The sequence below is a fragment of the Lissotriton vulgaris genome, chromosome 5 (assembly GCF_964263255.1).
Source record: "Lissotriton vulgaris chromosome 5, aLisVul1.2, whole genome shotgun sequence".
NCBI classification, from domain to species: Eukaryota; Metazoa; Chordata; class Amphibia; order Caudata; family Salamandridae; genus Lissotriton; species Lissotriton vulgaris.
This window is the reverse complement of record NC_141693.1, coordinates 1,498,562,208-1,498,634,296: the sequence shown is the minus strand read 5'-3', so window position 1 is coordinate 1,498,634,296 and position 72,089 is coordinate 1,498,562,208.

The following is a 72,089-nucleotide window of genomic DNA, read 5'->3' as shown; positions in this document are numbered from 1 at the left end:
GAGTTTTTGGTAGGTTTTTTAACTCCACTACCTGTTCCCATAATTTTTGTATTTAATTATGCCACCTTTTTCATCTTTAAACCCATTTTGTTCCCAATGGTGTAAATATTTATTATATCATTGCACACAGTAAAAGGAATCACACACAATGAGTGTGGGGAATTCTCGATCTGTGTTTACAAGTGCAAGTATCAGGGCTTTTAAAGCTGCCAACCAAGCTGTGCTATTACCTAGAGGTAGTTCTTTGGTGCAATGAGGGTGGAACTTGCCATCCAGCATCTGATATTTATAAAGGCGGCCGGTGGGGCAGACCCACCAGTGTAAATTTGTAAAAATCATACTGATCTAGAGGCAAGATTTCCTTTGGTAGATGATGTTCTTTTTCATATTGCAGGAATGCCTGTGTTTTTAAACTTGGATCAAATCTGTATTCAAAGTCTGATGCAGCAAAATAATTAGCCCTTTGTATCCATTCTGGATGTAAGGTTTTGGCATTAGGAATGCTAGCCCCGGTAACCGACTGATGACACTAATGCATCTTCCCATGAGCCAGTGCTCTTTCTTTTGCTACAGCAGTCTCAATGGTTGTCAGAATTTATTTCTGTTCAATTAAAACTCATTTCTGTGTGTACAGATGAGATTTGTATTGCGATCGGTACAGTTTCACCTTCATTAAAGGTTTAATAAGTGTACCCGCATTGACCCAAAATGATACTGAGTACCAAGTGATGCAAGTTTACACGTGTTTGTATGTGTTTGGAAGCAATATTATCTTCCTGGAGTGAACAAAGAATATTGGTGTGTTCTTGTGTCCAGTGTTTGACTAAAAAGTCAGGTTTGAAAAGGTCATGGAAAGGTTTTACTCTTGTTGCAAAATCCAAAATGTATGTTCTGCCAAAAAAAAGGAATCCCAGTACTGATTGGAAGTTGTTTAATGTCTTTGGAGGCTGGAGCAGTGCACACTTTTTTAAAAAGTTAGCTGCTAGGCTTTTCCTTTCACTTGAAAGCTCATATCCCAAAAATAGGTCACAGAGGTGGGCAATTTTTGATTTTTCAAAATTACATTTGTAGCCCTCAGAGGCGAATCCCATAATAATGTTGCTCACCCATGTCAAGTGTTTCCCCAATAGGTCTTCCATTAGATAAATATCATCTATATAGGACAACATTTTTTCCTCAAAGTGGTTTAGCAATTCAGTAATTCTTTCAGAAAATATCCCTGAGCTGTTTTTATACCCACTGGGGAAATGACAATAATTGTCTCTGGGACTCTAATATACTAAATGCTGCTAGGTACCTGTTTTCAGGTGCTATAGTTTGACAGAAACATCCATGTGAGACAACAAATGTTGTTTTGTATTTTTTCCCACATAATGTTATTCATTAATGCGGCACTATCTGCATGTTGGACAGCATATGTCTTTGTGCAAGTGTTCAAGTGTCTGTAAATGAAAACTAGAGGAAATGTATTATCAGGTTTTGATAAGTGATGCAAGGGATTGTTCATTCGTGAATAGAATTTCAAATGATCTTCTGGTATTCAAGTTGATCTAAGATCTCCCTGACCTGTGTCTTTTAGCATGTGGTGAAACTATTAATGGGATCACATGGTGGGCTGAGTCTTCATTTCATCCAGCGTGATTTTTGTACAATGCTGGAGCTTGGGCTACTGCCCATTTCCGTGCATATGTATCTCTAAGGCGAACGGGAACATGGTTTGAAAATGCAGGAAAAATATACTTTCTCCCTATGGGCGCTCCCTGACGAATGCTGGCGGCTAATCTTTTTCTGCTAACAGTATGTCAAAACCAGACAATAGGTTCTTCGCAAAGAGACATTTTACTTTCCTGTGTTTGTCCTCCTCCATGCGGAGTGTTATTTCATATAACTTTTGTGGGACTTTCACCCTTTTGTCTGGTGTTTCCACCATGATTTAATCATTACATTTTGCAGTCCAGAAATTCCTTCAGGTTCTTGCGAGCTATTGTTACATTGTTACTTCTGCAGCTCTGTCTTAGCATTGTCTGAGCCCAATCCCCGTTCAGAAGCTGAGTCCTTAGTATTCATATTTTTTTTAATTAAGGTGTGGCTTGTCTTCTGTTGTAGAAGAGTCCTGAGCATGCTTGTCCCTGGACTGCTTGCGCTTTCTTCATGTGCTGACTTTCCTTCTCTCCCTGTGTTGTTTGTTGAGAGAAATGTGTATCAGTATCCTGATACCTGTCAGATTTCCTAATATTATCCCTATTCCAAAGATTATACCTCTTTGCAGAGGGCTCCTGTTGAGGAGACTTACTGTGGTAAATTTAAATTACCTATACTTAATTTATGCGGTAAAGTTCAATAAGAATAACTCAGTCAAAAATAAGAGGCAGAATCCGTGGCATTTGAGTTTTGTAAGGGTTTTATTCCTTAAAAAGGAATTGGTTCGAACCAGGTATCATGTTCCATCACCACAAGGGTTCAGGAAGGGAATGGACATGGACATGTACATGTTTTATTAACAGAACATCATATATATAGTCAATGCATTACAGTAGAGATAGATGCAGAAGGCGTAACAGCTGAGAGAAACGAGATAAGAACACATGTACGTAACAGAAGGCGTGCATGAGGGCGTACACGGAGGTGTGTGCTAGACAACGTCATATGAAACGTATCACAGGTGGGTGGATCCATAGGAGAATCCTGCAGTGTCAGCAGAAATACATGGCAGGGATGCGCGCGCAGCAGCATGACGTGTAATTGACGTGGGACTGGAGGGTGAAGGGGACTTGACATTTAGCCCTACATGAGGAGACGGAAGTCTGGGGTGTCAGAACAACCTAATCCCAAATCATATCTAATATCTTGTGTTTGAGGAACTGTATTATCTAGAAGGAAAGGTCTCTCGGGCAGAGGCTATTCTATACTGACTGCTAGTGCGTGCATATGCGACTACGTGTCTACATGAGATGCGAGGGGCCATGGGCCTACCATGGTAACGGGAGCTATGAATTACTTGCATGGAGACAGTGAGGCCGGGCCCTTTGCTCTGCAGCTGGGAAGGATGTTTTCCTAAACTACTAGACAGGAATGTATTTTCGAGGAGCGGAGCAGATAACTTGAAGGCTGAATACAGTCTTGGCAGGCAAGCAGGGCGAGCCAGGCACCGCTCGCCACACAGGGAGTAAGGTAGAGGTCAGGAAACAGCAGACTGTAGGTTTCAGAAACAGAAGGCAGAAAGGGCTCCATGGCAAGAATCAGGGCCTAACTCACCAGAGCGAGTAAAACATGAAAGTGCACCATGTAAAGACGTTTGCAAGGCACACTTAGGAACCGAATATCCGACCCATTCATGGTGGATCTGAAAGAGGACATGTTAACGTTGGACGCAAATGTATTTGTGTCTTCATAGCTGGAAGTGGAGGGAACATACATGTACTTAAAGCACGTACATGGAGCCGTTGGGGTCTACGATAGGGGACACAATTGACCATGAAAATTCATATTACCTCATTACCTCGGGACTGAGATTCTTTTCGGAAAAAGTTTGTTATTTTATTATTATCCCACTTCTTTTTAGAAGAAGTAGGTGTCTGCTTAGAAGTGTCCTTCTCAGGACTGCCCATTAGCTGTGGTTTTAAAAGCTTTCCCACCCAAACTGTCCCATATCAGTTCTGCATATGCAGTTTTAATTATTTTGGGAAGTTCTTGTGGTTGGTCTATAAGACTGACCTCTCATAGGTGTTGGCGGATGGCCACTGAAGCTGCTTCCCCTCTAATGTTAGCTAGTATGATTGTTGATACCTGGTCATAATTACCTGGTAATTTCATACCTAAGGTCAGAGCTGGTTCAGCTCCATACTTGTTCTGTATCTGTCGTAAGACATCTGGAATTACCGCTATGGAAGGAATACCATGAGTTCTGGTATGTATGGCAGCAAAGACTGTACCCCAATTTGGTGCAGTCCTCTATCTGGGCTGTTATACCATGGGCAAGCAGAGTGTTAGCATTATATGCTTTCAAATGGTGTGGTATTTAGAAATACTGCTTCTAACTGGGTGATTTTCTGAGCTACGCAGAAAGGAATCTGTTCACATTTCTTGGGCAGTTTACCCATAACTGTGTGTGTGTTTTGTGGAGTGATTTTAGTAGCGGTGCTCTGTGTAGGAGCTGTATTATTTGCAGTTACCGTGGGCTCATGGCAAGTTGCGCCATGGCTCTGTAAGAGTTTTACCAACTCTTTGTGTTATAAGAGCAGTGCATCTTGTGGCATTATATCAATGTCAGGATGTGGTGCTTAGCCAGTTAATGTTGGTCATGTAGCTCATGGTCTACCTAGTGGACCAAGCCTGGTTTTATTTATTTGCTGTAGGGCGCCATTAAACCAGAAATTGTGGTCCTGGTCAGTGAGCAGAATCTTAATCTCCTCTAATGGAGTGTAGACCGCTGGGACTTTTTCATGTTTGTGAGAATGAAAAGTCTGAGTTGTTGCATTTACTGCTGGGAATGTAACCCAAGAATAGAACACATCTGTTTGATAATCTCTGTGTGGCTCTATTGATTTTACTGTACCTCCTCAGTGTGTTAAACCATGTCTGAGGGGTTTTTGTGTGAGTGTATGCCTGATTTTGGGTGAAAAATATATTGCATTTGCTTCCTCTTCGTCGTTTGACACCTGTGTCCCAGTGACAGGAGCAGCTGCTTAGACAGACATTGTGTTGTGAAAACAAAATGTCCTAAAAAAGGGTTTTAAGGTAAGTTTTCAAAAAGGCACAATTGTTTGGAAACTTTTTTCTTCAAGCTTGATTAACCAACAGCCAAAACATAGGAAGTTCGCCTACTCAGCTGTGGCGGAATTTTGTGCCTACCCACTCCAGACGTCTCTGACATTTTGTGAGTAGGGGTCTCTGAGAATAAGCATGACTGAACTACTCAGATTCTACTGTTAAATAAGTGCCACATTCACGTTGGGCGCCATGTAGTGTGGTTCCTCTTTCCATGAAAGGTTCTGCGCAATGGAATAACATACACGATAGGCTTGGCATAGGATTGAGGTCAGTATGCCCCTATCGAATATATTAAACTTAATTACTGTGTACCAGCTAGCTCAGAGGCCACTAGAAACTTCTTGAAGACAAGAAGGGAATAGCTTCTGGCAACCACATAACATAAAACCCTGATCCCTCAGGATCGTGGAAACAATATACTACTTTTCATTCAGCCACTCATCTCAGAGAAGTACATAGAGGAAACAGTCGGGTGTGTTTACAATCAATCAATCAATACATTTGTAGAGCGCGCTACTCACCCGTGAGGGTCTCAAGGCGCTAAAGGGAGGGGTGCTGTCATTGCTTGAATAGCCAGGTCTTGAGGTGCTTCCTGAAGGTGAGATGGTCCTGGGTCAGTCGAAGGTGCGTGGGGAGTGAGTTCCATGTCTTTGCGGCCAGGTAGGAGAACGACCTTCCTCCGGCTGTGGTTCTGTGGGTCCGCGGCACGGTGGCGAGTGTGGCTGAGTAGAGCTGGCTGGTGGGGGTGTAGAACGAGAGGCGGTTTTTGAGGTATTCGGATCCTTTGTCGTGGAGCGCTTTGTGTGCGTGGGTGAGGAGCCTGAACGTGATCCTCTTGTTGACGGTTAGCCAGTGCAGGTTTCTTAGGTGGGTGGATATGTGGCTGTGGCGGGGGATGTCGAGGATGAGTCGGGTGGAGGCGTTTTGTATGCACTGAAGTCGTTTCTGGAGTTTGGCTGTGGTTCCTGCACAAACCGTTTCCGTAGTCCAGTCGGCTGGTGATGAGGGCCTGGGTGAAGGTCTTTCTGGTTTCTGTGAAGATCTTTCGGAGCATGCGCAGGGTGTTGAAACAGGATGAAGAGACGGTGTTGACTTGCCTGGTCATCGAGAGGGAGGAGTCCAGGATGAATCCCAGGTTACGAGAGTGGTCCGTGGGAGTAGGCGCGGAGCCCAGCGCTGTGGGCCACCAGGAGTCGTCCCAGGCGGGGGGGGGGGGAATTGTCCGAGGATGAGGACCTCTGTCTTGTCTGAGTTCAGCTTCAGGCGACTGAGCTCCATCTATTCTGCAATGTCTTTCATTCCTTCCTGGAGGTTGGTTTTAGCGGTGGCTGGGTCCTTGGTGAGGGAGAGTATCAGTTGGGTGTCGTCGGCGTAGGAGATGATGTTGATGTTGTGTTTGCGTGCAATGGCGGCGAGGGGGCTCATGTAGATATTGAAGAGCGTTGGGCTGAGCGAGGAGCCCTGGGGTACGCTGCAGATGATCTCGGTGGCCGTTGAGCGGAAAGGAGGAAGGCAGACTCTCTGGGTTCTGTCGAAGAGAAAGGAGGTGAACCATTCCAGGGCTTTTTATTGGACCCCAGTGTGGAAGAGGCGGGCTATTAGGGTGCAATGTCAAACGGTGTCAAACGCTGCCGAGAGGTCTAGGAGAATGAAGGCGGTTGTTTCTCTGTTGTCCATCATGGTCTTGATGTCATCGGTGGCTGTGATGAGAGTGGTTTCGGTGCTGTGGTTTGCTCGAAATCCGGACTGGGACGGGTCGAGTGAGTTGTTTGTCTAGAGGAAAGCGGTCAGCTGTTTATTGACGGTCTTCTCGATGACGTTGGCCGGAAGAAGAAGAGAGATGGGGAGGAAGTTCTTGAGGACTTTGGGATCAGCCGCGGGTTTAGTAGGGCGTTGATCTCTGCGTGCTTCCAGCCAACCGGGAAGGTGGCTGATGTGAAGGAGCTGTTTATGACGTTCCGGAGATGGGGTGCGATGATGCTGTTGGCTTTGTTGAAGATGTGATGGGGGCAAGGGTCAGAGGGGGAGCCGGAGTGGATGGTGTTCATGACGTGGGTAGTGTCTTCAGTACTGATGGGTGTCCATGTGCTGAGGGTGGTGGTAGGGGTCGTTGGTTCTGTGACTGGAGGCGGAGTCTGGGGTGTGAAGCTGTTTTGCATATCTGCGATCTTACGGTGGAAGAACGTGGCGAGGAAGTTGCAGAGGTCTTGTGATGGTGTGATGTCGTTGTTGCTGGCGCTGGGGATGGAGAGCTCTTTGACTATGCTGAAGAGTTCCTTGCTGTTGTGGGGGTTTTTGTCTAGTCGCTCTTTGAACGATGTCCTTTTGGTGGTGCGGATCAGCTGGTGGTGTTCGCGGGTGGGGTTTTTGAGGGCTGTCATGTTTTCTGGAGTCGAACGTGGCGCCAGGTTTTTTCGAGGGTCCGGCAGGATTTCTTTGACTCTTTGAGGGCGTCTGTGAACCATGATGTTTTCCTGTTGCCGGTCTTGCCTGGGGGGTTCTTCAGTGGAGCAAGGTCATTGGTGCAGTTGGTAATCCTTTGTGCAAGGTTGTGGGCTGCGTTGTTGGTGTCAGCGGTGTCAGCTGGCGGGTTCTGGCTTAGTGATGAGATGAGCTGGTCTGTGGTGATTTTGCTCCAGCATCTGTGGGGGATTTGTTGTGTTCGGTGGTAGGATGTATTCTTTTTGAAGGTGAAGTGGATGCATCTGTGGTCGGTCCAGTGTAGTTCTGTGGAGTGGCTGAAGGAGACGTGGCTGCTGGCGGAGAAGATGGGGTCCAGAGTGTGGCTGACTCGGTGGATGGGTGTGTCCACCAGTTGCTTGATTCCAAGGTTGGCCAGGTTGTCGAGCAGGGTGTTGGTGTTGTTGTCGTTGTTTTTCTCTAGGTGGAAGTTCAGGTCCCCTAGGAGGATGTATTCGGGTGAGGCTAGGGCATGGGAGCTGATGAGGTCGGCGATGGTTTCACTGAATTGTGTGCATGGGGCCGAGGGACTGTAGCTGAGCGTTCCTCTCAGGGTGGTCTTGGGATCGGTGTGTATTTGGAAGTGTAGGAGTTCGGTGGTGGAGAGTGTATCTTTGGCGTTGGTCGTGATGTTGATGGTGTTCTTGTAGATGATGGTGATTCCTCCTCCGGTTTGGTTGGTGCGGTCCTTCCGGGTGATCTTGTAGCTGTCCGGGATGGCTATGGCGATGTCTGGGGCTGGGGACGTGTTCATCCAGGTCTCCCTGAGGAAGGCGACGTCTGGTGTTGTTGAGTCGAGGAGGTCCCAGAGTTCGATGGCGTGCTTGTGGACGGAGCGGGTGTTGAGGAGGATGCACTTGAGGTGGTTGTCGTTGTTGCTTGGCGTGGCTGGCGGAGACAGGATCGGAGGCAGGTGAATTTACAGGCTTGACAGGTGAAGGGTCCGTGGGTGCGTTTCGGGTGGCTCGGTAGCAGGCGGGCGGTCGTCCGGTGTTGAGTGCGCTGAGGGCGGCGGAGTCGTATTTCAGTCGGGTACCCTGGCTCCGGCGGGGGTCAGGGGATCTGGTGCTGGACGAGGTCAAGTCGCGGACGGGCGCAGACGGGCTTGCCTTTGGCGCACCAGCGGCGCGCCCGCTGCGTGGCCGCTGTGAGGTCTCCATATGAGGGGTTAAGGGAGGGAGGAGCAGCTGGGAGGCGGGAGTGGGGCGGTGAATGGGGACGGCAGGGGGGCTGGGCCACAGGGAGGCAGCGGCAGGGAGAAGGCACAGAGGGGATCGGGGAGAGAGCGGGGGACCAAGCAGGGGAAAACGAGGGGTCACAGAAGGCAAAGGGGGTGCAAGGCACAACAAGGGGCACAAAAATAAAGGAGCAACACCAACAATGCACCAGTATTGCAGCGATCACCTGAGGGGGCTCACGCGGCACCAGGCAGTGGCGGGGTAGGCGACAGCGGGGTCAGCATCACGGGAGGACTGTGTGGCATCTGGGGTCGACCTACCTGAGGACAGGGTCAATTTATTGCAGAGTTGTTATTCTAGTACTGGTTATATGTGCTGTGACAACAGTTGGACAGTAGCAGAGAAATATGGCCAGCAGTGTAGTGAAATAAAAAGGCATTGTATAGTTCTACCATTTTGCAATAGTAATGAGCACATACATGAAATACAGAATGCATTATGATAAAGCCTATGCCCCTATGATGCCTAACTAGATGTACCTAAGTGTACCTAGCATGTGTGTAGGTCTTAAAGAGCCAAGAACCCCCCTAGGATTTAGTCTAACCCCTTTAGCTTAGTGGGACTTCATCCTGATCTCGAGATGGTCCCTCCTGGATGGGTGGATGGACTTCTGCCAGCTGGAGCTGTGCCATGACGAAGGTTGCAGCATCTCAGGTCAGAGTGTTGGCATGGAAGCCTCGGTCTCCTCTGGTTTACTTGGGAAAGAGAAGAATATTTATACCTGATAGGTTCCTTGGAATGTTAGTATTGATGTAAAGTTCGGAATTAACCCTTTGGGAATAGTGATTCATGCATATTTAATGAGTTCTTGGAAAAATCAATTATCATGTGCTAGGGAAAATCCCAAGAGCTTAAGGGTCTATTACTAACAATGTGTTGTGACGTAGGTTAGTCACTGTTGGACATGGAGATGACGTATTTAGGATGGATCGTCTTCTGCGCCCAGAGCACATGTCAGATAAGGGACAGCCTCTGTTGCTCGTTATTGTGAAGGGAGGACTAACGTAGGTGAAAGGGCCTTAACTGGGTGAAAGGGCCTTCCTGCCTTTGTGGCATGAAGGATTTGTGCCTCTGAAATGGTGCACCTATGTTAGGGCCTCAATCCAACACATAGCAGTAGATAATTGTATTAATATGTTGTCATCTCGTATTTACACCTTGGACAATATTGTTTCCTCTGTTATTAATATTGTACAGAATGATGTATCTGTGTTATATCATGATCAAAATCAATTGCGCTCTGTAATGCAATTTGCTTGGCCTTTACAAACACTCAAAATGGGGAAAGTTCAATGAGAGTATTTGAATGCCTCTGCACTGTTTTTACCTTTTACTTTGAATGATAAACATACATTTATGTCTATGAAAGACGCCACTTACACGCTGTTAAACATCAAACAATTAGAACAGTTACATTTTACGGTAGCAGAAACTGATTCCGCTCTGTGGTTAATACATGGCTCTGTTTCACTACCTTTCTCACTATTTCAGTTTACATCTTGCATGAAACACTTCCCAGTTGGACGCTTTGAGCCCCAGAAATTATGGTCATTACCCTTTACCTACAGATGTCAGCGTGCGGATAAGGAAGATTTCCTAACAGTGGACAATTGTGATGCCCCTGCTGGCTAAAAAGACAATCCCTAGTTTGCAAGCAAGTAAAATTGCACAGCGTCTGTAATGTGTCAGCGCCTAATCTGTCTTGTTTTTTAAAAGGTACACCAGTCCCAGCTATTATTCCCGCACTAATGTTACTTTCCAATGGTTGTTATCTTATTTTGAATAAGCACAACTGCTGTGGTTTACTGGCTGGCATCCCATACATATAGGCTGTCCGGAAATCGGTTAAAAAGGATTGTACCCGACAGTACCCTACTGGCTGGAAATCAGCTGACTTGGATTAAACCGCGTATCACTGGTTTTGCACAAGTACTCTGGAGCAACTGAGGACCCGAGTGCCCCCCACCCTCCCTTGAACTCACTGGCCCAGGGAGGAACTGGAGCGGACCAGCCCGGTTTCCCTGTCTGCACCCTCCCCTCTCCTCTACAACAAAAATAAATGCAGGCCAGTCCTGCCTGCAGTGGAGAATCATGTTTATAAGCATGCTGCCTTTTGTGTCACCAAGCTCAGTAAAGCAGCGGCACTTCCTCTCCAGTCTAGTAAAATGATACATGTGGATTTAGCACTACCCCTTTGGTCCCCACCCACTACTAACCTTATCTCTCTGCCCTCTGATTCGAATGGAAGGACGGGTGCTGGAACTCCTCCGAGGAGTGGGGCCCTGGTCAGCAAGCCAATCAGATGTCCCAGAAGCCTGCTGATTGCTTGAAGAATTAGACCCCCTCTCAAAATTTGTATTAGCGCTATAGTTCAAGTATTTGACTATGTGTGTGGATGCATTTCAGAGATTTGCAATGCATGTGATCTCCGACACCATCTGTGTGTTCATGAGTGAAAACACGTCAGCAGTTCAGTAACATGCTGGGTGTCCAGCTCTGATGCTCAGTGACTGAGGCTCTGTGCATACAGGGCTGCTACCCTCAACCACACACAGGGTGTTTGTAATTGAGCAGGCCAACGCCGGTGTACGAGACCTAGAACTGCGGCACAGAACCTGTGTGTCTGTTCTAATTGGAGTCAGTGCAGAGCGCTTCCTCTGCACCCAGCTCTCTCTCAAACACATACAGCTCTCTCACACACACCTATCTCTCACACACATCGTATCTCAGCCCCACCCCCGCCATGTCTGTCAGCCCGGACTGAGGCAGCTTCCCAGGCTGGTGACCATCTTATTGCAGCAGCACCCAAGTACTTCACAGGTCTTTAAAAGACCATTTACATGTTAACGAGGCTGGTTTCAGTATTGAGAAAAGAGTATAGGGCCGCCACAAAGTCCAGAAGGGATAGCATCAAGCAGGAGGCATGGGACCAACTAAACGACATTAACATCTTGAGAGACAGCAGGCAATTCTGGGCTGTAGTAAATCACCCTTATTTTTCAGATTCTCCAAATCTAGATACCGATTGTGTAATACCCGACGAGAAGTGGCTGGCCCACTTCAGCTCTGTTTATGGTGAGTCTGGTGCCTGTTCGCTGCCACAAAACTGTGCAGGTTTTGTGGCCACACCTATACAATTCAACAGCGGGGAAGTGGAAAAAGCAATCTGTGCCACAACAAAGAATAAAGCCCCCGGCCCAGACGGGGTACCAGCTGACTTTTATTTACACTCCCCCAAATTCTGGGCTGGTATCCTGGCTAATGTGTTCACAGCCGCAAACACCTCGCCCCCCCCAAATACATGGGCTACGTCCACCATAGTGCCTATATTTAAAAAGGGCAGAAGGGATGACCCAGGGTGCTACCGGCCCATTTCTCTCCTGGACTCTGCTATTAAGATCCTGGGCAGAGTCCTTTTAGTGAGATTAAGAGATAGCCTGGAGGATTGCGGTGGCCTGGCTGATATACAGTATGGCTTTAGGGAAAAAAGGGGCACGCTAGAACAGTGCTCAAACCTGCACCTTCTGATTTCTAAGTATACGGTGGCCAAGGAGGGGACCTTGTATTTAGCATTTATGGACCTCTCCTCGGCCTTCGACTTGGTCAACAGATCGAAACTTTGGGAAATCCTAACTAATATGGGAATCGACGCCGACTTGGTGGCTTTTATAGCTTCTATGCATCAGGATTTATTCGCTGCTGTAAGAGTAACCAAAGAGGGAAGATGCACGTCAAGTTTTAGATCTCTACGGGGCGTTAGGCAGGGATGCATATTGGCCCCCCTGTTGTTTACTATCTATATAAATGACCTAGGCAAGCATTTACTCGAGGCAGCATGTGACGTACCGCGTGTAGGAGAAGTTAAGATCCCTGCTCTCCTATACGCGGACGATGCTGTACTCATTGCACGCACAGGGGTATGTCTCCAAAAATTGTTGGATGCTTTTGGGACTTTTATGGACCGGTTGGACCTGAAGGTTAATGCCTCCAAATCGCACACCATGGTTGTAGGGACACAAGGGAAAAGTGGCAAGAGAGGAATTAAAACCTTCTTTTGTAAAGGGGAGATTGTGTCGGGAGTTCCCGTGTTTCCATACCTGGGAGTGCTTTTTGATAGCAGGGGTACCTGGGGCCCACAGATACGTGCAAAAAGCCTAGCGGTTACAAGAACATCTAGGGCCATCTTAAGTTTTGCTAAAAGGCTGGGACATAGACCCATGAAGGCCATCATCCAGGTTTATAACAGCAAATCCCTTCCCGTGGCTTTGTATGGTGCCTCCCTATGGGGTTATGCACGACTAGAAGAAATCCAGGTAGCCGAAAATAGTTTTTTACGTTCAGTCCTGTCCCTCCCCCAATCCTCCCCGGTTTTCTCCATTCATACAGAACTTGGTTTGGATTACATCCAGGACAAACTGAGACTGGCCCCATTAATATACTGGCTTAAGACCTGGTTAAACCCTGAACTACTGTTAAATCACACGATCATGAGGGATGTGATGAGTTTAGAGTATAGTCACAAGATACCATGGATGGCGTATTTGCACAAATCTTTACTCATCACAGCGGTGGCGGAGAGAGAAGCAACACGCCAACGAGGAGACGCCGGGAAAGTAACGACCCCTTGATCCTCCACTTTGCGGAGAACCCGTCCCACAACAACGACGTTTTTGGCGTCACGAAGGAAATTCCGATATTTCCCCAGTATCTAAAGACTGCAGACACACAGCCACCCCGGCTAGTGAGAAACCCCGCCTCCGGAGACTCAACAGTACTTAACAGTACTTTACACTCATCACAGCGGTGGCGGAGAGAGAAGCAACACGCCAACGAGGAGACGCCGGGAAAGTAACGACCCCTTGATCCTCCACTTTGCGGAGAACCCGTCCCACAACAACAACGTTTTTGGCGTCACGAAGGAAATTCCGATATTTCCCCAGTATCTAAAGACTGCAGACACACAGCCACCCCGGCTAGTGAGAAACCCCGCCTCCGGAGACTCAACAGTACTTAACGAATGCAGTACCGATTTTTTCACACTCGGGTGTGACACGATGATCCCTAACACCTACTGAGAGCCCTGATGAAGACCTGCCTTAAATTCCTATCCTGTCAAGATTTCTATCCAGGTCGAAACGCGTAGGCTCAACTTCAGTGCCAGGAGAGACACAAGCCATATGATCCAATTAAATACTTGGGACATATAGTGAGAGACGTATCTCACAATCAGGCATCTAATAATTTTGAATATATGACTGTCCCTGGCAAGACACAGGACAACTAACTTTTCCCTCTGAGGGATAAATTGATAATATTCCCCTGGGACACCAACATAATCTCTCTTAGATGTATAGTAGGACCCTTAAATACCACTTGTAAATAAGATTTTGCTGTCACATTAACTCACTTTTCTTCTTTTTTGTGGACCGTTTGTATTTATCAATTTTGTCATTGGAATTTCGCAATTATGATTTTTACATGTTATTGTAAATATTGAATGCACTTTATGTCATAAGGAGATACTGTAAACTGAGTTGTTCACACCCCATGTGTACCTGTTTGAACCTTGAAATAACGTGCTAAGATAAAATAGCGTTCGTAGTCAATAAATAGGACTTGAACAAAAAATAACCTGTGCAATCTATGGTGTCAGAGGCTTTGTACATTTAACAATATTGATTCAGATTCCTGCCTCTGATTACCTAAACAGAATCTATCCCCAGTGATTTTTGTAAAACGTATAGTATCAGCCTGTTCCCAACACGTCCCCCCTGCCCCTTCACACAGTCCTAATCCAAGTTTTAATACTTAAGGCTATCAATGCATTGCTAATAATTCTGAGCCACTGCTTCTCCCCGTGGTCCTGCTGTGCTGCCCAGATCGGCCGTGTGACTAGAGTGACTAGAGTGTTCCCCTCAGCCCACACTCTCCGGCGCTATGCCGTTGTCTGCCTTTACGCTGGAAGCATGCTTGACGGCGTCTAGATGGGCCCTCAGCAGCCCCCAAATGTCTTTAGGACGTGATGTTGGTGGCATAAGACTGGCATATATCTCTGCGTTGGTGTTGAAGTACAACAGGCTTCCCAGCCAATCTTGTAGATTGGGGGCCGTTTTCCTGCCCCAGTGAATGGCGACTTCCCTTTTAGCCAGCTGTAGCCCCAATGACGCTAACCTCCTTACTTTTTTGGGAATCTGAACTGTGTATCCTAAAAGTGCAATTTCAGGAAGGGGAGCAAGTGGAAGCCCAATTATTTTCCCTAGTGTCTCATGTACCCCTACCCAATAGGTCTGTAAGCGAGGACAGGGCCACTCCAGATGCAGAAAGTCATTGTGTGGGGAAGCACATTTTAAGCAATTGTGAGGTCTAGCAGCATCTATCTTATGCGCCATGGCTGATGTAAAGTAGGCGCAGCGGAGGAATTTGAAATATACCGGAAGGTCGATATCAGACGAGCAATGGGCAAAATGTTATGAAGCCACCAATTTCACTTAACAGCCGCCATAAGCTGGCTGTTAAGTGAAATTGGTGGCCTCACAACATTTTGCCCATTGCTCGTCTGATATCGACCTTCCGGTATCCACCTCCCAGTCTTGTCTGAGTTTTGAGTCGTCCACTGGGAGCATTTGGGCACAGGCTTTATACATTTTAGAAATGAGGCGTGCGCCACTAGGGTTCTCTAATACCAAAGTGAGTGGGGTAAACGAGTCCGGTTCTATTGGGTATTGTGGGGAGCGCCGTACGTAGCGCGGATTTCAGTCGGTCATTAGGAAGCAGGTCATGAAGCTGCAGTCAGTGAACCTGGCGTCCTCGTCTATGGAGAAAACAAGACCCCTCCCCCGGGAAGAGATCGCCCATCTTCACAATGTCGTATGTCACCAGTGTACGCTGTACTACTCCTTCTCCTGTGATTTGGAACCATCTGGCATTGAGTAATGGTAGGGTGGAGGAGTATAGAAGTGTGGCACCTGTGCGCCTTCTCAACTTGCCCCACGCCCAGGCAGTCGTGGATACTGTCTGGATGTCTCGTCTGTCCCGTGGGAAACCCCAAGGTAGTACCTCGCTCAATTTGTCTGGGAGAACCAAGTCCGCCTCTGGCCTTTGGAACGGGATGCATGCGTCAAGGTGAAAGCAAGCATACACGTAGCGGCATTGCGCTACCAAGTAGTCCGACACGTTGAAACCACCTTTGTCATACGGCAAGGTCAGTATGGACCAACGGGCGCGAGGCTGTTTTCCGCCCCAGACCAGGCGGGTCATGAGTGTCTGCGGGGTGCGAAAGAAGCCGTCCGATAGGGGTATTGGAATATTATTAAAGAGATATAAAAATTTGGGAAGAACCACCATTTTTAATATGGCCAACCTGCCTGCCACTGCCAAGGGCAATCTCAGCCATCTGTCAACCTGCTCTTCGAGCTTTTGGAAAGTCTGTCCATAATTTAAGCGTATGGTTTGAGTGGTGTCCAGTAAGCATGGGCGGAAAATCCGTTACTCTCGCGGATTTTGCGGATTTACGGTGAATTCGCAATCCGCGAACGCTCGCGAATTTACCAAAAATCCGCAAATTCTTGGTGATACAATTTTGCGGCGCGCAGCGTTTACTTACCATCATTCAGCGTTTGCCGAGTTGTTTTTCTCGATATTTTGCGAGTGCTGCGCCATTTTGGATCTTGCTGCGGGATCCCGCGGGAATTTGGCGACCGCGATTACGTCATCGCGGCTTGCCAACTTGCACAGCAAGAGTTTGTCAACGCGAGTACGCCGTGATCACGTATCGCGGGACTTCACAATTGCGAGCTTGTATATGCGGCGAGCTGCAACAATCTCGCACTCGCGAAAATACAAAATTTGCAATTCTGCACAAGAAATCCACCAGCAAGCAGCATAAACCTTCTGGAAATGATGATTTTTATCTCAATAACTCCTCTCTGCAGCACTCAAGGGCTTGGACTTAAGTTGGCGTGGTGGTGGCGGCACTGAGCCCAATGGAGTGGGGGTGCTGCTCCCAGCTTGGTCCCCAGCAGATCCCGCTGCTGCTGCAGGCGTACTTGTTTTTTTACTCCCAAAAAACGTGGCGGCCGGCACACCAGCCTCCTTGGTAACTTGCTTCTTCTGCTCCTTACTGGCAACTTTCTTGCTAGAGGAGCTACGGGGACCTTTTTTTGGGGCCATCTTCTTCAGAGCAGGTCAGAACAGCAGGCCGCAGTTGCACGAGTTGCAGAGTTGTCTGTGGCCAGACATGATGACGTGTGACGTTATGCTGCCCACACACACCGCTGCAGGACTTCTTCCTGGCACTGGTGGTTCTCTTGAGTCTTGTGCACCTAAAAGTAATGGAAGACAGAGGAACATCAGTTCAGTTATACACCCCAAAAAAATCAAAAAAACACAGAAAAATCAGCACAATCCCATGCCCTCCATGATGTTTAAATTCAAGACACCCCACAGAAAGACTAGGCCCATGCAACACTCACTACCCCTGGTGAAAAGGCCCCAACAACAGGCCAAAAAAACGAAAATCACAGAAAAATCAGCACAATCACAAACCATCCAGGCCCTCCATGATGTTTAAATTCAAGACACCCCACAGAAAGACTAAGCCCATGCAACACTCACTACCCCTGGTGAAAAGGCCACAACAACAGGCCAAAAAATGAAAATCACAGAAAAATCAGCACAATCCCAAGCCATCCAGACCCTCCATGATGTTTAAATTCAAGACAACCCACAGAAAGACTAGGCCCATGCAACACTCACTACCCCTGGTGAAAAGGCCACAACAACAGGCCAAAAAAACGAAAATCACAGAAAAATCAGCACAATCCCAAACCATCCAGGCCTCCATGATGTTTAAATTCAAGACATCCCACAGAAAGACTAGGCCCATGCAACACTCACTACCCCTGGGCATAAAGGTTGAAAACTAGGCAAAATGGTTGCAGGCCTAACAACACTGCCTGCATTCAAAATGGCTCCCTCCCTCCCAGCACATGGCCAGGGCCTGTAGCAGCACTCAAAATGGCCCCCACTAACATGGCCTGTCCCCATGAACACCCCAAAAAATCGAAAAACACAGAAAAATCAGCGCAATCCCAAACCATCCAGGCCCTCCATGATGTTTAAATTCAAGACACCCCACAGAAAGACTAGGCCCATGCAACACTCACTACCCCTGATGAAAAGGTCACAACAACAGGCCAAAAAAACGAAAATCACAGAAAAATCAGCACAATCCCAAGCCATCCAGCCCCTCCATGATGTTTAAATTCAAGACAACCCACAGAAAGACTAGGCCCATGCAGCACTCACTCCCCCTGGGCATAAAGGTTGAAAACTAGGCAAAATGGTTTCAGGCCTAACAACACTGCCTTCATTCAAAATGGCCCCATCCCTCCCAGCACATGGCCAGGGCCTGTAGCAGCACTCAAAATGGCCCCCACCCATATGGCCTGTCCCCATGAACACCCCAAAAAATCAAAAAACACAGAAAAATCAGCACAATCCCAAACCATCCAGGCCCTCCATGCTCACAGCAACAGCTAAGCAAAGTGGAGGAACCTTGGAGGAGGACCTTGAGTCGATGTTGAAGGACTATCTGAATGACTCAACAGAGGTCTATGTTAATGCTGACCCATTGGCGTATTGGCATGGGAAAAAAGAATTGTGGCCACAGCTCTCCAACCTGGCTTTAAACTACTTGTCTTGCCCACTCGCAAGTGTGTCTTCTGAACGTGTTTTCAGTGCTGCTGGTGGCATTGTAACTTCCAAACAGAGCCGCCTCTTGCCCAAAAATGTGGAGAGGTTAACAATGATCAAGATGAATCAGCTCCTCATACCACCAGATTACAGAGTACGAGAAAGCACGCCGGATGAAGACGAGGTGGACAGCAACGTAGATGAGGGAATTTCTTCTCTGTCAGGTGACACTGAGCTCACCCTGCCTGAATTCGCAGAGTATGATGACGAAGCCTTATTCTTATTCGTGGACCCTGACACCGAGCCCTGAAAATGAGACAATGAATCAATAACTTTCTTTTTCGTCCTTATTCACTTTTATTCCTGTGTGTCTGTCTTTCTTTGTTGTGCACAGTAAATATAATTCAAACTTTAATCACCTAATCACAAAAACAAGCCCATCAGCAGAACTGTCTTCACTTGTTTGCTTATTGATTTGAAGGTGCCGCAGTCTGCATTCCTCAGGTTCACAAGTTCAGAAGAACATGCTCCTCTATCCTCCTCCTCCAGACTCCTATTTCCATCAAAGCAGAGGGCTGGTTTACGCCCAATGAAGAAAGACTCAGCACTTGTGGGGGTGTTCTACTTCTTTGCGGGTGAGTTGACGGCTCTGGGGCCATTGCTGGGAAGCTCTAATACCGGATAAAAGTGGTTTGGACCAAATCTGAGGCGGAAATGTTTTTGTGTTTTTGCTGACTTGCTTGCCTTTGAGGTGCTCTTTGGGGGGGTTCCGGGTGTTTGTGGGTGAGTTTTGGGGTCTGGGAGCACTGCTGGGACACTCTAATTTTGATTGCATTTGCTTTTCAGGAAATCTGTGGTGGAAAACTGGAGTTATGGCCTAGCTGCACAGCGCGTTTGGACCGAAGGCCGAGAAATATGGTAAGTATGAGATTTTGCTTTTGGGCTGTTTGGGGGTGTTGTGCTTTTTGGCGGGTGGGTTGGCGGGTCTTGGGGCATTCCTGGGAAGGTCTAATACCGGATAGAAGTGGTTGGGACAAAATCCACGCTGATTTTTTTGTTTGTTGCTATTTCTGACATTTTGCTCAATGTAGCGTTTTTGGGTGCCTGTTTGGGGGGCTTACTGGTGTTTGTGGGTGGGTTTCGGGGTCTGGGAGCACTGCTGGCTATGGATACTTTAGTTTGCAAGAGGTTTAAAGCAAATCCATGGTGGCAGAGGGGAGTTAGGGCCTAGCTGCAGAGCGCGCGCGGAGTGATTTGGGAAATTGGCAAACAAATGACTAAGTCCCCATTTTTGTACTTTTGCTCTTTGGCTGTTTGGGGGTCTTCTACTCGTTTTCTCCTGGGTTGACGGCTCTGGGGCCATTGCTGGGAAGCTCTAATACCGGATAAAAGTGGTTTGGACCAAATCGGAGGCGGAATTTTTTTTGTGTTTTTGCTGACTTGCTTGCCTTTGAGGTGCTTTTTGGGGGGGTTCCGGATGTTTGTGGGTGAGTTTTGGGGTCTGGGAGCACTGCTGGGACACTCTAATCTTGATTGCATTGGCTTTTCAGGAAATCCGTGGTGGAAAACTGGAGTTATGGCCTAGCTGCACAGCGCGTTTGGACCGAAGGCCGAGAAATATTGTAAGTATGAGATTTTGCTTTTGGGCTGTTTGGGGGTGTTGTGCTTTTCGGCGGGTGGGTTGGCAGGTCGTGGGGCATTCCTGGGAAGGTCTAATACCGGATAGAAGTGGTTGGGACAAAATCCACGCTGATTTTTTTTGTGCTATTTCTGACATTTTGCTCAATGTAGCGTTTTCGGGGGCCTGTTTGGGGGGCTTCCTGGTGTTTGTGGGTGAGTTTCGGGGTCTGGGAGCACTGCTGGCTATTGATACTTTAGTTTGCAAGAGGTTTGAAGCAAATCCATGGTGGCAGAGGGGAGTTAGGGCCTAGCTGCAGAGCTAGGCCCTAACTTTTGTACTTTTGCTCTTTGGCTGTTTGGGGGTCTTCTACTCGTTTTCTCCTGGGTTGACAGCTCTGGGGCCATTGTTGGGAAGCTCTAATACCGGATAAAAGTGGTTTGGACCAAATCGGAGGCGGAAATCTTTTTGTGTTTTTGCTGACTTGCTTGCCTTTGAGGTGCTGTTTGGGGGGGTTCCGGGTGTTTGTGGGTGAGTTTTGGGGTCTGGGAGCACTGCTGGGACACTCTAATCTTGATTGCATTTGCTTTTCAGGAAATCCGTGGTGGAAAACTGGAGTTATGGCCTAGCTGCACAGCGCGTTTGGACCGAAGGCCGAGAAATATTGTAAGTATGAGATTTTGCTTTTGGGTTGTTTGGGGGTGTTGTGCTTTTTGGCGGGTGGGTTGACGGGTCTTGGGGCATTCCTGGGAAGGTCTAATACCGGATAGAAGTGGTTGGGATAAAATCCATAAGGAAAAGCCTTTTGGCACTTTTTGTAACTTAGGGTTCGTTAGGGTTAGCCCTAGCAGCAGGATTGCATGTGTTTCGGGGTGTTCTAGATTTTTGCAACTGAGTTCTGGGGTCTTAGAGCACTCGTGAGAATGTGTAATTTTGGTTGCAGGTCATTTGAAGAAAATTCATGGTGGGAAAGGGGGGATTTGGCATAGTTAAAGAAAGCCTCTGCCACTATTCTTAACTTAGGGCTCGTAAGGGTTAGCAGTATTTCTATTGCATGTGCTTGGGTGGGGGAGTTTTCGAGTCTTGGAGCGATGCTGGCTATGGATACTTTTGCTTGCTTGCAAGTGGTTTGAATACAACCCACAGTGGGTAAGGGGGTATTTGGGCCTACTTTTACTTTCGAAGTACGTTTTGTCACCAGTTTTCTGCAAGGCCTCGTTTTTTTAGATCTGATTGGGGGTCTTCTACATTTTTGCGACTGGCTTTAGTAAGGGTCTGGGTGGGAGCACTGCTGGGAAGGTCTAATTTTGTTCTAAAACACAGTTTACAGTACACCTAGCTTGAGGGGAAAGATCCGCTAAATTAATTTGCCCATGCTTATTTATCCTTCAAAAGGTGACTCAGGCAGAGTACGCACTTTCAAAAATGTTGTACTGTCTATTAGGAAAATCAAAGTGTGACTTTTTGCACTACACAGCGTACATACATTATATTTATTTATCAGTGCTGTTTTTCGTTCAATAATTACAGGCCGGGTTTCAGTCTGTGCAATGGGGAAAAAAGGATGGAGTCAGGCTTCACATTAGCGAGCCGCAATTCAGCATCCGCCAGGCAGGCAGTGGACAGGGTGTCTTCTGGTCACCAACATTGATGGACGAAGCGTCAGCTGGAATGGAGGAGTTTCGCTAATAAGAGGAATTGTTTGCTGCATGCAACTTACTTACCAAATTCAACAGGACAACTACAACAATACAGATACAGTATCCATTCTTTTCTTCTATGAGTGTGTGTGACTGCATTTCTTGGATCTCTCTCTGCTTCTAAATTGATCCCTACAGCCATTCTATAGGTTTTACTTCGGCTATTTTTTAAACCTAATTTAATGTAGCCCTGTACTGTCGCATTCTGTCATTCACGGTGGTCGAAAATACTACTTACTTTTCAGTAACAATGCATTCAGTAGTGCATGCACTTCCTTTATGTCACGGAAAAGATTTATGGTTAGCGTTGTACCCAGAAATTTCTTTATGTTCAATTATTGTTTGTCCATGCTGTGCTTTTTTTTTTCCTCTCAACAAAACCTACCCAAAAAGAAACCCCCATTCCCATCCATTTTACAAACCCTAACCCTCTTCCCCTGGGCTGTGTGGTTTTGCTTGATGTGTGAGTAAATGACATCAATAATTCCACACACTTGCTGGGGAGGATAAGGTCATAGCAACAGGCTGGTGAAGGAATCCGAGGATATATTCTAGACTTACTAAGCTTCAGTACTATTTCTTGTAGTAGTAGCCAATGTCAAAGAAATCCTTCACAAGTACAAGTTATACTATCAATACTTTACCATTTGTTAGGCTACATTGTGGCACTGTTGTAGTCTAGTGTACTGTCACCTGCTATATTCTCTATCATACCGTTGTAATGCTACAGTAAGGACAAACCGGGTTTCATTTTCTTTTTTTCCATAGCCATGCAACTGCCACTGTGTCACACCACTAGTACCACCGCAATGAGGAGGAAATTTCATCCGCCCTGGATTGCAACCTTAATCGCCATTTCCCGTGGAGCCAGCCCTGGGCCTAGCCCTACTTTCAAACAGAAATTACAGGTAAGATAAGCGTTTGGTTGGAGCCGAGGTAGTATAATGGAGTATTAGGAGAGACGAGAGATTGACAGTAGTACTACTAAAGTCCTAGGACTATTCAGGAAAACAAACTTACTGTTAAACCCCCACCCACCAGACTCAAAAGCAGTAAAAAACAGGTATGGTCAGATAAAGTTTCAAAAAGTATATTTTTATAGCCCTAACAAAATAATCTCCCGCAAGACCCTCCCTAACCCCAACGATTGTCCTTCAAAAGTCCCCAAAAAACCCAACTCCCAATTCCCACCCCCCAAAAGTCTCTAAAAAAGGGGCAAGGGACACTACGGCAGGGTGCTGTTGACTTTAGCAGCCAGGGCATCATGCTCCTTGCGGAGGGTGGCATGTTTGAAGCGGAGGCCCTCCACCAAGTTCTTATAGCTTAGGACCTACTGCTCCAGGTAGGACAGTCTGAGGGATAAGCGGCACCGGCGTGCCTTGCAAATCCTGTGGGGGGCAGCTGCTGTCTTTGCTGCTCGGCGGTGGCGTTTGGCTTTGGTAGCCCGGCTCCGTACCGCTGGAGCACTGCGCTGGCTGGCAGCCCGCACGGAGGAGGATGCAGCTGTCCCAGTGGATGTTGTTGTAGTACCAGACTGCGTCTCCTCCTCCTCCAGGGCCACCAGCCGCCGATATTCAGCGACAGTGGCATCCAGCCTCCGTTGCCGGGCCATTCGAGCCAGCTCCCTCCTCCTTGATGGTCTCTTGGATTTGGAAGGAGCAACTATATGAAGAAAGAAAGACATAGTCTGTAACCAATGCTCCTTAAGATTAACACAAAATGATTGAGCTGAAAGTTGTGTCACAGTACAAGTAGCAAATTGAAAGCACAGTACATAACTATTGAGGACAGTATCTATGTAACCTCCGACTTCATCATCCTTGCTCTAACATTAGTGGGAGTTTAAGGAACAAATTCTACGAGCACTATGGACTTCCATTACAGTCGACTATGACAGTACACCAGTCTTCTTCTTCTTCTTCTCTCTTGTTTAGGAAAATTGGTACGTTATCTTATGCAAGCCGGCATAATGCCAGCGCAGTGAACTTGCACCCGAGAAAAACAGACACACACCATGGTGAGTGAGACAGACTTGCGTTACTGTACCGGTCCAGTACATGCAGGTGGTGAAGCTCTTACTTTTCTATTACGGGTGGCACTGAGAATACTCTGTTAAAAGGGCTACTGCTTAATTAATTTAGCTTTCACCCTATAGTGCAAATGAGTATTAGAAAAGGAAAATGAAGAAGCTAAATAATCTGATTATCTATCACTTCACATGGGATGTATTTGATGACATATGGGATGACTCTTGGTGCTTTGCTTATTATTGAGTGAACAGTGATACACTCACACATGAATGACGTACTACTACTAAACTAAAGTTATTAAGAGAGGTAGGGATTGTCCACCGTAATAACCGGATATATGCTGTGCTTGCAGTTGCAATACAAACTACTGCTACTATTCATGGTAGTATTTGGACAAAATTACAACTTCTTTTCCTTGCCTTTCCTACACTGGAATGGACGTGCGGGTGCGGTGTTACATGCTCTTCAAAGTAACACTTAGTTCATCCAGTGACCGTCTACTCTCTCTAGATACACATATGCTATCTAAGAGTCAGATAGTACCATGAATGATCCAGGCATCCATCCATTCAAAGTATATGCACACATACAGTTTCTGTTTCGCCCACCCAGGCTGTTCTCCTTCCACCCATCCTTGCTTCATCATTCACCCAGCCATGCACCATACCATATTCTTTCCTTCCCAGCCACCTCGGGGACCAAGCAAACACATATAATTCTTCTTTGCCAGTCATCATTACATTTCTCGTCCTTCCACACTTACTTACACCCTTCTTTCGCTTTTCGTTCATCCCATCCATCAAGTTCATCTCAGATCTGATTGGGATTCTTCTCGCCCAAAACTTCACAGCTAAGTCGAAGTACATTTAGAGGAGGCTACTACCTAGTTTATTTATAATACACCCGTGCAGAAAGCACACTCTGCAGTCTTCAATCTCAATAAGTAAGGAATATATAGCTTACCTCTGCCAGCCACCACTGTGTTATCCCTCACAGAATTGTCCGGCACTTCCTCCGCCTCCTCCCCAGAGTTGTCCTCGTCCAATGCCACCACCACCTCCGCACTGGCCCCGCCTCCAGATGTTCCACCTACAAAGTACATTTAATAATGTTAGAATACACCACTCACTACTATATAATATTTGGTCTAGGAGGAAGAAAGAAATGTGAAAAAAACAGTATACAGTTTAATAATTTGTGACTGTCTACTCTAAAGTAAAAATGTCCCTTTTTCTAGGAAAGGCTGTTGTCTTGCTGCACTTTTTGGCACAACTGATTAATGCTTGTTTTTTATTTTTAACACGCACCACTTTTTCTCCTAACAGACAGAAGCTTGACTTCTAAGAACACAAGCAGGATCAAGTTCAAACCAGGTGAGAGCTCGGCTCGACCACAAGAAATGTGTCCAATTAATCGCCAGCACTAAGCACTTTTCCATTTTCAGTTAAACGTATACTTTTATGACAAACTTGATTTTAATAAATGTGTTTACTTTTAATAAAGCTTTTAAACTTAAATAGACTCTGTGGTTTTTGGTCCTCCAGACTAGAGTGGATGAGCTAAAGGTTTTGCAAATTTTGCAAGCATGAGTCCGTGCCTCTGACAACATTGGGGATCAATCATCGGTGACTTTGGGAGCTAAATGACTCTGCCACACTATCTAGTCAGTAAGGAGATTGGGGGTTCAACTACAAAGTCTGTTATCACTGAGGTATGTGGAAAGTCTAACAGCGCCTATTATAATTGATAAGCTAAGCAATGCATTATTTAGTGTCCATAGTTCTGTTTGTACAGATTTGTCCCTGCAACAGTAGTAGAATGGATTGTCCTCCTATCCAAACCAAAAGTAAAGTAGTATCTTATTCTTTCTTGGTGGTCATTCACCTTTTTATTGTTGGCAATTGTCAAAGCATAAACATTTATAAGACTTGAAAAGACATTATGGACAATCCCAGAGGACTGCACTCAGTGCATAGAGCTATTGCTGACTAGAATGGGAGTCCAATGGAATTGCCAAATGTGCAATCTTAGTTAGCTACACAGACAGACTAATAAGAATAATCTAGCAATACCACACGGAGTCATAGTCGAGGCAGGATAAGAATTTAGATCCAGTCTACAAGAAGATCAAAGACGATTTAGAAAAAATCGAATGAGGAACGCTAGGAAAAAATAAGTACTCTATATTAAAATTAAAACTTACTGGGGCCAGCAAAGGAGCCCTCGCCTGCCCGATCCTGGCCTGCATCCTGAACAGCACCCTCCTCCTCCTCCTCCTCCTCCTGTGTCCTCCTCTTGCCCCTGGGGGAAGCTGATGTACAACATGAAAGAAAGAAAAACAGAAAACATGGATGATATTTGTCAACCAAATCAAACATTTCAAAAGAACTAACAAAATTTTTGGGCGAAATAGCAAATAGACAACTATTCCACGGGATATATTATTGACCAATCTCATGTGGTCTACTACCTTATTAGTATTGCTTGATTTGCGGACCGTCGAATTGGAAACTTCTTATGTAACTCACTAAACAAAGTACTATAAAGGTTTGCCTAGGATTGGCAGGCAGCAATCCGCAGCACGCGAAGTGAGAGCCAAAGTCCATCATGATTCCAGATCAGCGACAACACTAAAGTTTCCTACTACATTAACCAGTCATTAAAATACTCAAACTATCAATCCACCACCACTATTTCTTCTTATCGCCATGTGTACAAAGGAAGGACTGGCCTTGAGTCTGTAGGGGCTGATTTAGAAGCCCCTTGCGGCTCTTTTGCTCCATTGTTGCGTGACTTTTGTGACGCAGCGGCAGCACAAAAGAAGCGTAATGGTGCGGCGTATATTAACAACGTGATGCATATGGGAGATGCATCATGTTGTAAAGTCTTGCGCAATCAGGGGGCGTTCCGGCGCAAGGGAGGGCGTTCCTGCACAGGAACGCATCCTAAAAGTGGCTGAGGGAAATCTACAAGATTTCAATCACTCACTTTAACGACAATGGTGCGTGACTCAAACCCTGCGCTTTCTTGAAGCAGACGTACGGCTTGACGCAGCATTGGGGAGATAGGGTACCCCAGAGCATTGATGGAGCTGCGCCATCGTTGCAACGCAACTCCAGCAATGCGCCGCCTTTACGGCACAGATGCGTAACGCTTTGGTGACGTTTTGGGCCCATGGTGCGCCGCATTGTAAATACGGCGCACCATAGGTGATGGTGGCGTGGCGCACAATTACTGGCGCATCCCTGCTACTTTGCAGGGATGCGCCGGTAATTAAAAATCTGAACCTTAGTGTGTAGCATTAAGCAGTTCTTTAAACTACACTCATACATAATTTCACAGGCCAATTAAATGAACACAAAATCGAAAACAAATAAGCATAGTAGCAATACTACTGAGAAGGAGTGAGCAGCATTATTGCTCTTGGTAAAAAACAAAAATTTGCAATATAATAACACAGCAGGAGAAAACAGAGTAGTAAAGAAATAGCTACTACTACTCACCAAGCCCGGGGATCTCAAGGCCAAGCAGGTAGAGCAGATCTCGTTCACGGGTCAGGACATCCGTCCAGCGGTGGGTGGCCTGGTTGTAGGTGCGCCGGACCCGAGAGTGGTGGTACATGGCCCGGCACACCTTATCCCACCGCTTCCGGCGCTCCCGGATCCCGTACCCGACACCGTTCCTGCTGCCTGCCATGATGGTCCTGGGGAGGCGGCGCTGAACATAAAAAATGAGTGCGGCCACCTCCTCCGGGCTAAAGATCTCCCTGGGTACGACCTGCTCCCCCCTCAAACGCCCGCACGGGAGCCGGGCACGGGGTGCGGGACCCTTCCCGTTCTCGGGATGCTTCCCGGCTCCCTTCACCATGGTCTGGGCAGAAAGGAATAAAGAAAATAGAATAGGGAAGAGAAGAAAAGAAAAGAGTTAAAAAAAAGTAGTTTAAAATTAACCAAAAGTAGCAGTAAACACAAAAATATAGGGCTAGAAAAATAGAGGGATAGATAATAAGTAAAAAAGATCAAAAAAAACTTCAAACAAGCAAAGGATGGCAGAGATTTAGAGAGGATACAAGAAGCATGCCCAGAACCATAGCAATGAATGAGAAACAAGATGGCCGCGCCCGTTCACGACCGCACGGGTAAGTTCGCGCGAGATTTTCCTCGCGAACACTCGCGAAATTGTACTGGCGAGCCGCACACTTTGCGAGATTACACTTCGCGCCCGGAAACGGAAATACATCATGCAAACAAGATGGCCGCGCCCTTGAACGTCCGCGAGGGTAACTTGGCGCCTTGCGCTACAAGCGGCTCGCGAAAACGCACAAAACCTTGCGAACTAACACGCCGCAAAAAAACAAATCGCATATTCGCACGAATTTGCAGCTTCCGAATCCGATCTCGCGCGTGTTCGTGCCCCGGTAAATCCCGCGAATTTGCAGAAAAACGAGTTTTGCAAAACTGAAAGCACTCGGCAGGTGCAAGAGTTCAAACTCATCATTAGTAACCATTCCCTGTAGTGCTTCCTGACTGGGGCCCCTCCAGAGTTCAGTTGCTAGTTGCAACAATTGTATGACCCTGCTCTGACCCTCCCAGCAGGCTCATAGAATAGCTACAAGTAGGCCACAAAGGTCCTGGAAAAAAAATTGCCCTGCAACAGAAAGCAAATTACTGATAAGGAAGCAGGTGCCAGACCTGGAATTTTAAAACAGTGACACATTAATAAACTAACCCCAAATTAATTCATGTCAGTTGAAGCAGGGCAGGTGTGCTTGGTTTTCCCCCCCATAATCTACAGTGATGATGAACCAGAGGGTGGCATTGATGTAACAGAGGGTGGCATGGGTGAAACAGAGGGTGGCAGTGGTGAAACAGAGGGTGCTGGGAACCTGTGATGATGAACCAGACGTAGAAACAACATAGTCGCGACCGTTGCGAGCCGACAAGTAAGTTCGCAATTGCGAACTGGTACCAAACCCTCGCGAACTGGCGAAACCCTTGTGAACACACAAAAAAAATCTGTAAATTCGCGAGAATTCGCAGATTTTGCGGATTACGAGTTCGCAAATTCGCGAACGCCAGATTCGCAAAATTCGCCCATGCTTAGTGTCCAGGTGGATATGTATACCAAGATATTTCACCGAATCCTGGCACCATTCAAGAGGGAATTCACAAGCCCATTTGACTGTGCTCTCTGTTAGCGGAAATATGATGAATTTATGCCAGTTGATACCCAGCCCAGAGAATCTACCGAAATGGATAATTTTCACGGATCAGGGGCGACAGGTTGAGGTGTGGCTCCCGGATATACAGGATTGTATTGTCTGTGTACCGGGAAGCTAGGAGCGGGCCCGTTTGGAACTGCAGCCCCCTATGTAGGTGGCGCTCTTGCAAATGCCTGATTAGTGGGTCCATTGCTAGAATGAATAATAGGGGGGACAGGGGGCAACCCTGTCTAGTCCCCCGATATAGTCGAAATGGTCTGGACAGAGTAACATTTAAGCGTAGTCATGCCGAGGAGCCACTGTATAGCAGGGAGACTGTGGTGATGAAGCCATAAGGCAGTCCCATGCACTGCACCACTTTGACCAGGAAGTGCCATTAAGGAATCAAACGCTTTCTCTGCGTCAAGTAACACCGCCGCTGCCGGCACTTCAGGCAGTATTCTGTGCAGCACAGCAAATAGTGTTCAGAGGTTTAGGGATGTCAAGCGTCTGGGAACGAAGCCAGATTGCACTGGGGAAATGATGTACTCCATCAGCTGTGAAAGCTTGTTTGTGAGCACTTTGGCCATAGTCCAATTTCAATAGGGACAGCGGCCATACGAGCCACATTGCTTGTGGTCTTTGCCTGGCTTCGGAAGAAGTATTATCACAGCTTCCCCAATGCTTCCGCATAAACTACAATTAACTGGGGGGCCAAAATGTCCTTGAATTCTTTATAAAAGTCCCTGGTGAAGCCATCTAACCCTGTGGCCGTAGATCCCCGCAGGGTGTCTATGGCTAGTGTGACATCGGCGACAGATATTGGTTCCGCCTTAAATAAAGTATAGCATGTATTTTTCCAAAAACACCAGTGTGATTTCATCTAGGTATGCAGTGTGGGCCATGACATCGGGTTCTGCCCTCGATGTGTAAAGTGTGGTGTGATAGTCTAAGAACTCATCCCGGATGGCAACTCTGGAGGTGAGAGTTGTACCGGTAGCTGAGTATAGTTCGGTGATGTAATTTTTACTGTAAGGTGGTCTCAACATTTGCGCCAACACCCTGCCGGGCCGCTCACCCTCACCATATCTTCGTGCCGTGTGATATTTTCCCATATATAGTATCTCGCAATCGACCGTGTCCTTATATTAAAACAACAGGGCGAATCTCTCAGCCTGAGCCGCTGTGTTAGGGAGGGTGGCTAATTGGGATTCTAATGCGGCTATTTCTTGTTCGATTCGGGTCATTGTCTGTCGGAGATCCCAAAGTACCCCCACCTGCTTGGAGATGCATACTCCTCGAAAAACGGCCTTAAAACCCTTCCACAGTACCGCCATGGTATCTACAGAGCCAGTGTTGAGTTCAAAATAGTCCTCTATTGCTACCCGTACTTCAGCCTTGAACAAGTCGTCTTGGAGGGCTTTACTAGGGAAATGCCATTGTCTCTCATACCCTCCGGTCGTGGAAGCATCAAATGTAAAACAATAGGGGAGTGGTCAGAGTATGTGCAAGGGAGCGTAGTATGGGAGTAAAACCAATCCACAGCTATGGGAGATATCGGCCAATAGTCTATCCTGGACCAGGTTCCGTTTGGGCCAGAGTGATGGGTGTACTTGGTAAGGGTGGGATTGCGCCATTGTCGGATGTCGATAAGTGAAGGTTGGTTACAGAGGTCCCTCAAGGCGCGCCTAGCCCATGTTTTGCGTCCAGTGCTTTAGATGTGCTGTCCAGTGTGGGGTGCATCAATAGATTGAGGTCCCCTCCCAAAAGCAGTGCATGAGGGTTGTGTTTTGTGACCCAGGCATTCAGGGCATGAAAAAAACTCGGGGGCATCTACATTTGGAGCATAAACCTTTACTAAGGTGACTTTTTGGCCATGTAGATCGTCCGTGACTATCACATATCTTCCCTCTGGGTCTAGGGCTGCATCTATAAGTGTGAAAAGGATTCTCCTGTGAACCAAGATAGCTGTGCCTCTAGCGTACTTACTATAATTAGCGAAGAATCTCTATGTGCCCCAGCTAGTGCCAAAATGGACTGAGACTGTAGTGGGCAGGTGAGTCTCTTGTAAGTATGCAATGCTGACCTTGTGTCGAATAAGATAATGGATCACCTGTCTCCTCTTACGAGTGTTATTGAGGCCTCTAACATTCCAGGACATGAAGGTGATAGCCAATTGCCCCTGAATATTACCTAAAGGTGATATGTAAACATTGTGTGGACCTTTGTCTGTCAGGACTTGTATACAATGACAACTTGGCTAGCAATGCTAAATTAAAGTGTGAAGAACAACAAATGCAATGTGCATTCTACCCCCTATCACTCTCTCCCTGCCCAGCCGCCTTCCAACCACCAGTAACTTCTCCCACCCGGGTGTCATAGGGACCGCCGGGCTAGCAATTGAGGACCAATAAAGGGACACCAGGATGGTAACGAACCAAACACAGTGGATATACCAAAGGGGGGGGGTGGCAGCCAGCAATCAGACCAGCCAAGAGACGTATCAATGAATAATAATAAACAATACAATTTCCCCATTGCGAATTATTGATACGATCGAATACAATCAAACCATCATCCAGTTCCAGAGTTCGAGAAGAGGTCCTCACTAGAATCCGATCCGTTGTGTGGCGGAGAGGTGAGCGCGGCCCCCCCCCGGCCCCCCCCCCGAGTTTTGCGTGTTCCGCATCTTGTGCATGCAGCAGAATTCCTGGGCCTCTGCTGGAGTGTCAAATATTCGGGACCTACCGCGAAAGTAAACTTTCAGCCTCACTGGATGTAACATTCCATATTTAAGCTCAAGGTTACGCAATGTGGCCCTCCCCCCCTGAAATTTCTGTTGTGCCTCCTAGACCATTGGAGTGAAGTATGGGTAGAAGGACAGTTTCGATCCCTGCCATTCAATTACACCACGCTCTCTCACCAGTCGTAATTCGGTGTCGCGATCTCGGAAGTTCAGGAGTCTCACTATGATGAGTCTCGGGGGTGGCCCGGATTAGGCCTGGGGCCAAGCGATTGGTGGGCTCTTTCTACCACAAAGCCAGGCATGAAAGCTTCGCTGCCAAACAGTTCTGTATGTAGCTTCTCAATAAAGAGGTCCATCCGGCCAGTAGATGTAATCTCCGGGACCCCCATAATGCGAACGTTGTTGCGGCATCCACATGGCTCCAGGTCCTCGTTCTTAATGGCTACCTCTTTTAGCAGGTGTTCCGTCCATTACAGCCTTTTCAGGGACTGGGCTGTCCCGATAACTGAGTCTGAGACACGAGCTTCCCCCACGTCTAAATGCCGATCGTGGAGACTGTCTGATCCAGAGAATCAAAGCCGGAGTCCAGTGCCTTAAGGCCTGCCTTCATCTCGAGTAGCAGTGAGGCGACAGAGGCACCCGAGGGTTCCGGTACATCCACAGTGGGCGCCTTGTCCGCCATTGTAGAGGAGTGCGATGTTGTTCCCTCAGCCGCCTTCGCAAAAGGTAGAGTGGTTTGTCTGGGATCCTTGAGTCCCATGCTGCAAAGATGTTGCCGCTTGTGAAGAAGGTCAAGATAGGTCAGTGAGCTTTGAGTGTTACGTGCGCCAAATACAACCGGCTTTATGCACCACTGAGCACCGTGGACACACTGGAGCTCAAGCACACTGCGGCATGCAGCCATGGTAATGCAGGATGAGGTGCTCATTACGGACTCAATCGTGTGGGCCTCAGAGGAAGTGGGCCTTGTGAGGTCTTCTACCAGCACCGGGTTGCTAATTAGCACTGTTGTCCAGTCAGCACTGGCGATGTGCAGGTATTGAGGGAGAGCCCCATGCCGTCTTCTGTGCTTCTAGAAGAGTGCGTACTTTGTGTTGAGGCTCTGCGGCTCCTGTAGGGGCCTTGTGGGCTTGTAGTAATGCTGCTGTGGTGGGCGACAGGTGAATTGCATTCCCCCCCCCACCGGGACCGCACACAGCCCAAGCCCCCGAAGACACTGATACGTGGGCCCTGTCCCCACACGTGCCAAACTGTATCTCTCTGAGGTCATGGCGCAGAGCAGCCGGTCTGAATGCCGATCGCGGGAGCCAGGAACAAGAGAGGGAGAGATCCTCAATAGTGCAGCCTGACTCACCTGATGCCTCGCCGACTCCAGTCCGCGGCGTCGACATACTCTCCTGGGGCACAGCGCTGTGAGGGCCCGCCCAGGCGCTCGATGTGGCAGCGCAGGCAGGCCCGGGTTCCCTACAACTCAATGGTTCTCCGGTGCAGGCTGTAATCAGCGCGCTGTGCCTGGGTCATTAGAGTCAGCACCGCCTCCGCCTTCCGCTACGCTGGGTTTGTTGCAGAATGACATACAGATTCAAGGGGAAATCGCTGCTTGGCACGGCTGATTGCAAGAGCTTCTCTAGCTGGTGGCCATCTTCGCCGCCGGCTTGGCCACGCACCCCGTTCCTATGTACAATTGATATTTCTTCTGATATGGGAAAATATATTTTTCTCTTCATTAATTGCTATTTAGCAAACTAAGTGAGTTTGTTTACTTCCCAGGTGGGTCCCATTATTTTTATTTACATCGGTCTGTCATTCCCAAGGTAGGTTCATTTATCCTGTGAAAATTGGCCCCTTCACCTCAGAAGTATGTCCTTTTTTTATGTGTAGATTCCCCTTTTACTTTCCGGGCAGTTCCCCTTATTTCTGTGTACAGTTCTCTTTTAATTCCCTGGTAGTCCCCTTATTCCTGCGGCACGTTTCTATTACTTCTAAGGTAGACCTCTTTATTCGTATATGTACAGTTGCTATTTTTACTTCCGGGGTATGTCCCCATATTTCTACACCCATCACTTGTTTTCTGCCATAGGCAGGTCAATTGATCCTGTTTAAAGCTGTTCTTTTACTTCAGAGTTATGTGCCCCGGGCAGGAACCTTACTGCACTGTGTAATCCTGGGTACATCACTTTTGGTGTACACATTCGAGATTGCAAATATAGGAAATTAAAAGAAGTGACAACCAATTGTACATTGTTGACTAATATTTTCGTAATTATATCTTAAAACAGAGTGTGAGTGGATATAAGGCCGTTGTTGTGGGGATGTTTGAATTAAGAGTTTAGTTTCTCTATTCCCCTTCTATTTTCCCAATACCCCTCCCCCCAGGCACTCGCTTTGACACTGGATCCACCCTAGCACCAAGGACCTCTTCGCTTCCTCTGGGTGTTGGATGCCTAGAGCTTGAGAGACGCAGGCTGCCGGAAATAGTGACCTCCAAGCCTTTTAATCAGCCCCTCACCTGCATTGCATTGTGCTGTAGAACTGCTATAGAACTCTCCGGGCTCTTTTAGAGGCCTCAAGGTGCTTTCAGTTTGGTCGAGTGAGTATCATGGCAGTCTTATTGGGCACACAAAGGACCACTCCTTGCCTCTACTGTGGGTGAACCCCTGCCCTTCCCATGTGCCCTGGTCTGAGCTCAACCATGATCTGGACACAGATTGCTGCTGTCCTTATTTGATGGTCAATGTTGAGATGGCTTTTTCACAGATAAAAGTTTACCTGGGAAGGAATGAGCGAGTGCGCATGACCAAAAGACTCACTGAAGAAGTATTGTATGGTGTAGTACAATAAGTTTGATTTGTAAAATTGTATTTGGCCCTCATACTGTATGTATGTCTATATATCATGCACTATCTGTGCAGAACCTTTCCAAAACACCGGAAAAACACTATTTCTGTTGTTTTTTATGGCGTGAAAAGGAGTAACCACTGATAACCACTGTTTTTTAAGGTATTGAAATCACTGGAAAACACTGAAAAAACCCAACCAGAATTTAGCAAAGTAGAAACAAAAAACAGGAAACCCTACGTATATAGTAACGGTTTAACAACATGTAACTTGCTGCAGCAATGTCCTTTTTGAACCCGCATGGGATTGTAGATAATACGCTTTGGCCTACTATTCCAACTCCGAAAACAGATTTTAATAAACTAAGCAGACTCAAAGTGATATTGTTTCAACAGGAAGTGGCTCTCACATCAGCGTGAGAGACCTTCGAATTGCAGGTGGCGAGAACAGCAAGGGAGATACACTCACTACTGAACACAAATATCCCACTCCATTTTGGAAAATTAATACACCAAATACTTAATGCGATTGACACTGAAGGACTTGCATGTTTTTTTAACTAGTGGGATCCAGTCTTGTTTCCTCTTTTCAGATAATTTTGGAGTAATACAGGCCATTATTCATTCTATATTTTCCAGCACCTTCGGAGGGTTTCCATTAATCCTCTAACTGGTGTGCGGCGTGCAGGTACTTCTGCTCCTGTTACCCAATTGCTGCCCATCATGTGGGCAGCAATCTGTTAATGGGTCCCTTAGTTGCCTATTCCCAGGCCGGTTCTGGGAACGGCAGTTTGGTGCGTGCAGCTACACTTGGAGTGTTGGCCGGCTGGAATACTTGTGAGGCTGCCCAGTGCCTCTTGCAACTGAGTTTCATCGAGGCTCAGAAATCTACTATGTAATAATACTTTTTCTTACGAAGAGGAGGGTGGTTGGGCATTATAGTCCTTTCACCAGTGTCTTTATATGATGACATCTCCCTTTATGATATATGGCCTAGCTGCAATGCTAACTGTATTCGTTATATGCATTTTTCTCTTGGTTGTGGCTTGTGTACTGCATTTTAGAGCACAGTAGTTGAAATAAACATTTTAATCTATATTCATGTTTCATTCAGTTCTTATTGTGGACAGGTACAAGAGTGTGAGCGAAAAGGTGTGTCTTTTTACCATGATTACTGAGAGATCCGGGAGTGCTGTGTTCTGGGGTGTCTAATAATTTGCTTCTTCGTGAGTGTGAAGAAGAACGAGTGAGACACTAAAGCTAGTTGGTTCTAGGTTCATGGGCACTGAGGTGGTGGGAAGGCTTAGCCCCTATACACCGAGGTTGCATGTTCCTGCGCATAGTTCTGTGTATGTGCAGAATCCCTGCAATGGAGTTGGAATGAAAGGCCAAAGTGTACTATCTACAATCCCATGCAGGGTGGAAAAAGGACATTGCTGCAACAAGTTACCAGTTGTGAAACTGTTACTATATATGGGATAAGATAACTGCCATTGGAAAGTTTGTTAGTGCCGGAATAATAGCTGGGACTGGTGTACCTTTTAAAAAACAAGCCAGATTAGGCACTGACACATTAAGGGCACAATTTTACCTGCTTTTTTATTAAAGACAATACTAATATAATACAAACAAAGTCATACATTTTCATACAGAGCATTCCAATAATTCGAAGTATATCTTGATTCCCACCCAATTCTATCTTTTTCACTTTAAACTCGCAAATTTGCGGCGTCTCACTTATTCTATAACTGGGGTCAGAGGATTGGTCGTCTGCCGTGGTTCACAGATGTTTCCCCTGTACTCATTCCATTTACCCCTTATTTGTGACCACCTCCTGGGACAAATCCTCGATTCATACACTGTTTGTTCCATCAACATACACCAGTCTAGATCTTTCTTCCATGCTGTAATTATTGGTGACTCCTGTGCGCGCCATAGCTTAGCGATGTTACGTTTCGCTACTTTCATCCACAACGTCACCCAGGTCCTTGCTTTACTTCTCAGGTCTGTGGGTTCCCAAATATTTAGGAGGCATAATCCTATCTTGTGTTCTATCTGGGTTCCCAGGACTTCTCCCATACACCGGGTCACCACAGACCAGTATAGCTGAATGTGTACATATTCCCTAATGATATGTATGAAAGTGCCCTTCCTCTAACATTTTCTGCCACAGTTAGAGTCTTCCCCGTATCACATTTTTACAAGAGTTGGACACAATAAATATACCCTATGCAGGACTTTGAGTTGCACAAGCTTTAGTCTGGTAGAGATCGCCTCTTCCTAGGGGGACGCTACGGCTTCCTGCAAGTCCTCCTCGTCAATTCTTCCTATGTCATCAGTCATATTATTGATTAACTTCTGGTAGGTCAGAGAAATAGGTTTTTTGGGGCATGTGTCCATCAAGGATTCTATCCTCCAGCGGGGTGGATTCTGTAAGGGATTCCCTTGTGAAAGGACTGCTCGCAGAGCATGTCTTATTTGTAAGTACCTGAAGTATTCTTTGTCCGCAAGTTCAAATTCCTTCTGTATCTGCGCAAAGGGGACCACATCTCCCCTTTTCCATAGGTCTCCCACCCTTGAGATTCCAATCACATCCCATCGATCAAAGCCCATGGTGTTTCTCAAATTACAGAGTCTGTTAGAGTCCCACAGTGGGGTAGTCTGTGTGATTTTCCCTGTCCCTCCCAGTCTTTTATTTGCGGTATGCCATATTCGACCCAAATGATCTGTGGGGCCCGTCAAGCGCACTTTTGCTGTGTTTGATTTTAGTGCTCTAACATAATCACCTTCAGGGAGGAGTCATCGATACATGTTATACCCAGAGTCATCACGGGGTCCATATGTGCCTTGATTTATGGCTGCTAGATGTCCTACCCAATAGTAACTTCACACATCCGGTAGTCCTATACCACCGTCGTACCATCCCCTTATCAACTTTTGTGTCGCTATATGGGGCAGTTTCCCATCCCACAGGAGTTCTCTCTGTTCCCCTTCGATGGCTCTGAAATAATCGGTGCTAATCGGATGTGGTGAATTTTGCAAAATATGCAGGAAACGTATCAGAGACATCATTTTGAATAAAGTGGCTCGGCCCAGTAGGGACAGGGGAAGAGTTTTCCAGTGTTTGACTTTGCTTCTTAGTCACTGCAGCGAGGGCAATAGGTTACGTTCATAATATAGCGCAGAATCTTTAGTGACATATATCTCCAGGTACTTAAAGCCCTCTTGCGCCTCTTCTATCAGATCATTTTGTGGTACAAAGGGGAAACTCCTGCTCAGCACATGTATGACTGACCTTCCGCAATTTATGGTATAGCGGAGTATTTCCCAAAATTGGTGAGGCTATGTACAACAGTATGTCATCAGCGTATAGTGAGATGCGATCTACTCAACCCTCTGACCATAGTAGGCCACTCATAATGAGATCTTTTCGTATCCACCCCCCAACGGCTCAAGCATCAGAGTGAAGAGCAGTGGGGACAGTGGACATCCCTGCCTAGTTCCCCTCTCGAGGGTAAATGTTGATGATTTTCGGTTATTTACCACCACTTGCGCAATTGGTTTGGCATATAGAAGTTGGATCCAGCTTAAAATTTTGGGGCCAAATCCCATTCTTTTGAGTACAGCACACATATGGCCACTTGATACAATCAAACGCCAAGGTGGCGTCTAAGGACACCACCACTGCGTCTTCTTGTAGAGTATCAATTCTGCTCAGAACTCCTTGCAGACATCGGAGATTAAGTGAGGTATTTCTTTCTGGCATTAAGCCAGATTGATCCGGATGCACACTTTTTTTTTTTGTTACAACTCGGAGCAGTCGATAGCCAGTAACTTTGCAAAAATCTTGATTTCAACATCAAGTAACGATATTGGTCTATAGGAGGAACATTTATTTTTGGGTTTGCCATTCTTGTGGATGACCCCAATGGTAGCTAGTCTCTGGCCTGCGGGGAGCAATCCCTGATCACAACTTTCCAGAAACATCTTGGTGAGGTGGGACACTATTTTACCAGGGCTGGTTTGTACAGTTCGATGGGCAAGCCATTTGGGCCCATCGCCTTTCAGGCTTGTAAGTCTCCTATGGCCCTTTCGATTTCAGTGGTGGTGAGCTCACTGTCTAGTGTCTCAAGTTCATCTAGTGAAAGGGTTGGTATTGGCATATCCGATAAAAGGGACTGTGACTCGTCCTCTGCGGATGCTACATGAGACTTATACATTTGTTGAAAGTAGCTCGTGAACTCATCCGCGATCTACTGGGGGTTTCTGATCTGTCTATCGGAGTCATCGATTAGTTCAACAACCATCCTGATGGTTTGCTCTCTAGATCCAACCAAGCAAATTATTTCCCTGCTTTATCTTCAGTCTCATAAATTCTACTTGGTGTAGCTCTGTATTGGGGCTGCGCAGCGTCCATGGCTAGGTCTTTATATTCTTTCCTCTTTATTTTCAGTAAGGGCTCGTCCTCCTCCGAGCATTCCCTCTTGACCCTCCTTCGAGCTCTAGGATGTCAAAGATGTCAGTTTCATGTGCATTTTTCTCCTTCTGGGTCCCTGCGATCAGGGAGACCGTCTGACCCCTGGCTACCGTTTTGAATGCCTCCCAGAGCGTCAAGGCAGAATCCACTGAGCCTTCATTTTCCTGAAAGTAACGTTTGATTTCTAGCATCATTTTAGTCTTAATTGAGGGGTTTTTCAAATACCAGGGATTTATTGAAGCAAATCTTCCTAAGTTTCGCCTTCCCTATTAGAGTCCATATTGAGGAATGGTTTGAAATACCCCTTGCCAAGTGGTGCACCTCTTTAATCTGTCCCATCTGTCTGGCTTGCACTATGATGTAGTCGATTCTTGATAGGGGGTTGTGGGCCCCGGAGTGAAAAGTAAACTGCCTCTCAGCCCGGGTTCAGTGTGCGCCAGGCATCAGCCTGCCTCATAGCTCCCAGGAAGCCGTGAATCTACGTTCATGAGGGAGGTACTTCACTTGGGGGAAAGCAGTCTATTTGTCCCAAAACTATTTAGTTAAAGTCTCCTCCCATCACAAGCTACCCCTCAGGAAAGGAGAGAAGGAGATCTCCCAGGTCCTTGAAGGCAAAGGCATGCAGACCCAGTGGGATATATGTTGACGCCAGAGTTAGTATTTTACCCTCCAAGCGCCCAGTGACTGCTACAATCTGCTGTGTGTGTCGGTCATGACCTGATCTACGGTCATCAGGAAATTATTCCTTATCATTATTCCAACTCACCTGGATCCAGTGGTGAACGCTGAGCGAGCCACTAATTTGTATCCCCATCTTGTTAAGGCCCCACATGTGTTTCCTATTAAGTGTGTCTCTTGCAGAAGGACTACATCTGGAGCGTGTCTTTTCATATACTGAGGTACTCTCCCCCTATTAAGTTTGTCACCCAAACCATTTACTTTCCAGGACAACAGTTTGATACACTTTTCGTTAACCATAACTATTCCCTTCTATGTCTGTGGTCTTCTGCGATCTATTCGGATGGGTAGAGACAATGCTTGTCTCCTTTCACTCTCGAAAATCGTCTTGAGAGGGAAGTGTAAGCCAGCTCTTGTAAGGTGGTGTGAGAGTGCGAAGCCCCCGTTTATGCTCTGATTTACTATTATCTAAACTACTCTTAAAAGAAAACAAACTGCCCTTGCCCCCCTCCCTGCTTCCCTGCATTCTTGGCTTGAAACTGCCCCTATCCCAAACTATGCAGAGCACTTGTCACCCCATTGAAAACTAAGTTAGAAGTGATGGGGGTGCCCTCTCTAAGCCCATGCCTGCCGCTACTGCTCCTTTGAAAATAATATGCTCATAAAATAATAAATGGTCAAAACTGAAAATCACTTAACCCATATGTAGAATAGTCTGGCGGCAGTGCCATTCATTGCGACAGGTCAAGTTCTTTGACCATGAATGTACATTTGGTGGTCTACCTCTGTCCACGCATGGCCATTATCCTTCTGGGTCATTGTCTTTGACTAGTTGCCTTTGTGGCCCATCTGGTCCTGTGCACCATCTGGGTGATTTCTCCCTTTGCAATTTGATGCCATTTCTATTGATGGGGACCCATCTATTCATTCTTGCATGACTCAGGGTGTGCAAGGACCATATCTTGCCCTCCGCTTCCACCTGGAGTTTGGCGGGAAACAACTTTGAATGTTTCAGACCCTTTTCTCTGAGTCTGGCTTTGGCACCTTGGAACGAGCATCTCATTCTTTGCACTTTCACCATATAGTTGAGTAAGAATGTCACAACACTGTTTTCGAATTTGATCGGTGGATCTATGGGGGCAGTTTGCAGGACTACATCTCGATATCGAAAATTAAAGAGTCTAGCCAGCAGTGGTCTTGGGGGGGCTCCCGGTCTTGGCCTACCTCCCAGGACTCAATGTGCCCTCTCCACCGAAAAGTAGTTGTACAGGTTTTTGGGCTGCAAATACTTAGTGATTAGTTCCACAATCAAAGGTCTGGGGTGAGTCCCTCCACCCAATCCGGTACTCCAAGTATTCGGATGTTGTTACGGCGTGATCTGCCTTTATAGTCATCCAGCCTGCTTCCCAGTGTCATGCTCACCTCCTGCAGTTGTTTGATCTATTGTTGCACTGTTTTGAAGTCTTGGCTGAGATTAGTTGTAGTGACTTCCATTGTCTTGACCTAGTCGTTAAGTTTTTGAAGATCCGCCCGCATAAGCATGACCTCGGTTGTTATGGAATCCATTCTGTTCTCGAGTGATGTGCGCACTCTGGTAATGGCTTCCATGATGTCTTTCAGTGAGGGATCTTCTGTGTCTTGTTGCTGGCCGTCTTTGCCTCTGCCCCTGGAGGTCCATCCACGTTTGACTTTTTGGACATGGCATAGCGATCAAGTTTTGTTTGATGAGTGTTTTGGGTGCCTTTATTACAGGACATTGTTGGATGCCGCTCCGGAGAAGAGAAGTGAGAGAGGAGGGCCCCGTCTTCCCGCATGATGGCCCAGACCCTCGGGCTACTGCTCACTGCCCGTCTGTGGAGCGCAATCACTGCATGCCCCACACTCCCTTGCCGGGATTGGCCAGGGGACAGCGGGGGCTCCTGGCATTGTGAGGCCTTGGTATGTTGTCGGCCCTCCTCAGATGACTACACGCCAAAGGATTTATCTGATAGACCACTCCCCGGGTCACGGGAGGGGGGGAGATCTGTTTACGGGGGAGCCACCACACTTCCCGAGAGTTGTGTATGCTGCTTTAACAGAATCGGGCTCTCCCCTTGATGATTTTCCACCACTTCTGTTTATAAGCCCGCACTTGGAGGAGGTAGCTCTCGTTAGGGTGGGTTCTATGTCCTTTCCTCTATTTACTGCTAAAAAGGTCCATTCAGGCCCCAACATGGCTCCATGCGTCCTTAGCTATGTGGACTGCGGAGGTATTACAATTGGTTCTTCCAGGCCAGGGAATTGGTGCTTGATTTTCTTTTTTGCTTTGGTCACTTCCCCACTACTGCCCCATCACTCAGCTTTGCCTTGCTGCCTCCACTCAATTTCTGCCTATTCCGTACTTCTACTCGCACCAGAGTGCAAGGCTCTTACACAATATCAGGCCAAGAATTGAAAATGGGTTGATCAGGCCTGCTCTGCAAAGGTTAATTGAAGCGGCCCTTATCAAGCGTCCCTCCACATTAACGCCCTTTACATTTGGGCCTCCTCACCTCGTCCGCAGGCTGTAATTCGGTGCGTGTGGTGCCTCTGCCTTCTGTGTCCCATACGGATCGTGCACCGATGCGACCGTAGTCTGTCTGTTGTGCCCTCTGTTGCCGCCCACGATAGCCCAGCCATGGTCCCCCCCTAGCCACCTGCAGTCGAGTCGATATGCTCTATTTGTGGGGGGTCCGGTGTGGCGTGTCGGTGCAGGTTTCTGACTGTGTTTGTCTGCACCAGGCCCCAAGTCTTTTGGTCTGACAGCTTAATTTTCTTTGGTCTGGGAAAGTTCTTTGATGACTACCGGCAGATGAATTGGCGGCGTTGTACTACTTCTGTGCAGCTTGTCCAGCTGCGCAAGTCTGCGGCTTTGCAGGCGGTTCTAGGCCCCAACGTGGGGTGCAATGTGCCTGTGTCCTCTGGAACAGCGGTCTTATTACTGCTCACCTCTGTGGCTGCCTGTAGTCCCGGGCCACGGTCCCTTCTGGTGGATTCAGATTTCTTGGGTGGATTAATTGTTGGCAAGCACTAGAGCTGAGTGCAGCTGCTCTAACTAGCGTCCATCTTTGCTGACCCTTGGCCACGCCCCTCAGGTTTACCTGCTTGCAAACTAGGGAATGTCCTACCCTAGCATTGCAATTCTCCCCTCTTAGGAAAACTTCCTTATCCGCATGCTGACATCTATAGGTAAACAGTAATGACCATAATTCATGAATAAAAGCATCTATAGGTAAACAGTAATGACCATAATTCATGAATAAAAGCACTTTCCAGGGGCTCAAAGCGCCCAACAGGGAAGTGTTTCATGCAAGATGTAAACTGAAATAGTGAGAAGGGAAGTGAAATAACGCCATGTAATAACCACACAGCTGAATCCGTTTCTGCTACAGAAAAGGTAACTGTTCTAATTGTTTGATGCGCAACAGCCTGTAAGTGGCATCTTTCATAGGCATACATTTCTGTTTATGGGTCAAATTAAATGTTAAAAACAGTGCAGAGGCATTCAAATAATCCCCGGGAACTTTCCCCATTTTGAGCGTTTGTAAAGTCCAAGCAAATTGCATTACAGAGCGCAATTAATTTTGACCATGATATAACACAGATACATCATTTTGTACAATATCTATAACAGAGGAAACAATATTGTCCAAGTTGTAAATCGGGATGATAATGTATTATTACTACCATCTACCACAGCAAGAACCTTTTCCAAATTAGCTCGGTCAATTTGGCATAGGCGCAATGCAGCCTCCATTTGCGATAGTTTCCACAATTCACTCTATGCTTCATAAATAAATTGTTTTGATCTAGGTGATTTGGAACCTAAAATAAAATCAGCCAACCTGAAGTGTGATATTGTGTTTCTGTGTTTTAAAATACTTGACTGCTCACCTTAATTGCTGCTAAATCGCTGACCGTGATGCCTGTGATGCCCGCCTGTTAGAGCGGACCCGCCCTGAGTTCAGCGTTCTAGTTGCCACACAACGCTCACCAACACTTCCCAAAAAATTAACTGATGCAGCGACCACGCAGCCTGTGCGCCGAAGGTGCACCAAATGCAAGCCCGTCTGGCCTGTCTGCACCCGGACCGCGATCACGCTAGGACCCCTGCCCTTTTTATGAAGCATGTCTACACAGGTAGTGAACTCATCGATCTTGATCTTGGTGAGTGCCCTCATTCAATGAAAGTGCTAGATAAACCAAATTATAGCCCTAGGCACTGTAACTCATGTGGTCTGTCACCTTTGAATCTACCCACTAAACCAAAATACACCATGAGGAGTAGGGAGAACGCTTTGCCTTTCAGTGATGTAGACAACAATGCCCTCCAAGACATTGGGGACTCCCAGTCTCAGGCACTAACTTTTGAAACCTCTCACACGGACCCCAATATTATTAGCTACATTCTACTAAACACTATGTCTATGAAAAACTGAGGTAGTAGAGTTTGGTCAGAAACCATCGGTTTGGAGCCAACTACGGTGGACCCCTGAAGCCGGAACATGTCCTGTCCCTGTGACCAAGGCAAGGAACTTAGGTTTCCTGATCGATAAAGACCTATGCTCGCCCCACAAATGCATCAAGTATCTTCGGCTTGCTTTTTTACGCTGAAAGTGTTGTGTAAAATCCTCCTTTTTATTAAGGAAAATGGTAGTCGGAGCACTAGCTCTGTGAATAGTAGATTACTGCAACGTTCTATACCTGGGAGCAGGCGCAAGGTAGTTTTCTTAACTTCAGTCATTCCAAAATGTGGCCGCACGAATATTGCTTGATCTACCTAAACATCATCCAACGTCCGCTGGCATAAAACAGCTCCACTGGCTTCCAGTTCGACCACCATATAGGGCTTTGTGCAATATGTGAGTGGATTTTAAGGCGGCCCTCTGCCTAGTGCACAAAGCCCTATATGGTGGAGGCACGCAGGACATACATTCACTATTCCCCCATATGTGCCTCCACGCTGCCTAAGGTCGACTAACACTGGACTGGTACCTCTCCCCAAGATAAAAAGAGTCAGATGGGGAGGGAAAGGTTTCTCATTTCAATCCGCTAAATTGTGGAACTGCCTCCCCGTACAGATGTGATTATAGTCGAACTGGATGCTTTTCAGAAAATTATAAACCTGGCTCTTTTTACCAAGCTCTAGGCCAGTTAGCTTTTCCTGGATGGCACTCATCTCAGCGCCAAGACACCTTGGCAATAGCGCGCTTTATAAAGATTTAGTCAGTATTGTCACCTGACAAAAGGGAATGGTGTAGTTTCACTGACGACAGTGTGGTGTGACGTAACCATCAACATAATTTACCCACCGAATACTTGGTGACTGAATGGGAATGCGGGAAACATGAATCAGGTATGCTTTGTGTGAACCCCGGATTTGCATTAAGAAAACGCAGTTAATAACCATTGGAACTTGTTGGCAAAAACAACGATCCCAAGGAGTCTACATTAGAAACATTTATAATATCATTTTGAAACAGGGCAAACAACACATCAGTCGTAAGATTTGTGTGTGTATTCCACATGTGATACTCAACTAATAAGGGAATAGAAGGGACATTCAAATGTTTGGCCATAGCCAAACCAAAATAAGTAGTTTGTTGTACTTGTGTAATTTATAAACAAACTTTTTTTGGAATTAGACATGCACGATGCAGAGCTTCAGTGCCTCGTACCTGCCACAGTTTAGTCTCCCAAATTGATTTTAAATCGATGGTGATCTTCCATCGATCTTAACCCCTTCGCTGCTGCCGTCGGCTGTTAGACGTAATGCGAGCTTCCTCCTGGTGCTGCGCAGGTCCAACAGCCGACGCGGCCACCCCACCCTTTAGAACACCCGCACCGCATCGGAAAAACAGACGCAGTTACGGCGTTAACCATGCAAGGCCAAATCAGTCCAAAAGGAATTAGAATTTAGTGTGAGGTAATATGAATTTAAATTGAGATGGCAATTTTCATTTATAGAAATAGGACTCTGGATTGGATGTATTGTAATTGGAAAACTATGTAAGTCGGACAATGCTCCCACTGAGTAAAATTAAACCTCAGTCTTAACGTATTGGTTTTAAGGAAGAAATGATGGCCATAATGTTAGTAACATAACAAATCCGTATAATTGGCAACATTCAAATATATGTCTTCAGCATCAAAAGCAGCATAATATTTGAAATCAGAAAACAATGAATGAACTGCCTGTACATCCCAGTATGTCCTGTGACATCACATCTCCTAGTGAAATGCGGAACATGTATGGAATGTTCAGGACCTCCGTCGGACCATGGATATCAAATGCAACTTAATCCCAAATGATGCCATCTTCGATAGGAAAGGCCGAAATGTTCACTATATGGGACGATGTATAGGGAGCCAGAACTCAATCAACATATTTCACAGCAGAGCATTCAGGCAAATAATGATCGTTCATGAGCAAGAAGAACACTGTCACAAACCCAATCCACATGAAAAGGAATACCAAAATTTCCACCAAGCACTCAAAATTGTTAAATCAAAGTCCACAGTAATAAAGTCAATTTCTTCCAATTTTCTTCTCTTTATTCCTTCATCCAATGTAATTTTCAAAACACAGCCAACACGTGTTTCGTCTTCTCAGTCTCTGACAGTTAGACTTCTTCAGGGCTGTAAACAATTGCAATAACCATTGTTTAGCCCTTAATTCTATGATTAACGTATACTTCAACAACATTATCAACAATTACAATAATTACAACAAAATTTAGAGTCACCGAATTTCCAATGGAAAAAGGAAAATTAAAACGAAAGAAAGTGCCTGTCACCAAGAGGAAACCTAAAGCACCCAAATGTGACAGAATGAAGTTGCCAAGTAGGCAGTACCAAAGTTTGAATCCCATAAACAAACAAAGTAGTCCGTTTTAGGCGGAGTAACAAACATACCCCTAGAACTTCCAGTTCTTCTTAATAGCCACAGTAAATAAATCTTCAAGTCTTTCTAAAAAATTAAGAATACCCCGATCACAAGCCAATCCTTCGAGATCTAAGTAAGTATGAAAAATCCATGCAAGAAATAATAACTCACCAAAAAAAGAATCAATGAATCATGTAGCACAAATCTAAAAGGTATCTTCGTCGTTAAATCAACATATCACTTGATAAACTCAATTTCGCGTTACTGTCAGCGAGTAAGTAATTCACTCTGTAGATATAAAGTATTTCAACCTTAAGTACGAACAGTTCGCTAAAGTAACCAAAATAATGCGACACTCCACTATGCTCAAATCGCTACCACTGTCTTACCTGTCAATTGCGATAAGTATGTTTGCCCATGTTCAGGGAATCGATTAAGAATCTTGGTCCGTATACTGAAAAAATAAAAGTAACCTCAACTCAGTATTCGTCCATGTGCTGTAAATTAAGGGATAACTACAATATTTCATATTATTACTAACTCCGCTCCCTTCTAGAGCGAAACTTACCGCATATCGGCTAGGACCGGTCAGTAGTTGTTCCGCGTGCTTGTAATGGCGTTATATAGTATTATTTCGGCGCGCCTTCTTGGAGTGGCTAAGTACGTACCTAATTTTCGCAAAACCTTAAGTAAATGTTCGGCCACTGTAGCAATAATAGTAATACGACAGAACATATTGATAATATAGAGGAGCAAGTAATTCCTCAAGTCTCAACTATACATGCACGAATACGCCACATGTATACGATTAATCTCAAAACTTTACGCTGTTTGTTGCTACCGTAAGCAAACAGCTAACGTTTTTACCAATCGTCTCATGCATAACACGTCAATAGTAATTATGGTGTATACCATTAAAATTATTATCTGCACTACGTATTAAAATAGAGCAGTACATCGAGTTCTCCATGAAATATCCAAAATTTCGAGAGTACGAGCTGGCATCGGGGTGAAAATAATCATTAGTCATTACGATCTATATAAGTAATGCTAATATCAGCAAGACCAGGATATGGGGAAAAGATAGGCAGAAGGATATAGGGTGAGGGAGAGAATAGAGTAGTCAGACGAGGGTTACATCTCTGTTATTGATAACATTTGTAGATCTTACAGATTGCTAAATCTATAATAACATTATATCTTACGCAGATTACCTAAGAGCAAGTGCATTAACAGTATTTATGATTCATTCATGTCCCTGATAGAATTCAAATTTGTGGTCAATATTTAAACCTAGTTCAACAGCTTTAAGTATCATTAGCCATATTACCTCTCTGCGTCGCAGTTGTAACTGTCTATTTCCACCTCTGGGATCGCGTTTGACATGATCAATCCTGTGGTAACTAAACACATGTTTCTCTTTTTCTTCATAATTCCTGACAATATGAGAAGCAATAGGATAGCGGGTATCTCCTGTTTTTAAAGCTCTAAAGTGCTCCACCATCCTTTCTTTCAATTTCCTGATAGTGCTCCCAACATATATCTGTTTACGTGAACACACTATAACATAAACTACAAAAGTAGTGTCACAGTTGATGAACATGTCAATACAGTGATCTCCAGTATCATTATAGTTAAAAGTCTTTACTTTAGTTTTGGCCCATCTGCAAGAGCTGCATTTACCACATTTAAAAAAAAACTTTGATCTTTCAGTAAGCCAATTGGACTCTGTTTTTTTCACAGGGTAACTGGGACTAATAAAATTAGATAAAGTGTGACCCTTCCTGAAGGTCAGTCCTGGTCTGTTTCCAACAAAGGGCAGTAAGTCTTTATCCATGCTCAATAGATGCCAATGTCTTTTCATTATACTATACAGTTTAGCACTATCAGTACTAAAGTTAGTAATCAAACGTATCTTCATGTCCCTAGTGATATTCTCACATGGTCTTTTATCTAAAGTTTTACATCTCTTAAGTTTCTTTGCCCTTACCACAGCATTCTCGACCACTTTACTCTGGTAACCACGCGTAATGAACCTCCGTGATAGGTCTGTAAGGTTAGATTCAAAGTCTCTGTCAATTAAACAATTGCGTCTCGCCCTCACCATTTCGCCATATGGTATGGCATTTATTTGGCTCGTAGGGTGACAGCTTTGGGCGTGTAGAACAGCATTACAACTGGTAGGCTTACGATACATGCGACTGCACAGATTACCATCTTCAATAAACAACTCAATATCTAAAAAAGTAATGCTATTAGTATCATAATGGGTTGTAAATTCAAGGTTCAGCCTATTGTCATTCAAATAGTCGAAGAACCCTTTGAGTTCATCAACTGAACCAGTCCAAATTAAAAGGCAATCGTCTATATACTGCCCCCAATAATAAATATGTTGCATCCATTTTTTGCCTGACGGGCCCCAGATTCTCTCCGCCTCGAACCACATGAAACACATGAAAAGGAATACCAAACAGATGTAGATCCAGGGTGGGACCAGGGTGGGACCAGGTACGTCTTTTTGAACCAGGCAATGAAAAGACATGTACAAGTCGAAGGGGTCGTCACAGATGAGGACGAAGAAGATGAGTCTAATGAGAAACTGGCACAATCCATATAATAACCACTCGCTCCCAAACTAAACAATGTAGGATGGGAAGCATCAGACAGACCCTATAGAGTGCTGTCAGGAATATCAATGATGACCTCAGTTGGTGGAGAATCATACTCAATGTCTGTATTAGTGGAAGTAGAATTCACAACAGGCAAGAAATCAATAGAAGTCTCCAACTCCCCCTCCATTTCGCGGGAAGCAGTCGAGGAAGCTGAAGCCATTGGATTCAGAGAAAGATCCCGGCTCGGAATACTTGGAGTCTTACAATTCAGTATCAGCCATATGGTGTGGCTTTGCATTGTCAATAGAAATAAATCTGTTTTCTTCGGGGCCAGGCAAAGGAGGCAAGATCACTGTATGAGTACCCTTCAATCCAAGAACTGGGACAGGTGCTCAATAAGAAAGACCAAATTCTTTTTAGTTCTCCAGATTTTCTCGAATCAGATGGATCACCAAATTTAGGAAGCCAGCCAGTAATAGGAATTAGCACCTCTGCTTCGGTCGACGAGGACCAATGATCTTTAGAGAGTGTGTCAAGGGTCTTTTGTAGTTCCTGCAAAATAGTAGAATGGTTATCTACATTAAATGTTGCAGCAGCCGCAATAAAGTCTAGACCATCAAGGTTTGGCACAAACATCTTAATGCCAAAGACCATTTCATATGGGATCCTCCCACCCAGAGATCTTCTTGGGAGATTATTTAGTGCAGGGGTCTACAAACCGGTCCTGGAGGGCCGGATCCATGCCAGATTTTTGGGATATCCCCATTGAGATACATGTAGTTATTTTAAAAATCTAGCATGGATCCGGCCCTCCCGGACCGGTTTGGGGACCCCTGATTTAGTGCATGTTGAACCCCATACAAATGAGTTAGCCAACCCCTGCCAGTACCTAAGACTCTAGCTGTCAAAGATTGCTTTAAGTCACGATTCATTCGCTCACTATAGAATTGCCCTCAGGCCTGTATGGAGACGAAAACTGCACTAGCACCCCCAGAGACCTCATTTCGTCCTTGTAAGCCTTAGAGGCAAATGCAGGACCTTGGTCAGAATGGAAGGTGCCACAGGCAAAAGTCCCAACAAAATCTCTAATGACATTTCGAGCGTCAGCACTGCGTTGCGCCCAAACCCAAAGGAATCTTGTGCATGAATCCACTGCAACAAAAATATGTTTATTCGCAGTGTCTGAGGACAAAGGACTACAGTGATCAAGATAAATACAACCAAATGTATAACTGTGTATGTGGTGGACGTGTACCCGTAGATGGCTTAATCTGTTCACAAATGTCACAAAACAGTACATAATTACGGGTTTGTTCCTATAAACCATACCACCACTGCTTCGGTTGCAGACATACATTCAGAGCCAATAAGTCATTAGATACCAGACAGGAATATAGTATGTTCCTACTCAACTGTAGGTCTTTGCCAAAACACAGGACAGAAATCGCTCTCCTGTTAGAAGAACGCAAGCCCGATGCAGTCTTTTTGACAGAAACTTGGCTCACACCTCATTCTGAGCAGAAATAGTTACTGCCCTGCCCCCCGGTTTTCAAATTAACAGATTAGACCGAACAGAGGGGAAAGGGGGAGGTCTGGCAATCATACTCAAAGATCAGTATCGCTGCCGCACCACCCCCAAATCAATCCCGGAGTGTGAGAGTCTAACATTTAGTATAGACTTCTCTCCTAACAGCTCCTTTTCTGGCACTCTCGTCTATCGTCCTCCAGGCCCACCAAAACCTTTTCACAGATCACTCCCCACCATTTTAGCCAAACAAATTACAGTCACCTCTAATTTTACACTTCTAGGTGACCTTAACTTACACTTTGACACGACCCTAGATCATATTGCTATGGAACTGGTGGATGACCTAGCGGCATTACAATTAGATCAGCGGGTCACAGCCCCCACACATGCCAAAGGTCATCTATTGGACCCTGTTTTTAGTAATTGTACAGAGCTATCAGTTGGCCAACCAATCGGCCTCCCCTGGACCGAGCACTCCCTTATCCCCTACACCTGGTCCACCTGCAAATTTACATCTCCCATACCTCAAGTTAAGAACATGAGGAACTGGGCCAGATTACCCATTGAATCCTGGACTCATAATCTAGAAGCTACCTGCCTGTCTTACAACGCAGACCCTAGCGTAGCACATAAGGCATACGAAGACTGGATTATAAAATCTCTCGAAACCTCTCTTCCACTTCGCAAGACTACACCTAAAAGGGCACATAAATCAGCCCCCTGGTTCTCAGACACCCTCAGAGACAAAAAACGTCTCTGTAGGAAATTAGAGAGATCGTGGCGCCTGGATTATTTACCAGAAAAAAAGCGCCAATACAGAGAAGCAATTAAAGCCTACAAAGGTGGGATAAGGGTCGCTCAATCAGCTCACTTTGCCGATAAAATCATGGCAGCTAAATCCGAGCCCAAGGAAATTTTTCACTTAGTGAAAAAATTAACCAAAGTGGCTAGCTCATCCGCACCTCCTGCTAAGACTCAAGCCCAATGTAACGATCTAGTGGAATTTTTTCATAAAAAAGTATCTCAGATCTACTCCACGTTCCCAACGGCTGTCACGGATCTTAGAGCAAATGACCAGGTACCACTGAGACAGGCCCCCTCCCCGGACCGGGTATCACTAGACCAATTCCCCCCTCTAGATCTTGAAGCTCTTGACCAGCAAGCTCACCAAGTAAAATCAGGATCCCCACGTGACCCAGCTTCACCAGAGCCCATGATAAAGGCAAGCCAGGCCACCCTGCCTGTAATACTGAACCTATTAAATGCTTCCATCTCATCCTGCACCGTGCCCACTGCTTGGAAGAAAGCCATGGTTCGGGCTATGCTTAAGAAGCCAAATCTCGACCCAGAGGATCCTCGCAACTACCGCCCAATTTCGCTTCTCCCCTGGGTCAGCAAGATTCTCGAGAAGCACATCAATATCCATCTGATGAAGTTCCTCAAGAACAACTTGCTACTGGATGCCACCCAGACAGGTTTCAGACCCAGGCATGGAACCGAAACCGCCTTACTGGCGGTCACCGAAGAAACCCGAAGGATTCTGGATCAAGGAGGATCAGTGGCAGTGGTCCTCCTTGACCTAAGTGCTGCCTTTGATACGGTCAATCACGCCACCTTATTGAACCGCCTATCTAATATAGGAATAACAGGCAATGCACTTAGATGGTTCGAATCATTTCTGAGCAATAGATCATTCCAGATTTTTGACGGGGATACGATGTCTGCCAGCAGATCATTGAGCTGTGGGGTACTGCAGGGCTCCTCCTTAAGCCCTGCGCTATTCAACATTTATATGAAACCACTGGCCGAGGTCATTCAGCTGTTTGGTATTAAGATCATTTCATACGCTGACGACACTCAGCTAGTAGTTTCCTTGGCGCAGGAAGGCAACAGACCGCCTTCATCAGGTCTTATGAATTGCCTGGAAGAAATTAAGAAATGGATGACAACGTCTTCCCTGAAGCTCAATGGGGAAAAAACAGAGCTGATGCTCCAAGGACCAACATCTCCAGCACCATTCAATTCCCTCTGGCCCCCTTGCCTGGGCACTCCCCCAACACCTAAAGACAACATAAAGAGCTTAGGGATTTGACTTGACAAGACCCTTTCTTTTAACACTCAGGCCATCAAACTGTCTGCGACCTGTTTTGGCCTCCTCAGAATGTTGAGGAAAGTTCTCCCGCTTCTACCTATGGAGGCCAACCAGGTGGCAGTCCAGGGTCTGATCCAGTCCCGGTTGGACTTTAGTAATGCCCTTTACCTTGGTGCCCCGGAATTCACACTGCGAAAGCTCCAGGTAGTCCAGAACTGCGCAGCTCGCACCCTGCTGCAGCTGCCTCGCAGACAATCAGTCAAAACCGGACTTAGCAAGCTGCACTGGCTACCGGTTCGACAGAGAATTGCCTTCAAGGCAATGTGTATCTCTCATCAGTCTTTCTGGCAGACGGGACCAGCAATTAGCCACAATCTAATAGCTCACTATCACCCGACCAGAAATCTCCGCTCCTCCCAGGCATTTCTAGCCTCAATACCCAAAGTAAAAAGAGCAAGAGCTGGTGGCAGGATGTTTGCACTAAACGCTGCCAAGTTGTGGAACTCTCTCCCTCTTCAACTTCGATCCAATCCCAATCTGCTGTCATTCGGAAACAATTAAAAACCTTCCTGTTCACTACCCCCTGTTAATTCTTCTGGCTGATTCTTTTTAAATGTTCTGTTACTACTAGCCTACATTAGCGCTTGGACGCCCCTGGGCAGCAATCGCGCTCTATAAATTCACTTTTCATTTCATTTCATTTCACCAATAACATTGCTGTAAAATAGAATCTGTCACTGAAACCCTGGCATGTGTAGAAGCATGCCTTCATGTGCGGTTACAATCAAAGGAAGTCTGTGATCCTCATTGGGTATCAGCCGATCCCCAACGTAGGGAATCGAGCATATGGGACTTGTTCAGGGAAGGGAACCCTTGCGGGACTCCGTCCCACCCTTCATAGAAGCAACAGCAGCCAGAATATCATTATCAATTTTAGTCATGGACCTAGTAACTAACTCTACTGAACATGTGGCTACTGCAGATTTCGCTGCTTCATCAGCCAAATAGTTATCAACAGCATGTGCTCCCACACACTGATGACCTAGAGTATGGATAACCTGTGTGAATGGCAAACGTTCTTTAAGTTCTGCCACTCAAACCCAAAGCATTTATGCTTCATTGCGCTACCTTTAGAGTCTCGATAGTCATTTTGAGACCAAAAGAATACGTTATCATTGATAGCCTGTACACAGTAGTAGGAATCGCACACAAGAGTGTTCACATCAGGATGAGTGAATTCTAGAGCAAAATCAATGCACGCAGCTCCGCTAATTGAGTTGTACAGTCCCAAAGCGCCTGTGTATGGACAATGGAAGACTTAAATTCACCATTTACAATTGAACCAGCTACAATAGCGCAAGCCATCAAATAAGCGTGCTTTGGCCCAAGGACCGGCTGAGCAGACCCGTTGGTACAGGTAATAGATTTGTACTGGCCTTGAGGAAGCAAAGACAGTGGAGGAGGATGAACATGTTTGTATTGTAAAAACTACATTGTCGGCAAAGAAGGATCAAAGATAAAAGTGACATCAGCCGATGCCAAAGAATGAGCCAATTTTATCCAACGTGGATGCAATGCTTTAGAATTCGGAACACTCGCCTTGGTCACTGCCTCTAAATCAGGTACAGGTGAGACCACAAGAATGTGTTTTCCCTGCGCCAGAGAGCGTTCTTTCAGAATCGCAATCTGTACAGATGTCAATATTTTTTCAATTGGAGAAAAGAGCATTTCTGCTGATGTGTTCAAATGCAAATTATAAGCTATTGGTACTGTGTCGCCTTCATTGAACTTAAAATAAGTGAAACCTACTGCCCATGGCACAATTCGCATAACCAAGTTCGTCAAATTATCACATGTTAACAAGAAGTTGGTCGCAACAGATCAGACTGCAAAGACCAAATGATCGTGGTATGTTCCGGAAGCCAGGTGGAAGACAAAAACGTTGGTTGTATCACTGCGTAAAGTGGTTTGATACGCTGTGCATAATCAGGAATGTATGTCCTCCCAAAATTTTTAAAATCCCAGCACGGATTGTAATTATTTCAATGTTGATGGAACTTCATTAGTCAAATCGTATCCCCGAAAAAGTGCCGCTAAGCAAGCGATATGGGATTTCACAAAGTTGAATTTGTAACCTAAGTCAGCAAAACTCAGTATTATATGTTCCATACGAACAAGATGTGGAATCAATTAAACATCCTTCAAATAGATATCTTCGACGTAGGAGAAAGCCTCAGGATCGATCTCATGCAATAGCAACACTATATATGCTGCAAAAGCTCCAGGACTATTCTTATAGCCCATATGCAAAAGCATAAATCTTTTTTTTTTGTGCCAACAGCGGTGAATGCCGTCCAATTTCGGCTTTCAGTAACCAAATTGTGACTATAAAAACCATTGGATATATCCAAGGTAGTTTTATACTTTTTGAAAACAGTATTATTCACTAACGCAGAGGTGTGTGTGTTTTGTCCTGGAAATGTATGAACATGACTGCTTGTCTGTAATCTAAAACCATGCAATATGAACCTTACGGTTTGGAAATTGGAAAAAGAGGATTATTTATTGACAATACACAGGATTCAATGACACCTTGGTACTCAAATGTGTCAAAATCTCACTTATGGAAGCTTTCACCTCGTGTTTGATTGTGTCAGGGACTAGCTGCCGGTTGCACATTGACTTGCACACAGCTGTGTGAACCAGGAAGTAACCCAACCTCCACAGACTACATTTCCCGGCGAGCAACATGAGAGTCAGGCCCCACGTGACTCGGGGGTGACGCCGGATACCAGGTTATAGGGCGGCTGAGAAACAATCGCTGCCGATTATCCTGACGGATTCCCGTAGCAGGTTTTCCTAGGATTACAGGACCTAAGGCAGTAAGAGTGTGTTGTGCACTGTCTGGACCGTCTGACTCGTAATTGTGGAGGCTGATGAGGTTGTTACCCCACTAGCGCTCTCTCTCTCCTCTGTTGGCCGAGAGCCGCTATCTGGTGGTCTCTTGCAGAGGAGTGCTTTTCGTATCACAGGGCCTTTGTCACTCAATACCTTTCTGTTGGAGAGACCAGTGTCCGGCTGAGGTCTCATGCGGGGGTATTGACACATTCTATCCGACAGGACCTGTCCGTCTAGCGTGAGTAACCTAACCGATTTTACCTGAGTAGCTACTTCTCCTCATTAGGGCTGTACCGTGAACCCTCAACTTTGAATGGCCTAGGTTTCTCAGATACTGTTGAGGAGCAACTCAGCGATCACAGTACCACCGGTATTGTTTGTGGAACATTGTTTTCGTTCTTATGCCGAACAGGAAACTTCCTCAGTGAACGTATTCGTAAGCATGAGGTTTACACTCAACTGAGGGTTGTGGATCGTACAAAGGTCTAGACATTAACCTGAGAACCGTATTTTATGAGAATGGCTTGGGGTATTGTGATACCTAAAGAAACGTGAGCACATTTCCTATTGGGCAAGTACAAGACAGTAATTGTATCCTTACCCTTTGTTAATTCTTCACATTTAGTTGTTCTTTATTTTCTCATTTCCTAGGAGAGAGGGACCTGAAAGGGTGTGCAGACAGACTCTGTCTTGCATATCAGGCAAATCCACATGTGACCTTTGGTAGGTGTATGGAAAATCTTCTCTCTTGTTAACAGGGTATCAATGCTATGTTGGTGTAGGAATTGCATCCGATGTTTGTTCTCTCTTCCAAGTACTTTCTTGTTGAGAACTTGCAACTACCCTCTTCTCTCTTCTGGCATTGTTGTCTCACTTTCTTATTTTACAGTTAGTGTGTTACAGACCTTATTGTTATTCATGTATCAATGCTTCCTTTAGCTGTATTAACTGAGTACTAAACCAAATACGTTGTGTTACTGTGTCATCCTCAGGTCTCCCTCCACGCTGTTCTTATCCTTTTCTTCCCCCGCTTGACTATCCCACCAGTCCTTGTGTTTTTTTTTATTCCAGACTTGGGGCCGTCGAGAGGTGGACCCCCTTAAGCATCAGCACAATCCCGAGGATTGTGGAAGGAGGAACCTGACAGATTCAATATTGTGATTGCAGCTGTGGCATAGATCGCAAACTAATTTCATGCGCTGGTGAATCTTTATCCCAGCCCACTTGAATATGATACACAGAGCTGAAGCCCATTCCGACGCGTAAGCCTGTTTCGCCTCCTCTGAGACGTAATGGGAAAAACTCTGGAGAATCACGTCCTCCCCTCCGGGACAAGCTAAAATGAATGGAGGAGGCCAATCCTCCTCTGCCAATAAAATGTCATAAGAGGAGGTAAGTTTGTCCCAGAAGTCTGCATGAATTGTCCTTTTGATATCACCTTCAATTCGTAGGACTATTTCATAAAGCCTATCGGGTGTGCAACTCGTGTATCTGCTGTTTCCACTGTAATGAAAGTATTAGTTGCTCTAGCCTCCAGACAAGGATGGAGTGCTTCTCGGACTATGGTAACTTCTGCTGCGCTGTCGAGGAGTGTCACTGCCCATCTCCAATCAAGGAGCAGGGTTCTCCCTGTCTGAGGCATAATTCATTGTTAAACGGGGCTCAAAAAGAAGGTACTCACTCCGGTTTCGCTTTTACGCCAAACTGGCTTGGCGGATCACGTCGTTGTTGCTTGGTCTTGCCTTGTCTGCGATCCTGTCTCTTTGCACCACCGAACTATGGATCCGACGATTCCTGAAAGGAACGTGGAGAGCACGGATCAGGAACTTCAAAAATCTCTGGTGTCTTAATTTTTGAGCGGTCACGCAAATCATATATACCATCAGAAGCTTCAGGTGTCGGTGAACCTGCACCCGAACCTTGCTTCTTCTGCCGCTGCTGCCGCTGATTTCTATTCCAAGCCTTTTTAGGAAAAACTGGATACCCCTCCTTTTCATGCTGGCACTAATTCTGCATTTGATTGGAAGGTCTAATTCCCAGATTATTGCACCCCAATGATTTATAAATTTTCGCAATAATCTTTGGTAATTCACATTGTTTATCTATGTTCGCCACTGCCTCAAGGTGCTGACTCTTCCTGTAAGCTAACTGCTTCCCTTGACGTTAGCCAGAATCCTGTCAGAGACTATCGGGAAAGCCCCTACTAATCACATCCCCAACTCCAGGGCAGCTTCTGCCCCATGTTCCGCGCAAACCTTTTCTTTTTAAGAACCGTCAGAAGTGCAGTCATGGAGGGGGTGCCAAAACACAGCGAGTAGACCTCCCCCAAGTGGAAAAATCTGCCAGATTGGGAATAAGGCCTTTAGGTAAGCTCATTGTGAGTATCTTGTGTTTTCGGTCAACCAGAAGGGAAATTCATCCCTATTCTGTGGACGTTGTCACATCACTGAATTGATCATGAGTGGACTGATAACTAAATCAACCCCTTGCCCTTGTGGCTGTGAGGCACCAACCAGCACCGCAGGAACATTATGTATCAAGAATTGAATGACACTTTTTGTACATGTGAATAAAGAACAAAGCACGTACCCCGCCAATTGGTTTAATGGTCCCAAAGCTGGGATCCCGATGTATGAGGGGTGATAAATCTAGGAGTTGGCACTGCACCGGACAAAATATATACAATCCAAATATATGCAAGGGAGAGAATTTTTTCCAAAAATATATGTATTTTTATTTGTTTATCTATACACCTTTAGAATTGATATAGAGCAAAAGTGATTTTTTTAACGTACATAAATAACACATAATATTGCACAACAGACATAAAAAGTTGCAAAGGGATAAAAATGACAAAGGTACATTTCCACTACAAGGCCTACCCAGCAACAATCCACACTTCATTCATACTTTCATTCTCTCAGATTCTCACCAAATAATTCTACCTAAAGTTCTATCACTCCACTCACATTCTTCAATACATTCCCATCATTCTGTTGTATGCCACACATAGATGGTAAATATGTGGCATAGACCAGAGTCTTATTCCAGACAAATACTATGTACCTTTGTCATTTTTATCCCTTTGCAACTTTTTATGTTTAGCTGTTACCGCTGCGACTTGCCGGACCCGCTTCGCGGGTCCCGCAGCGCGGTTAACAGCCTGTCATCGTCAATTTCCTGTGGAGGCTTGGGCATTTCACCTGACCGGCAGGGCTGCGAGCTCCTAGCGGGGGACTCCGAGGACCAGGAGCCCCCGCGCGCCCGTTACCACCTGGGCTGCTCTCCCTGCCGGCTCCACCCCCATTCTGTGCTCTTAATCGGCGCCTCAACACCCTCTGAGTGGATTCCTTTTGGGCACTTTGCTAACAAGACGCCAGCCTCACCTTGGACTTTTGGTGGGTTCCTGCTCTTTGCTGCCGCTGTTACCGCTGCGACTTGCCGGACCCGCTTCGCGGGTCCCGCAGCGCGGTTAACAGCCTGTCATCGTCAATTTCCTGTGGAGGCTTGGGCATTTCACCTGACCGGCAGGGCTGCGAGCTCCTAGCGGGGGACTCCGAGGACCAGGAGCCCCCGCGCGCCCGTTACCACCTGGGCTGCTCTCCCTGCCGGCTCCACTCCCATTCTGTGCTCTTAATCGGCGCCTCAACACCCTCTGAGTGGATTCCTTTTGGGCACTTTGCTAACAAGACGCCAGCCTCACCTTGGACTTTTGGTGGGTTCCTGCTCTTTGCTGCCGCTGTTACCGCTGCGACTTGCCGGACCCGCTTCGCGGGTCCCGCAGCGCGGTTAACAGCCTGTCATCGTCAATTTCCTGTGGAGGCTTGGGCATTTCACCTGACCGGCAGGGCTGCGAGCTCCTAGCGGGGGACTCCGAGGACCAGGAGCCCCCGCGCGCCCGTTACCACCTGGGCTGCTCTCCCTGCCGGCTCCACCCCCATTCTGTGCTCTTAATCGGCGCCTCAACACCCTCTGAGTGGATTCCTTTTGGGCACTTTGCTAACAAGACGCCAGCCTCACCTTGGACTTTTGGTGGGTTCCTGCTCTTTGCTGCCGCTGTTACCGCTGCGACTTGCCGGACCCGCTTCGCGGGTCCCGCAGCGCGGTTAACAGCCTGTCATCGTCAATTTCCTGTGGAGGCTTGGGCATTTCACCTGACCGGCAGGGCTGCGAGCTCCTAGCGGGGGACTCCGAGGACCAGGAGCCCCCGCGCGCCCGTTACCACCTGGGCTGCTCTCCCTGCCGGCTCCACCCCCCTTTTCCATCAGCCTCACAGGCATAAAAGCCAAGCACCTTTCCCGCGGCGCGGGAGCGCGCGGGAGGGCGCCGGGAGAAGCCCGGGACAAGGGCGGGACCGTTTTAGGCCGTTCGAGGCCTAAGAGGACTGGACTGGGCTACCCCTCTTGGTTAATTTTGTTTGATTGCATCGGTAGACAAACTACTTACCGAGGGGAAATAGATCTATCCTTGTCACAGCGCCCGAGAATTATGGATCCAAGGGTAACGCGTAGCAAATCTTCGAAACGGGGGTCACTAGTCAGCGGCCCCATGGATGATTTTATAACCCGCACTAATATAGCTATAGACGAGGAAATATCTAAGCTTCAGACCCGGGTCTCGTTAGAATTAGACGCCGCAAGAAGAGTGTCCCAAGTAATTGCACTCTCTAAAAAATCCTCCCTTGGTCACATAGCTGCCTCTGTTACTCCGGAGCGTCCAGCCCGCCTTAATTGCATAGTCGCCCAGGTAGACATCCACCATTCACCGACCCCGGCCATTCCCACGCTTGCCGCAGAAAGTAGGATTGAGGATGCTACATTAACACCTTCTAGCATCCCCATCCCCGCCCCCATCGTACCCCTCTCGAATTTGACTCACAATATCCCCAGTGGTAATCAACCCAAGAGGAAACGCAATTCCCGCTCAGCTTATTCCCGTAAGAAAGCGAAAATTGCGGTTCCAAAAAATCTGCCCACGAATAACATCACACCTTTGAATACGGGAGTTAAATCTACCATTAATATCCAGCCTTGTAGTGAGGGACAGGAAAAAAATCCATCTAATTCCCTTCTGAATATCACAACAGACGAGGTCCTTGAAGTAGACGGGCTAACCAAGAACAATAAAGAATTTATAGAAGTGGTTTGGGACACTCTTAAAAAACTCTTGTCTCCTTTGGACCTAAGACTTTCAAGGATTGAAAATAATTTGTTAGAAATGGAGAAGAGCATTATTGCGCTAGCCACCCTTGGGTTGAAAAGTCTGGAAAACCAGGGCGTTATTGCAGCTGACCCAACCCCGCAACCTGCCGCACCACAAACCAATCCAGCTTCCTCTTCAGCTTCACTCACAACAAAACCTGTTCCTAAACCAAGGTCAGTTACGGTGGAGCAAGCTCGTGTTAAACCTAAGCCTCCTCCACGAGGCTCCACCCGCAACTCGCAACATCCCCAACACGAAACAGTAACTAGACCGGTCCCTAGTGAAACTCAGGTCCTCCCAGCCAAAGAAAACTTCAGGGGTGGCTACATTGACCTTCCTCCAGAGGCAAACGACTATGTCGCTGTCTTGACGGGTGTCCCTACGTTAAGTAATGGTCAATTTGAAAACCATTGGTCGCTTAAAAATAAAATAATGCATTGGTTGAATGTCAACAGACCAATTCCCAATGGTAGAAGAAGTAGGGTATTGATGGTTCGCAGAACCCCTTGGGTAGGGCCAACGCTGAAATCTAGCCCGGGGGACTGCATAGTAGTGACTTTCGAAGATCCTCACACGGCGCACCATATTTGTAGTTGGCCCAACAATGATGACTCTCTAGTGAAAGCCAAGCCACTATCCTTTTTCTATCCTCCCCGATCGAGTTGTAACCAGGGGGATAATTGGACACTGGTTCAGCACCATCAACGGCCGAATAACTCTAGGGGCCATAGGGAGAACCTGTTACATTGGAATGGCCTCTCCACTTACAATAGATTCGGTGGTTTGGAGGAGGTGGATTGACTCCCTGTGCAAGCAGTTGAGCAAACACGAAGGGTATCCATAACTTTGCAAGGACAACATTTCACCGATTGTCCAGCTTCAGAACCTTTGTTAAACCGAGCAGGACGAACCAACAACGTAAGGGTTGATGGGGTGGAAACGTCATTGGACACAACAGTTATTTGCAAAAGGGAAGAGCGGCCAAATTTGTCTTGTGTGACCTTTCCTGTACTTACCACTCTTGAACAATCGGATATCACTTGCCTCGCCCCTTATGTGTCTTCCAATCTCCCCCAAATTGAGCCACTTGCGACGCCTCTAAAATCAGTGGATGCGATTGTCCCTTTAATGCCTGTGCTCACTGACCCCGTCAGAGTCCTTCCTGCATCTGACGCAGTCCTAAAAATCTTATCCTGGAACGTGGCTGGTCTTGGCCGCAATTTTGACATCCCCGAATGGAACGCCTTTTTGGAACCCTTCCACATCTGTCTTCTGCAGGAAACCTGGTGCTTGGAACCAAGACACCGAGTGGGATTTACCACCTTCTTTATCCCCGCAGTCCAGGAACAAGGGTCCAAAGGTCGCCCGTCAGGTGGACTCATCATATGGATCAGTATTGCTTTAGACTACAGGGTAAAAGAAAGGAAAACTCAATCTTTGGACCTCCAGTGGCTTACGGTAACACATAAAGGGGGAAGAAATATGGAAATTTTCAACATCTACTTGAGGGGTGCTAAAGGCGGTGCATCCCATCTACCATCTACAGGCTTAAACCACAATCTGGCCGCTTGCGATGCAGATTCCCTTATAATGCTTGCAGGGGATTTCAACTGCTGTTTCGAGCCTTTAGCTAGAGAAGACATCTTGGACACCTTTGAGGAGGACAACAGGAGAGGTATTCCGATTTTGAACCTTGACCCGATACCTAAATGGTCGCAAAACGCAATAGAGATCAATGCCTTGTGCATGGAGCACAATTTGCGACCGACAAATGGCCGATCTAAATCTGACCTTATGGGTGCCCACACTTACAATAGACAAGACCACACGTCTAGGATTGATTACATCATGCTTAATTATAACCTTTGGCAATATCACCTAGATATGGAGGTTATAGTGTCGGTCGATAGCGACCATAACCCCTTATCGCTATCTATTGCACCCCCTTGGCAGGCTGGAAGGCAAGGCTTAACTAGTCATAAGTGGAAATCCTCTCATGAAGTGGTCCCCACAAATTGTAGCAGGCGTTTAAAATGGGCAAAAGTTTCAGCTGACGAGATAAGGATGGCCCAAGCCGGGGCAATTTTGGAAGAGGTGGAGCCCCGGTTGAGCCCTCTTAATCAAAATGATACCAAGGTCCTACCTCTTTTCACTGAGACTGTATTGGCACTGAGCGACCTATTTATTGTTCCCCAAACCACTCGAAGAGGTCCCCCAAAATTTTTCCCCAAGCAGTCGGAGAAATGGTTCACTCAAAAATGTCGTGAGGCCAAGAAGGAACTTGTTGAGACACTAAAGACCAAAGACGCGGCTGCTATCAGGGCTGCCAGAAAATCTTATAAAAAAATCATAACTGAAGCCAAACGGACTTATGATTTTAACTTCTGGGGAGATCTAGTAGAGGCCAGTACCAGGAAGGATGCAAAGAGGTTTTGGAACCTACTAAGATCTAGGGAAAAGCCCATTGACCAGCAACTAACTTGTAACATCACAGGGGGAGCATGGTTTGACCATTTTTCGCAACTGTATTCCATTCCTCTAGGTACATCCCAGGCAGCTTGCCCACTCATGGGCTTTACTACTAACCTCCCGTGCCACGATGGCCTTTTCACTAAACTAGAAGTAGAAAGAGCAATTCAATCCATTGTCTCAAATAAAGCAGCAGGTCCAGACGGTATTCCAGGAGACCTAATTAAGAACTATCCATCTTCCTGGAGTAGATTAATTTCCTCGCTTTTGAACGAAGTGATGTTGGGTGGAGTCTTTCCCGACTCATGGAGGGGCGCTGAGGTCGTACCTATTTTTAAAAAAGGCTCTAGGGACGACCCAGCAAACTACCGCCCAATCAGCTTACTAGATTCTTCTCAAAAGGTAGCAGGAAAGGTGGTATTGGGCAGGATTATCGAGTGGGTAGATAACAACCATATCCTATCAGATCTCCAAGCAGGTTTTAGAACAGGTACGGGTACAATCGAGCAGACGTTCCGTTTTCTAATGATCTATTGGAAAGTGGTGGTGCTGGGAGGGGGCAGTCTGTATTTAGTCTTCATTGACCTGCGGACTGCCTTCGACCTGGTACCACGCACGCTTCTATGGAACGTCCTCGATGGGTTAGGCCTCCCCCCCTATCTCCTTTCACTGCTTGTAAAATTTCATGATAGGAATTTTGCCCAAATTAGATGGGGTGCCCAGGGAGAGAAAACATCTCGTATCCCCGTGGACAGAGGCGTCCGCCAGGGGTGTGTGCTTGCCCCCACTCTGTTCTCTCTTTATATCAACGGAGTGGTGGAGCATCTTTTACAACAGCCATCAGATGCACCCACCCTGGCTGGAAGGAAGATCCCAACGCTTCTGTTCGCGGACGATACCCTCCTAATCTCAAAATCACCAATGGGCATCCAATTGCTGCTTTCCAGTTTCCAAACCTTCTGCAATGAAAGGGGCTTGGCAATAAACATAGGTAAAACTAAGTTTTTAGTTCTTAATCCGCCAAAAAAATCTGTTTACCCTCCGGTCCTGGATTCTGTCCCACTTGATCGCGTGAAAGAATTTGATTATTTGGGCATACGCATTAGTGATACCATGAGCTGGAAGGCACACCATCAAAAAATCTTCCTTACCCACAAAAGGGTGGCAGGTGCGCTACTTAAGGAGCAGCGAGCATCTCCATCAAAACCTATAGGGGCCCCCCTAGACATCTACAGGGCAAGGGTTGTAAGCGCGGCACTTTACGGTGCCGAGCTGTGGGGCACCCAAAAAGTTGACACTCTGGCCCATCTTGAGAACAACTTTCATAAAGACCTTATGGGGTTGCCCCACAGCACGCCAACAATCCCATTGCTGATAGATGCAGGCACCCGGGCAATCTGCGACCAAGCGAAACTACGCCCACTCCTGTTATGGTCCAGAATTTGGAATGTGCAGGAATTAAGTAGTTACGCAGACGCCTTAAATGACATTTTGTCAATATCGGGTTCTCATAAGATCACCTGGCTCAAGGAAGTTAAAAAACTGTTATACAATTTGGGCCTAGGCGAGGCTTGGACCAACAAATCTGCACCCTCGAAACAACATCTAAAGAAGGTTTATTGGGCATGGGTGGACAGCGAGAGGGCCCGAAGCACAAATCATTGTAAATCTGTGGCCCTGTTTCTGTCAGTCAAGGAGTTGCCTTTAAGGGAATCCTATCTAGACGCCATTCAGAACCCAAGGGACAGAGCATTATACATCAAGTTCAGGTTGGGGGTACTTCCATTATGTGAGTTCATGTCAACTTGGAAACCGCCCGCTCAAACTGTACCCTATTGCCCCTTTTGTGATCTAAGGGTAGAATCTGTGTCCCATATGTTGTTCGAATGTAGCGTCTATGTAGCCCCAAGACGTAGGTGGTTGAAGCCTATTTGTAGAAGCCTGGGAACTCGCTCTCATTTGGAAGCTCTGCGTATTTTACGTACAGATCCTAGACCCTTCTTTTCAACTTGTATGGCAAAATTTTTGGGTTGGGCATGGTGCCTAAGAACTGCAAGGAAAATGTTAATTCAGTGAATGATCCTACTCACCCAATATGCTGTTTTGTATATGAAATGTTTTTATGTGTGATAATTGTTGTCAAAAATGTGTTTTAAAGATGTGTAAATGCTTTTATGATATGTTTTTATCGAATAAAGCTATTACTTACTTAATTATGCCTTGGTGGCTGTGGTGGGATGTACGGCTTGCTCTGTCATGCTGCTTGGAATCACTAGATGGGGTCCCCTTAGCAAACATCCACTGTCATCGGCCAATGCTCTTTGCCCCCGGGGTTCTCTGGGACAGGTGTTCCTTGAGTGAGTGCCAGCTCCCTGACTGGATTTCTGTGATGGCCAGCTGCAGTCTCTCACCTACTTCTGTGGCAGTTTAAATAGAATTGAGTGAGAAGGGAAGCTGCCTGGATTATTCTTTGATGTAGCTAACATACTCTTCCGTTTGTTCTGTGTCTTCTGCCTCTTTTTGGGTGGAGGCATGTGGGTGCTGGGACAGCCAGTCCGCTGGATTGTTGGCACCTGATCGATATTCCACCCAACAGTCATACTTCTGTAATTGGAGCATCCACTTTTCAGTGTGGGTAGAGGTTTGGAAGCTAAGCCCTGGAACAGAGATTTTTGTTGGTTTGTTGGTTGTAGTCTGTCATGACCACAAAGGGGTGACAGTAGATATACAAATGAAAATGTCTGTAGGCCCAGTGTATGGTGATAGTTTCCCTTTCAATCTTTGAATACCTCTGTTCCTTGGCGGTCAGAGACGGGCTGGCATACGCCACGGGGTCCAGGCTCCTTTTGCTGTCATTGGGTGAGGACAGCGACTAGCCCCTTTGGGCTGGAGTCAATTGTGATAGTTGTTGGTTTCTGTTGTGCTTGGGACTTTTTGCAGGGTCCTCCCTGAACTTTTTGTCTTCCTCCGGTATTTTTCTGACCTTTTGTTGGTGGTTTTATGACTCTGGGCACGTTACCACAGCTGGTCAGTGCTAAAGTACATATGCTCTCTATTGTAAATTGATGTAATGGATTAGTAATTCCATGATTGGCAATTTGATTTACTTGTCAGACCCTGGTACAGTGCACCATGTGTGCCCAGGGCCTGCAAATCAAATGCTGCTAGTGGGCTTGCAGCACTGGTTTTGCCACCCACAGAAGCAGCTTGTAAAGTGTGTCTCAGGCCTGCCATTGCACAGCCTTTGAGCAGTCTAGTATTGCCATATCGACTTGGTAAGTGCACCCACTTGCCAGTCCCTAAACGTTCCCTTTTATTCATATCAGACACCCCTAAGGTAGGCCCAAGGGCAGGGTGCATTGTAAGTATAAGGTAGGACATGCCCTGAAGTGTGTGGCATGTCTTAATAGTGAATTACCGCCATTTTCGTTTTTCACTATTGCAAGGCTTCCTGTTCCTATAGGCCAGAATGGGCAGATGTTTATAACATCTTATAATCCTAACTGACTCAGGGAAATAGGTATAAACTTGAGTTTAGTAAGCCTGAAGTCAGAATTGTAAAATATATATTTTACTGCAGTTGGTTTTAACATTCAGTGTTTGAAAATGCCACTTTTAGAAAGTAAGTATTTTCTTGCCTAACCATCCAAGCCTGCCTCTGCTAGGTTGTGTATTCCATGTCTGCTTTGCGAGTGACAGGGGCTGGATTGGCTCCAGGAGACAGGGTGAGTCAGCACAAGGCTGAATAGACATATCTGCATGAAGGGTGGTGGGAGGAGTAGCACCTGGGCTTGAATAGGGTTGTGCCTGCCTTCCACAATGCTGGCTCCACCTCATGTGGTGAGTCCGATGACCCTGGCCCACACTGACAAAGGAAGAAGTTTTTTTTTTTTTTATTGCAAAGAGTAAGGAAATACAGTTTACACAGCTTCTGGCCCACAACCCCTCCGGTGCCAGCCGCGACACAGTCATTAGCCTTAAGTGCTTCACAGGTAGTACACAGCCTCAGGGCAGACAACCCGGGGGTACGGCGGCGCATAGGTGCATCTGAGTTCCATTATGTAGTACAGGTCTTACAAGTGGGCGGCTGCCCGTCTTTCTGTGCGTTTTTCAACTTTCGCCCTTCTCACCAACCCCTGAACTCCCTCAGAACAACCCCCCCTCTAATCTTGCCTATAGCCTTTACCCAAGAACCTTGCTCCTTCTAGCGTAGCCTGCTCTGCCATGACTGTGTTCGCTCCCTGATCCTCCCTCCAAATGTGACCAACCCATTGAGAGCAAAGGGGCCTTGAATGGGGGGGGGGGGGATTGATCTTGAACCACGCATGATATACCCCTGCTAGTGAAGAAATCGGACAGTGTGCGGTCTACCCCGTAAATTCCCCCCCCCATGGAACCCCTACTCCCCCTGTCCTCCCCCCTAGAGCTTCATACTCCCCCGGTAGCTTCCCCTCCTGGTGTCAGTATCCTAGTCCAGATCGTGTGTGTGATCTGCGGCTGCCCCCAAGGGGGTGCTGTCTGTGATGTCCTCGCTCTCTGTCTGCTGACCCTGCAAGTAAGTCCTATAAAGGGCCCAGAAGTTTTCAGGCGGGATTTTGGGGGTAACAGCTCACTGTATGCCTCCGTCTGTGTGGAGCAGTATAGCATGTCTCGCGCCCATCTAGCCTTGGTGGGAAGAGGGCCCGGCATCCAGCACTGAGCTACCACTCTTCTCGCCATCAGCATCCCCATGTCCGTGAGTCTGCGTATCGCCCCCGGAAGTCTTTTTGAGTTGCCTATTAGTGCTAATCCCGGGTCCATGTCTAAGTCTACTTCCAGAATCCTGCTCATCTCGGAAAAAATGTCCCGCCAAAATGTATGTATGTATCGCCGGGCAACCCCATGCCAAATGCAAGAAGTCAGCGTCTGCCGCTCTGCAACGCTCGCAGTGCGCCTCCGGGCCCGTATCTATGAAGCCGTGCTGGGGTGTAGTACACTCTTTGAAGGAATTTAAAGTGTATGAGTCGGTGTTTTCCATTTAGGGAAATACGCTTCGTGCTTTCGCAGCAGTAGCTCCACGTCAAGTCATCTAGCGAGGTACCTAGGTCCCTCTGCCACTCCAAGTGAGCTTTCATGAGTTGGTGTTCCCCCTGGGATCTCGCTATCCCGTAAAGGTTCGTCAAAAGTTTCTTGGGGTCTTTATGTGTGATCACATAAGTTAGTTCCGGCATGTCCGGAGGCTCCGACATATCCCGACCCAGGAGTTCGGCGAGGGCGCTCCGAGTTCTGTGGAAGTGGAACCTCTGGAGTAGCGGAGGGTCAACTTCGTTCCCCCGCGCCTGGTCCCAGGTCTTGGCCGTGCCGTCAAGGAAGAGGTTTCCCGCCTTGCTCAGTCCCAGTTTTGCGAGTTCCCGTGTGGTCGCTTTGTCCGCCATGGGAGGGAGCCAGCGCATCCACTCGATCAGCATCTCCGGTGAATACAGCAATGCTCCTCCCTGGCGAAATAGGAGTGAGTGCCACGCGTGGTTGGTGGAAGATATGGAATCTAATATCCCTATCCGGCGATCCTGCGGTTGGCAGATCATGGCCGGGAGCGGTAAAGGGTGGGCGAATAATCGTTCGAGTCGGACATGCAGGATTAGCGGATCGCCATGTATCCAGGTATGTAGATGAGATGCCTGGGCAGCCCTGTAGTGCAATTCCAGATCCGGCGCCGCTAGCCCCCCCCAATTTGTATGGGAGGGAGAGCGTAGTCCATTTGACTCGGGCCTGTTTGCCTGCCCAGGCCAATTTGATCAGCAGACTAGTTAGATGATGGAAGAAGGATTTAGAGTAGAGCGTTGAACAGGAATAGGCACCACCATCTTCATCAGGGCTATGCGGCCCATCAGTGTTAGAGGTAGTTTACACCATATTTCTATCTCATCCTCGAGCCTACTGACCGCTCGTCCGTAGTTCTGCCCCAGGAGCAGGTCCGGTCCGTATGTATCTGGATCCCCAGATATCTAATCGGTTCCTCTGTCCATTGTACGGGGAACTCCGTCTCCAACCCGAGTCGTCACAGGAGTCAGGGGTAGTACCACAGATTTCGCCCAATTAACCTTGAGTCCCGAGAGCGCGCCGAATCGGACCACCTCTCTCAAGAGAGGGGGAAGTGAGACAGCCGGATCGTGGGCGTATAGCAAGGTGTCATCCGCATACATAGATACGACCAGCTTGTATGTGGGGAACCTAACTCCCTTGTGACTATGTTACTCTCGTAGGGCACAGGCGAGGGGTTCAGCAGCTAGCGCGTATAGTAAAGGGGACAGAGGGCATCCCTGGCGGGTGCCTCTCCCTATGAACAAGGGGGGGGATACCGCATTGCCTACCCGGACCCTAGCCGCCGGGCCATCATAGAGCTCGCCAATCATTTGGATAAAGGGTTCGCCCAGGCCCATTCTCCGTAACACCTGTAGAAGGAATGGCCACTCTACGGAGTCGAACGCCTTTTCCATGTCTAAAAAGAGCGCTACCGCTGGCGTGTCCTGCCTCACGTGTTGGATGGTACCCAAGACAGTTCTGATATTATAAGTCAAATTTCTGGATGGGATGAATCCCGCCTGTTCTGGGGCTACTAAATCCGGGGCTAGGAGTGCCAGTCTGTTCGCAAGTACTTTCGCGTATAGTTTGGTGTCAACGTTTAGCAGCGATATCAGGCGATATGAGCTACAGTCGACATGTGGCTTACCCGGCTTAGGAATGGTAACTATCATTGCCTCCCTCATAGAGCTAGGCATGGTCCCTTGAACCCCTATGTCGTCTAGGAGGGCGTGGATGTGCGGCAGTAGCTGTTCCTGGAACGCTTTGTAGAAATCGACAGAGAGGCCATCCATGCCCGGCGCACTACCCGATCTCATAGAAGCTAGTGCTTCTCTAATTTCGTCCAGCTGAATGGGGCACATCAGGAATTCCTTGTCTGAGTGAGGGAGAAATGGGAGTTGTATATGTTCTAAATAATCACATATTTCCTCCATCAGATCTCCGCTTTTGGAGGAATAGAGCTCCGCCTAGTAGTCCCGAAAGACCGCCACCATCTCCGCCTCATCCGACACCCTGTCCCCGCTTGCGTTCTTTCAAGCAGAAATATGTGCCTTTCTCCTCTGGCCTTTGACAATGTTAGCTAGGACTGCGCCCGGTCTCTCTCCCTCTCCGTATGTGCGTGCCGTGGCATATTTGCCCAGGTGTAGTACCTCTCTGTCGGCCGCCTCGTGGTATTCCATCAGTAGATGCATAGTTTCATCCTCCACGGAGTCGTCCGGGTGGGAGTGGCGTCTTTTTTCGAGAGCGTGCAATTGCCGCTCAAGGTCAGCCAGAGTGGCTCTGGTAGTCTTCAAGACACTAGAGTGCTTGGACATTGCTATCCCTCTAATATAGACTTTGAATGCCTCCCACACCGTTTGGAAGTCTTCATCCGAGCCCACGTTTGTCTCAAAAAACACCTCGATCGCCTCTACCAATTCTCCGCGGAAAATCAGATCCAGCAAGGAATACGGCGGGAAGCACCAGGTAAACAGAGGGTAACCCTTCACTGGGGTCTCCAGGGTTAACAGAATGGGGGAGTGGTCCGAGAGGGTGCGGGGGAGAACCTTGCAGCACTTAATCAAGCGGTCAGTATCCGCAGTGGAAAACCAGTAATCTATCCTTGTATGTATGTCGTGAAACGCTGAGTAATGGGTAAAACCACTCTTCCCGTCGTTCCTGCTCCGCCACACATCTATCATGTCCAACATCACCAGCTTTGCGGAGAGTGACTGCGCGGCTGCGGAGGGCCGCTGGGCGGGACCCGAGGACCTATCTAAGTCAGGATTTAACGTCAAGTTAAAGTCCCCACCCCATAGTATGTGTGAGTTGTTGTGGTTGGAGATCTCGGTGGCCAGGGAGTCAAAAAATACAGGAGAGTCAAAGTTGGGGCCATAGGTGTTGACCACTAGCAATTCCATCCCCCTCCCTGTGCAGGACGCCAGGACATACCTCCCCTCTAGGTCGACCCGAATGGTCTGCAGGAGAAATCCAGATTTCGGGTTTATCCAGGTGAGGACGCCCCGCCGGTGAGTGGTGAACCCCGCAACCGCTATGTTACCCGCTAAACTCCTGGTTTGTAGCATGTTACTGGTGACCGGAAGATGCGTTTCTTGTAGTAGTGCGATATCAATATTATGGTGTTTAAGATAGCAGAGCACCTTTCTAAGTTTCCTGTGGTCGTTCAGCCCCCTCACATTCCATGTCAAAGCGTGTACCAACCCAGGGCGCTCATCTGCTCTTCCAATCTCCCCCTCAGCCATCAGGGCGCCATTCGGGGAGTATCATCGTAGGCAAGTGTCTTGAGTAGGCTAACGAGCAGGCAATCAGACAGTCACAGCAGAGGCGTTGATTTCTTTGAGGCAAGGCACATTGAAACAGACTATAACAATTGTAACGCTCCCATTGTCTCGTAATGGCAACCATGTCTTCCCCCCCTCCACCCACAGCGGACCAACCCCAACTTGGCCTAGCATGATACGATAGACCTCCCCACTCCCTGTTTCCCCCAAACCAAAACTATAGGGCCCAGCCGGAACCCTGTGTGCGATCAGCTCTAGGGCAGAGGTCACCAAGAGAACTGTAGAAAGCATTTAACCGAAACCAACGTTCGCCATCAGGCTCCCCGCCACATCACCTCTATCAGTAATCCCACCACAGCATTCTATAACAGAATCAGTAATCACGACCAGTGTCCCCGTCAGTCGAAATTTAACGCCCCGCCCACCCGCCGCCCCAACACCCCACTATTCGAACAATCAATGCAGACCAGGGGGAAAGAACTGCCAGCTCCAGCAGGCTCCTGTAAGCTAGTAAGTCAGAGTGAGCGAGTAGTGTATTCAAGTGGCACCAAGTTCAAACAGGCCCCCATATATAGGAACAATCTCACCATGTGAC